At 45.4% G+C, this 71,878-nt stretch overlaps 1 protein-coding gene across 2 annotated transcripts; it reads right to left on the reverse strand.

The window, feature by feature from the left end:
• Positions 1-18,230: 18,230 nt before the first annotated feature.
• Positions 18,231-57,439, reverse strand: CD82 (CD82 molecule). 2 transcript variants are annotated; one of them, XM_071427575.1, is made up of 9 exons: positions 57,230-57,439; positions 37,807-37,888; positions 32,600-32,672; positions 29,101-29,225; positions 27,881-27,955; positions 23,066-23,173; positions 21,218-21,409; positions 20,842-20,925; positions 18,231-20,337 (listed from the first exon to the last, which is right to left on the reverse strand). In XM_071427575.1, the coding sequence occupies exons 2-9, from the start codon at positions 37,867-37,869 to the stop codon at positions 20,260-20,262; spliced, it is 798 nt and encodes a 265-aa protein (XP_071283676.1). In that variant the 5' UTR covers positions 37,870-37,888; positions 57,230-57,439; the 3' UTR covers positions 18,231-20,259. The 2 variants fall into 2 exon arrangements, with proteins under 2 accessions (XP_071283676.1, XP_071283675.1); XM_071427574.1 differs by lacking the exon at positions 57,230-57,439 and adding an exon at positions 56,677-56,812.
• Positions 57,440-71,878: the final 14,439 nt, after the last annotated feature.

The following is a 71,878-nucleotide window of genomic DNA, read 5'->3' on the forward strand; positions in this document are numbered from 1 at the left end:
AGAATGCTTTTCTATCCAGAATGGCAGCACTTTACATTTTCTTGCACACTTTCAGAAGAAAGGAGTGCACAGGGTCAGGACAACAAAGAGTTTAACAGAGAGAGTGTCTGCGACGGGGGAGTGCCATTATTATGAGTTACAACACTGTCAGGATTAACATGTCTTTTTAACAAAACATGCAAAGGAATCTCAAGCCATTAAACTGTCTACCTCCTAGCTATTATATTTGATCCATAAACAGTACCTTCAACAGTACAGTGCCCTCTAGCACTGTAATAAAGTATGAACCATTAGTTAATACTTACCCTCCAAATTGCTACTTAGAAGCCTCTTTAAGTCCTCCCATTCAAAAACCTATCAAAAAAGAACAGTTGATTCTGAAAGGGCTGCAGCCCCATTTAGAATCTGTGTTTGATTGTCTTCAAACTGTTAACTCTTCCTCAGCCCCAGGGGAAGCAATACTATCACTCATATTTTACTGGTTTCTAAATTAATGTTGTGATTAATCTTTCCCTGGCGTTTTCAACAGCTCCTTATGACAATGCAGGTTACTCTCCGAAACAGGAATGGCAGTAATTGAGAAGTGGGAGCAGAGCTTAAGAAACCATGTTTTTGAAATGTGGCTAGGACTAGATAAGAAGTGGAGCCATTGATACCATATTATAGAATTTGCCATTTCTGACAGTAGTAGCTGGATGTGCAGAATGACAACAAACTACACTCATATTTGAGTCAGGATGAGCTGAGCTACCTCCTCACCTTCCTATGTCCAAATGCAGCTAAACTGTACGAACTAGGCTTGTTGTCATCTTATTGCAAAGCTCCCATACCTTCTCAGCAATTTCTCATGTGCAGCTCCTCACAGCACAACCAACAAACTCCATCTCTCTCCTTGCCCAGCTAACCACTCTTTTGCAGCACTCTTCTTTGTATTGGACACAGCTGTGGCCTGTTAAGAGCAGGTCTGTTCCTAATCTTTGGTGATTAGTACAGCTGCAGCTCCTCAGGTGTGAGACTACCTTCTGCACTATCTTTATTTTCTTACATTCTATCCTTCCACATAGGCTCTCCTGAGCATTGGTCAAAAGAGTTAATTTATAGGAGCAGCGTCAATCTCAGCTGCTTTGATTCCAGACCCCTAGACTCAAAAATGACAAAGCTTGGTGTGATTTTCTTGTAGAAAGGGACCAGAATATGGCATGGAAAAAATAATTTTAACAATCATAGAATCATCATCATTCCAGCCTCATTAAGAGGCTGGAATGGACCTCAAGGATCCTCTAGTCTCACCTGCCCCGCCATGGGCAGGAACATCCCAGGCTGTGGAGAAGACTCAAGGCCTTATCCAAACAAGTTTACTCTTGAGGCATGTAGAATAATGGACAACAGGTAGATAACTCCACTCTTTAATGGTCCCAATGGCTAAGAAGGAGATTATCAGAAAACAAATTATAGCTGTGTACTGCAGTCATTGGGAAAAGCTCAGTGGGTGCCAGCTTTTCAAGAGAAACTAGGGAAAAGCAAGGAAACACCCAAGGCCTTTGATACCTAGTCCTGTGTTGCAAAGCCACAGCAAGGAGGCACCAGGCAGGGAACACCCATGTCCACACTCTGCTGACTTCTGCTGCCCAGGGGGACAGCTGAGGGTCTGTAGCAGGGTGGATACAGTAAAACCAGTGGGTTTGGTGAACTGGGAGGCAGTTCAAGTGCCTGATTTCATACTATGTGTCTGTTTGCAGTGTTAAAAAAATGCAATACTCACTACATAATAAACTTTCTTCTTCAGTGATGCACTTCTGGCTGCTTCTTGAGTTGCTGGTCCTGCCATATCTGTATGGAACGTCAAGCTTCTCCCAGGTTCATGTTCTTGGTATTTAGAACTTCCTTGTAGATACAGGCATGGACAATTGCAGTCACACAGAACCACTCACCCAGATTCTGCTGCATGAAAGGGGGGCCACAGAGACAGAAGTTCTGTGCCTTTCCCCAGGTACTTATTTTGGCAAGATTCATTAGGCTGCGCCTTTGAGCTCCCATCAGTACTTTCCCCCAATCCTGTTTTGACTGTAGAAGACATCCCCAGTGACCAGTGAGGAGTGGATGAGATAGCACACAGAAAAAGGAGATATTTTCCCACCTTTTATTCCAAATATCAATGACATGGATGTCATGCACAGCAGATTATATCTATGCCTAAAAGCAGCAGGCCACTTGAGGGAAATTGCACTAATTAAGTACACAGGCTGATTGTTGTCTCACTTAGTTCCTGTCAGTTCTGCCTTGAAAGAGGACACAAAGAAGAGATTGTGGAGGCTTCAAGAAGCATGGATGAGTTTTTCCCACAGTTTAGGATACTTACATGTGGGAAAGTCAGGAATCTGATAATTTGCTGTATTCCTCCTTCCTTACCTGCTTCATCTTAGAAGTCAGGGCCTGTTACTCCAGGCAAAGTCCATTCAGTCAGTGTGGTGGGAACTGTCAAGAGAATCTCTGAGCAGCAGGAGTCAGTCATCCCCAGGTAGGAAGATACCCCATTTGCTGATTGGAAAAGGACACACAGATTGCCCCAGTGGTGCTGGCACTGGAATCTGGGGGATTAGGTGGAATACAGAATATGACAGGGACTTTGGAAGCAAAAAAGGGAATCACAGCCAGAAAATCCCTCCTCACATGGCCTCCTTCTATCTCCTCCAGTGGCCTATAAGACGCTTTTGTTTCACTCTCTGTTTTCAGTCTCTTTGGTCAGAAAAAGAGAAGCAGCTGAAAGCTACTTTTCTAAAGGCTGTGGTAAGTTTGGCCCAGTTCACATGAAAGACAACCAGAGCAATTCCCATTTTTTGCTGGAAGGCTTCTCTCACATGAACTGCTCGATCTCTGAAGTGCTGTCAGTGTTATTTGGAAATAGAAACTATAAGGAGGTTCTATTTTAAAGCACTCTATGTGTAAAACCCTGTGAACACATGTGCAGAACACTGTGAGATGCTGTACCTATTGTACAGTTTGCATCACTCATTAATGCATTGAGGCTGGGACTGCTGTTAACTGACTTTCCACAAACCCAATACATTTAAACAATCCCCACAAAAGGCACATATGATCACTGAAAATACTTTATCACGTGGAATTATTTTGAAATAAATCATGTGCTACTGGTGCTAGCTAGTGGACTTTGAAGTTGTGATATTACATATGAAAAGCCAATCTTATCTTTCAAATGTCTCCCTCCATCTCTGATGTAGGGTTTTCCTTTCCCTGGAAGCTTGAACACCACCAAAAAAGCTTGCCTTAGTGCAAAGGAGGTGATCAGTATTCCAAATCAAGCCTTTAACCTCTTGGATACATTTCAAAACTACACTGTGGTGAGGGATGTTGGTTTTATTAGTACAAGCTTGGGATGCCCTGCATATCTCAGCTGTAGCTTTGCCAGATGCAAGGTGTCAGAGCAGCAGGAGAGGCTGCTCTGCAAGGGCTGAGGGTGACAGCAGGGCAGTGCTTCCACCCACGAGTGCAGGCAGCAGAGCAGGTCCAGTGCCTCTCATCAGGGCTGGACTCAGGCCAGCAGTTGCCACACAAGTCCACAAAGGCAAGGCAGCTCTCAAGCCAGGCTGTGAATTCCAGTCACCAGGTCAGGGACCAGGGGGTACAAACATGGTCAGGCATATCTGCAACATAGCTGCAGTAAGGACAAGGGCAGTGCCTCTCACCATTCTCCCAGGCCTCTCCAGGGGGGGACCCTGCCAAGGCTCCACACTGATCTCACACAGCTTGTTTCACCCCAGGTTACAGCTGCACACAGCAGCCCTGCTCTTGGGCACAGGCAGCCAAAACCCTTGCTAGGGGCAGGGAGTGTTGCAGAGCCTGTTGGTGCACTCTGACACAGGAAGGCAGTTCCTCTTAATCTCAGGAGGTGGTAAATGTGAAATGAGTGGATGCTATACCTCCACCAACTAATGCCCAGTGCCTAAGGATGAGTTATTTTATAACAGTCTGGAAAACAATACAAAGCTGAACTGAACAAAATGTCCAGAACAAGTAAGCAAACAGAAAAACATCTGTAGCATGTCATGGAGACACTCATAGAGTCACCCACATCCACACCCATTCACACAACACATCTGAGGTCATTACAGAATCCTATTTATTTCTGCAAAAGAGAAAGAGAAAAATGTGTGAAGTTTCCTTCTTGATGCATGTTTAGAATCTCTGACTCAATTTCCTCCCACTCCATTTGGTTTGACTCAACTCAGTGTACCTTTCTCCTGCATCAACCTTATAAGCAGCATAACAGTCTCTGCCCCTTCAGCACACTCATCCAGGACACCTAATAGCTACTAAGAAAGCTCCTGTAGCACACCTGAAATCAGGGACAGCCTCCTGATACCAACACCACAAAATACAAGAGATATTGCAATACACCCTGGATACTGACCCGAGGAAAGATTATAACTAAATGCAGGCTGGATGCTGAAGAGTATCTTCTTTGCTGCAGGAAGAAAATAAAACACAGCCTTACAGAGTATATCCAGTCATTCTCAAGCAAAGCCATCTGGCTGAGTCCTTGTCATTGTCCAGACAGGACTTCAGGAGTGTACATCAGCACTGTATGTACCACTCCTGTGACACCATGCAGGCAATATTTCTCAGGTGATGGCACAGACAGACTCTGAGAAGGTGAGGAAGCTGATTGGTGACAAGCATTAACACTCTTTTGTCACAGTCCCTTTGCAGACTCCAATTCAGACACCAAACAAACTCAAAGTCAAGTGAGACTTGGAGATTAGCATCTCCCTGTCTGTTATTGATGTGCTTCACATTCAAAGCAATAAAAACTGAAACACATAGCAGATTTCTAGGCTGAGGGAAAAAACCTGAAGAGAGTCACAAAATTAATCTCTTGTCAGAAATGAGAAATGTTATCAATTTTGTCAGTGGAAAAACCCACCTAATCCCTGCTCAAATAGTGTTTGACTCTAGCTTGTTTCTTCCAAAGTTTTGAGATAATCTAGAAACTATGCAAAAGAAAAGGCATCAAGAAAGAGAAGTGGGAATCAGAGCAGTGGTACAAATATAATCTTTTGGTGAAAAATATCTCTGTGCAAACTCTGACTCCATGGCTGGTGAAGTAGCACACTATGGCAAGAGGAAAAGGGACTAGAAAAACAAGAGAAGGAAAACAAATAGCTCTATCTCACTCAACACCACCAGAGACTATAAAAAAAGGGAAGAGGGTTCTCCTGAGCTTGGTACATCCCTCTGTAGTGGGAAGGTCACAGGCCAGCTTTTGAAAGTTCCTGACCTGGAGGCCTTCCTGCTCTTTGAGGGCCTCTCTTTCCACATTGTGCTATTCCAGAAAACAGTCCATGTCTCATAGTTGCTTTAAACACTAAGTCAAGATCAGGGTATTAGAAAAGCTGTTAAATGTTAACAGGAAAAATGCTTAGTATTTTTGGGAGTTCCCTCGACTTGGGAGGGGAAAGGTTAAATTAGTAGGTTCACTGATGAAGAAAAACCACTGTCAAATGTAGCCTAAAGGATTACTTTACTGCTAATCAGTGGATTTTATTGTAATCTGAATTACAAACAAGCTGCTGGATATCAAAGCACACAGGCTTTATCGCTGAGCAGGGCTATCTGTAGTAGGGACCACAAGAACTGAAAAACAAGACTTCAAATTAAGGCTTATTCTATCCAATTAATTCAGCCTACAGAAGAGAAGTTTTAGAGGTGACATAATTGCTGAATATAGGGATTTACACACAGAAAAGCATTTAATAAGCGGAGGAGGCAAGCAGACAGGCATTTCAGTCTTTCTGTCAGAGACATAATGTGAACCAACAATTGCAAGTTCAACAAGAAAAGTTCTTTCTTATTTAAATAAGTTGTAATGTCTGGGAAAGCATAACAGTGGAGGTCACTGTCTTTTGAAATCTTTATGACAAGACTATGTATCTTTTGTATGTAAAAACACATAGTTATTACCTAGCTTCAGGGGGAAAACTGCAAGGGGCATGTTCAAGTTGGCTCCTTCCCTCACAAAGTGATGATACCTCTGTGGTGCATTCACCCTTCGAGCCATTCAGAGAAGTTTGGGGTGGGGCTGGCAGCAGAGCAGCCTGCAGGAGCACCTTTTGTACGACTGTGCTGTGTGAGCAGCCAGAGCCCAGTACCCCCAGCTACCCCTGCACACAGGAGACAGCAGACCAGCAGCTCCATGCCACAAAGGTCTAGAAGGATCTTAAGATCAGCTCAGAACAGCTCACCCAATGCAGGGATCGTGTATCTCCCTCTGAAGCATTTGGCAGTGGCCAGAGACAGCGTTCCAAAGGAGACAGCCTCCTGGGCAGGCACAGCCTGGCAGGCGCTGCAGCCTTGGCACGGGCTGAGCAGCACACAGGCTGTCCTTGGAGGTCTCCTATGCATGCAGCGACCAGAGCTGACCCTTCTTAATTTATGAGCTCGTCTGAGATCACAGCCGCATGTATTATGGCTCCAGGCTCCATTGAAATGAACTTTATTAAAATAAATTCCAGCTGCTTGGAAGGAGTTAGAGAAATGACAAAAAGAAGGCAAACTCCTCCATTCCCATACTCACTGACAGCAGAAAAAGAAATAGTTACTGGAGACCGAGCAAAATTCAGCTGGCTCAAATTGAAGGGGCATGAGAAAAGGATCTAATCAAAGAACAAGCAATTTTGATAAAATGAGATGGTTACAAATGCCAAGGCAGAACTCCCAGCTAGACAACAGGCTTAAAGCAGAGAGACAGAAGGACAAAGGGTCAGGAGGGCACCTGATAAAGCTTCTGACTGAAGGTGGGATACATTTTAATAAATCAGATTCATTTGCAAGGGGTCTTGAATGCTTGTACCTTTCCTGTTTTGTCTGTTCCCTGGCCTTTGGTCTGTTGTATTTCCTTCCCCAGGATGCCTGTGGGCTGTTAATGGAGAATATTAGGGAGCAGCACCAGGATGTACCTCACTCAGTCTGTTGTTGCCAGCAGCCTACATGCTCATTATTGTCCCCTGTTCACTAGATGCTCCTTTTATCCTTGCTTGGCTCCTGGGGAATTTCAAAAGGATGAAATTTCTAATGAAGCCTGGCATTCTTGCCCAGCCACAACTAATCAGAATTGCAGTCTGGTAAGGATCTCAGAAGAAAAGCTCCAGTTTTCTGCCCTTTCATGGGTCAGCAGTGAGGAGACCAGATCTAGACCCTACCAGAGCAGCAGAATTGCTCTCCTTGGACATAGGGGTGCCCACTCCCACCTCAGGTATTGGCACTGAAACTGCCCATTGGAGTTCCAATAGGAGCACCTAAGCTTTCAGGAGCCAGGGATATGAGACATTAGCAATGCTTATGTGACCTTGTCCCCATTCCTACCTTTCTGCTTCTCAGCAATGAATTCTCATGACCTTCTCACACCTTTCCCCAGTTTTAACCAGCATTGCCAGCAGCCTGCTTTCCTCAAGAAATTCTGGAGTCTCCTTGCAATCATTTTTTGATAGTGCTGGAAACAGTCTTTTTCACCTCATGTCAGGCATCACAGACCATATGAGCAATACTTTACCTGAGGTGCCTAGATCCAAGCCACCTACAGTGAAAAAAAAAACAAAACAAACAACCAAAAAACCCCAAACCCACCCCAAACTAGAAGCCTGGGATCAGTGAAGTTCAGTGAAGTGGAAAGAGCCTATCTCCAGTACACTTAGCAAAGCAAAACAATTTGCCAGATAATCCTGTAAATCAGGAAGATCTACAGATCTTCAACAGTTTAATGGCATGCACTGCCACTGAGGGAAGGATATCACACCTCAGTAAGAACAGGTTCCACTGAAGGAGATGAGAACGTTCTGTTTCAGCAGTAATTTCACTTAATGTCAGCTCTGTAGCAGGGGTCTCATGTGAATAGTGTAGCTGAAAGCCATTAGACTTTTCCTCATGCTATCATCAACCACTTTTGGCAAGGCCTGTTAAACAGAATAACTTGCAGAATGAGCCAGAAATAGGGCCTGTGGAACAGATTCTTCAGATCACAAATGTTAAACCATGGAAATGGATTGGTGACAAAGAGGGTGGAGAGGAGAGAGAGAAGTTTCCACAGACTATTTTTTTTCCCCCCATCACCCCCACACATGTGGTCTACACCCCTACATATGTTTGCCACAAGCTTAGCCCAAGAGACATTCCAGATCTTACTCAAGAGCTGAAACCTGGAAGAACTTGCTAAGTCTGACATTAATCAAAGGGCAGGGTAACAGTGTGTGGTGAGTGTAATGGAGTCACCCGTGCTTAGATTCCACAGACAAGGGGCAGAGGGGTACCAAGGGCCCTGCAGTAATGACTCTGATCTGTAGTCTGAGGCTCTCTTCAGCAGCCACTGAAGGGCTCACCGCCCAGCTCAGATTAGGTTTTGAGCTGTGACCAGGCTGTCAGTTTAGGCAGCCCAGGTGTGCTCCCAAAGTTAGAGAGGTGAAGTGTGCTTTGGGGAGCACTTGGCTTTGAAAGAAGGTTCTTTGAATTTTATGGCTCCTTCCTGTCTTGCCTCTACTTCTGTCTCTCTCCCCACTACCACTGGATTAGTTTACCAATTTTCACAGAAACATTATGAGCATGAAAGAAAATGTCTCTTCACTTAGCTAAATCCAAAGTGTGCCAAGATAGATGGCTGCTGAAGAGTGAATACCATTCAGGTCATGTCAGATTAGAAATAAGGAAGCTAAATTTTTCTAGAAAAAAAAAAAAAAAAAAAAAAAAAAAAAAAAAATTAAATACAGCAAGAGGGTTACCATGTGACACAATTAGTCTACCATGCTTACACAATTCTTCTAAAAATTAAAGTTATACATCTATGTTTCATAGAGACATTTAGGAAAACTAAGTATGTAAGTTTGATAGACTTGGAGACTTACATCTTTAAAATTCCTGAGAAGATATTACAGAAAATCAGGAATACAAATGTATGTGATAACACATTACTGGTGACATAAGTTAATTTAGGGAGACCTATTAGGAGAATGAGATAGTTCATATAAATGTGTTATTTTATTTATCACAAATGTTTGTGTACTTGATTTAAAAGACAGCTAAAGATTTAGTGTGCCTTGGGATATAGGCTGGGGATTTTTATAAAGCTATAAATGAAAAGGGAGAAGAAAGGAGAAACACATTTCAATTTTATATACCCAGTACTGAGACTGGAGCTAAATACAGAGTAACAGAACAGTGCTCCCAAATAGCCACAACTCTGTCACATGGGGGCCTGGCAGGTAACATATGGAATTGTTAGATAGAAAATGACCCACCAATTTCTGGCTTCAGTAGAACTTTTTTCCCAATGGAGTAAGAGCAGTAACTAAATAAAAATTCACGGAATAGGCTGAATGATGCAGGTCCATATCTTATCAGAGCTGGTGCCTATGTTCAAATGATGAATTAGTTTTGGCAACTGAATTTGGAAAGTTATTGCTGTTTTTATTTTCCTTCAGTGGAAGAAAGACGAGCAGTTGGAAAGGAAGCCTATAAATCTTAACATTAGAGAGGGGAAAGGGCAAGGTGTTTTACATACATACAGGGGCTAGACAAGAAATTGTTTTTTCTAGACACAAAGAGCAATGTGCAACAGATTCCTTTTGAAGATTTTTCATTTGCTGAAAAATAGAAAAAATATTCAGTGCACATCCCCTTTGTTCTTTTAATTCCAGGTTTTATTAATTTTCACTGAAAAATCTGTAGGCATTTCAACATGAATAAAAACATACAGCTTCTTTTACATAAAAAAGTGATCACAGATTTTTGCCAGAAAGAGGAAATCACAAAAGAAAGCAAAGCTCTCTACCTCTTTGGAAGATGACACAACCAGAGTTTTTCTGGGATGAGAAAAGTTTGGGAATCACCTCACCCTTAGATGAAGTATCTGACCCAAACAGAGGTTTGCTGCTCTCCACTATGGATCACAGATGGGGAATGCACATTCCCAATGGGGAAATAGCCAAGTAGAACCAGGCTGCTGAAAGGGTGATAGGAGCAGCAATTGTAAATGATAAAAAATCCTGACATCAGTTGAAAAGCAGTCTGAGGAACTCCAGCCTGCAGAGGAAAGAACAAGAAGATGCAGCAGATATTTAACTGCTCTCATAAAACTTTCCCTTGGCTATTTTCAGTGACTCCTCCTATCCCCGGGCAAGATGAACAAAATTACCTAATTAAGTCCCCATCTTTGAATGTCCCAATTAAACCAGCTCCTCATCTTCTCTTGCTGAGAGGCACCCTGCATTCTCTGATTGAAGCTGGTGGCAGCATTTAATGTAGTATGCTGAGAGCTTACGGCTAAGAGTTAGAAGCTCTGAGAATCTCTCCTGTGCCTGTGAATTTGGGATGGAGCTGGTAAGCAGCGGGCTCTAGAAGGAACATGGACACTTTAGTTTGAAATGAGCCATTGAGGAAGTTCCTAAACTCTCTGGTAATAGCAGGTGATGAGGGTAATAGGGGCTGGCAGTAGCTTCAGAAGAGGTTTGCCTCTTACCTTGGCAAGCACAAGGGAAACTCCCTGCTCTGCCTCCTCTTCCCCTTAAACAAAACAACCCCCTCAGAGCATTTTGGAAAGGATCATTAGTGCACTAGGATGACAAGGCATTCTGCAACATGGGCCTGAGGAACTGCTTCCAAGAAAGAAATCCTCATACACACAGATCACAGGAACTTGAGCCCTTTTCATATCAAAGCAACTTGCTCAAGGGCCTTCAAAGTGCATTCTCCATTCCAAGGCCTAATGGAGCTGGAAACCTTCATGGAATGAGAAAAGATAAATTTCTGCCAAAGAGCCCCACTCCCTGGATTTTTAAGAGATCAAAATGTTTCAAGCTGCTAGGTCTGCAACTAAATATGGGATAAAATGGAATCTTTTATCCCATTAACAACACTGCCTTCACACTCCTTTTTCTTCAAGTCCCTAGTTTAAGAAGGATTAGAGTCATGGGAGGTGAGGGAGAAAAAGTACTGAAAGGAGAAAAACTGCTAAAAGACAAAGCAATGACATTTTAGGCAATGGATAACTGAAATTAAATATAATTGCATAATTGGAGTAAGGTGGGATCAAATATTTCTGATTTATTATACAGCTTGACTCTTGATTTCCAAGGAGTAGAATCAGCACTCTGAAATATTGTGTGACTCACAGAAAAACAGTTTCAACTTGAAACTGTAAATGACAAGATCTACAGCTGATGACTCTGCAGCACCGTATATAAGCTTTTGGGGTGTGATTTCCACAAAAAGATCAGAACAGGTTGTGGCCTAGGTGAAGCCAAGATCATGCCAAACTTTTTTTTCTTGATCTTAGTTTTAAATCCAGTCCAGTAACCACTTGCCACATCAAGCCTTATGCATTTACCAAAACCTTCACAAACCTTTCTCTTAGAACTATAAATCCTGGATAAATCCCCAAAACTCCTTTTAGTCCTCAAACTCTCCTGAATGCTTCCCAAGCCTAGCCTCACCTAAGGCTGTCCTGACTGGCACCTATATATCCACGGCCCTTCTTGGAACCAGCCTTTATTCTTGCCCTTTAGGCAAGGAAAGGCAGAACAGAATGATAAACCTTAATCCCAGCCCAGTTCTCTTGGTCTGGGAGAATAAAGGGTTGAGCATGAAGCAGTTGCTCAGGAGATTCCATCATTATGTCAGAAGCTAGCAGACTAACCTTTCCCACCAAGCTGATTTCAGGGTGGAGACAGAGACTACTGCTTTCTCCTCTGCTTCTGCTTTATCCTCCCCTTTGCTACTGGAGCATAGGAGTCCCCAGCATGGCTTGTGAGGAATTCAAGAGGAGAGAAGATGATCTCATTACAATTTTGCTGCCTATTAAAGAGTGAGACAATGGAGTGGTGGTAAAGAGTAAATAGCTGTATGCAATTATGAGAATCGCCAGACATCTCATTTCATGTCAGGCAAGACTATTGCCTAATAGGAAGACAATATAATCCTGCTGTTGCCTTGCTCAGATGAGAGAGACTTGAGCTAATTAGCTTCCACTATAGCCAGGCATGAAACTGCCAACTTTATTTTATGATAGCCATCTGAACTGTGATGTGCTCTCTGCATCTTCTCATCACATAAAAGCTGGTGTAACCAGCTTCACTACTCTAACAAAGTGCAAGCTCCTCACTAATGACCACCGGGATACTGAGGGAAATCTAAGAGAAAACAAGAGAAAGTTCCCAAATCCCAGACATACCCCTGCTGTGGAGCCTTGGTCCCTGGAAGGACATCTTCCCACTTTTGCTCACAGCTCACCAGTGTTAGGAGATTCCTTACAGCCAAGAGCCTGGACCCCACAGCATTCTGCAGCCAAACCTTCTCATTAAGTTTTGGTATTCATTAGCCAAAGCAGGAACTGCTGGGAACTCCAGGAAGAGGCAGCAAGTGTGAGAACCAATGTTCAATCCGGTGTTACAGGAGGCAGGAGATTGTTTTCATAACATCTGTGGTGAGAGTGTATAAGGCAATAGACAGACTGCCAATACTTGGAACTACTCAAAAGGCTACTCTGACAACCTCACTGATTGTTTTATAAACAATTGGTTTCAAACTGATCCTGAAGTTAATGGGAAAGGCAACCGAGTCACTCAAGGATAAAGGTGCTGTGGTTTCTGCATGCCCTGCTGACTCCTTCCACAACAGCAGCCCTGCACTACAGGGCTCACATCAGGCACAGAGTTCTGTTCATCCATCTCTCACTGCTGGCAAGAACCAGTGTGGCAAACCTCACTGTCAGGTGGTTTTGACACCTGACAGCAGATGAAATAATGAAAACAGTAGCTCAGTACTGAAGTATTGCTGCAGCTGAAATGCAGCCTACCTGTCTTGTAAGTCCCAGTCCCCTGAGAAAAACTCTTCCAGAGAAATTTTCTTCCTATATCCCCCCCATGGCTGGCTGCAACTCATCCTGCTACCCTTCATGGCCATACCCCAGCTTGGCATTTGCTCAGCAAACCAACCTACCTGGCCATGCTGGCTGGCTCCTCAGGGCAGGGCACTGCTCTGTGGGGGCCCTTCCTGTCACTGCCTTGTCAGGCCAAACCCCACACCACCACTCTCTGTCCCAGACACCTCCCTCACCTCCAGACCATGTGCCAAGGCCTCCCCCTCCTCCTTAGGCAGTTCCTTCCTAAGAGTACACCTCACCTTCTCCCACACTGCCCCAGCCCACCTTGCACACCACCTCACTTCCACAGGTTCATACAGACCTGGTACTCATGCATTTCCACATAAAAACCAAACAAGACAAAAAAAAAGCCCGCTTCAAAAACACCCACCAAACCTCACACAACAGCAGCAGCGGCTGCATCATTTCAGCTTCTCCACCACCTCTCCCCAGCCTCTCAGCACACAAGGAGACATTAGCTCCCACCAAGCACCAACGTGACACCAGTGACACACCTGCTGCCATGCAGGCACTGAAGCAAAATCCTGTGCAATACTGTGCTCAGTTCCCAGGTGACTGGGAATGCACTGGTCTTGAGGAAAGGCATCCACTGATTTCTCCAGGCAGCTTCCCCCACACACCACATGGAGCTCACCTCACTTCTGCTCTGCCCTACTTTGTTCTGCAGCTCTGAAGAATTGCCCACAGTTGGCTAGAGAAGCCTCTCCAAAATACAAAGGGCTCAGGTGTCAGGGTCTTTGCCCAAGTGAAAAGTGACAGGATGAGAGGAAATAGCCTCAAGTGGCACTGGGGAGTGGGGAAAAAGGGGATTAGATTGAACACTAGAAAAAACTCTTCACTGAAAGGGCTGGCAAACATTCCTCAGTCTATCCCACCTCAGAAGACCAACACACCCTGGTTTTAGGTCACAAGTTTAGAATATAGCTTTATAATCCTATTTTGTTCAATCTCAAATATTTTACATAATTTTTACTATGAGGTAACCACTGAGAAAGTAGAAAAAATCCCTCAATTAGAAGTTATTCAACTATTTTCAGTCTGTTTATGCAGAAGAAAAAAAAAACAAAACCACTTTGTTTTAGAGGAACTTACATCCTCAAGGGAAAAATGGTTATGCCAAAAAAAATCCCAATCAGTGCTTACCAGAGCACTGATTTAATTACAACATCATATCAAAAGAACAACTTATTTTTGAATACTTGAGAGTATAGTGAAAAAACCTCTGCCAAAATTAAAGGTCTGCACTGTGCTGGGTTATTGTTCCAGGCTGTCTGCAGACATCACTGCATGAGTTATACTATTCTGACATCATTTTGCAAGTTCAGTGCACAAAGCACATGCCTATACTATAACATGACAGGACCTCACATTTCCACCCTAGTAAACCCCAAATAGTTTCCAGAAGGGCTATGCAGAAAATACCCAGGAAGCACTCTGGGTAAGCCATTCAGATGATCACATGCTCTGGGATTCTTGCTGTCTCTGAAGAACTTCCATATGTCCAGTCTGCAACTCTAAGGAGGGCAAAAAGAAGGAAGAAGTTAGTCTGGTGCACAGTCCTCTGATCTCCTGCACTGTCACAACTGTTGCTTAGGAGCTGGTTACCTGATGGTGGCAGACAGATTCCAGAAGAATTGCATTCAGACAATCTCCAGAAAAATTATTTGGACAAGGAGAGACAACATGGAAAAGATTTAAGCTTATGAACAGCAGATAACACTAGACAGAGACACATGATGGAAAACGTCTGGCATTCTGGTGACACAGTGAGGATCTGGGGTCCTGCAGGAGGCCTAGGTCTGATGTCAGTATAGTTCCTAACCTGGTAAACACTCACAGAATGAAGAGCAATATCAGGATAATCCCTGAGCTGCTGCCATTGTTCAAAGAAACATTGTGAAGGAATGGGAGTTACATAGTTACATCTACAAGGAAAAGGCTCTCTTGTTTCCTAAAGATAAGGCCTGTGGTAGTTACAGAAGTAGGTTTCCATACTTTCTGCTAAACTCTGCATTGTTGAGGACAGAGGAGTTACTCCATGATGCCATTCATCAGTGAGAGAGCTATAGGAAAGAAGATAACAGAGAGAAATTTAATTGAAGTGCATGAAAATACCATCCTTGGGGCCTAAAGCAGCATCTTCCCTCTCAGATTCTATACCTCATAGAGCATCTACATATTAGTTGGAGCATTATCCTTCTCTTAAATCCCTATTTTAAATGGAGCTAATATTTTTTGCCCAGAGAGCTGAGAATAATTTTTCTCCAGGTACACAGCATCCAATATTCCCCTAATCCCTCCCCACAAAAGCCAAACAGCACACAAACCCCAGTCAATTGTATTATTAGGAGCTTAGAGGAGAGAAACCAAACAATTTATACTTGTGAGAAGAAAGAATTCATGGCCAGGGTTACAGAATTTACTTAGGAGAAGGTAATTTCCCATGTTTGGCAGAGAAGATTCCTGACACAAGGCAAAAAAATTGCATGAACTCTGCCAGCACACACCTGCTAGAAATTGTTTATAATGGCTAAAGCACATTTAGTAGCTTTACTAGCAACGTTTTACTAATAGCTTTGGTTCACTAATTGCATATTTTTTGCTAAGGGCCTTTTGCAAGTGTACAAGTTTGAAGACTTGCATGCTAGTAGATTTTTACATTGACAAGCTTTTAGTATCAACCTGGTTTAAGATGTCATTCAGAAATGCTGACTGCTAACTGAGGCTTATATGTAATAAAAGGCCAAGGCTAGAGCAGAGTCTCAGAGGCTGATGGGGTAGAGCCAGCCCATGAATAATTGAGGGAATGTTCTCCATTTATGGCATTGAGTGGTAGCATTTGTGAGAACCCCGGGGTCCTTTGGCTTTTCAGCAGCGAGCCCGTGGCTGCCCGTTCCTCACTTTCCTCAACAATGTCACAGAGTCTGACACCAGCACTCTCAGTCTGTCCTTTGGCAGCCAGAAACCAGGCTTTTCTGAAGTCTACCACATTCAGCCTAAATCCTGAACAAAGCTAGCAGGGACCAGCCACACTACCACACATGGGAGAATTATAGGGAAAAGAACAGCTGCCACATGTTAAACTGGGGTATGTTCCATACAGAAAACAAGATCCATTGTGACCTACAGACTTACCCTTAGCCACTCTAACTAATGCAATTCCTCTTCCCACCTTCCCACTCCAGAAAAAAAAAAAAAAACACCTCATGGAAAGAATTATAGCAGCTCGTGAGTGCTTCATGATCACACAGAACCAGAAACGTGACCAGTTCATTACTAGGGGCCTTGCTTCAGGCCACAGGGTGGTCACAACTCTGCTCTTTCATTATTAATTATTGGCCTGGGACATCTACAGAGCAGCTTATTGGCTGTGCACAAAATGCTTCCATGTGCTGAGCTTCTGCAGAGGCTGGCCCTGTGGGCTTTGCTAGACAAACACTGCAGCTCCCAAGAAGTCTGAGTGCTAGGCTGATTTCTAGTTCCAGCAGCAAACCTCCACCTCTGGAGAGGAGCTGGGAGCCTGGCCCAAGGAGCAGCAGCAGATTTCTTAATCTCTGAAGATCTGAGGACTTTCTTCCTGGAATCTTTTTGAAATCAAATTTGTAAGTATTCAATGCACTCTCCTTCCCCTCTGACTGACAACTCAAAGAAACTGAGGCTGGAAGGAAACAGGGAAAAATGGGGACAAGAAGCATCATGGGAATTCCCTCATGCTGAACTTCCAGACCTAGGTAGAGCAGAAACACAAGAAGGAAACACAACTCTCACAATAGTCGAAGACATGCAACAAAATATCCAATTGTGTGCTTCTCCAAGAAATGGAAGGGAAAATTATCCTTAAAAATGCCAAGCATGTAGCACAAATCGTTTACGAGGAGAATACATCTGTAATTACAAGTTAATTTAGCTACCCTGCTGCCAGGAGTAACTGGGAGCAGACGGAAGCGATCAGTGTCATCTTCTCATTCCCCTGGGACCAGCCCGGGCTGGGTTTTCTTGGTGGAACACCTCCCTCCAGTGGCCAAAGGTTTCCACAGAGCTCGGGCAGAGCTGGGGACCCAAGCTGGGACAAGCAATTGTCCTCAAGTCCCCTGCTTTCTCCTTCCAGCCCCACAGCCGGCTGGATGGAAACCAGCAGCACCCTTCCCCACCTAGGAGCCATCCGGTCAGTTCTGCCAGGAGTGTAGGTAGCCCTCCAAGCTGTGGGGCCCTGGGAAAGCATTACCTCCTGATTAAAGCAGGCTGCTCTGGGAAATCAAACAGAAAGGGAACACTCCATGTGACCAAGAACCAAGCTCTCCTCAAGCACAGCCCAGGACAGACTAAAGGAACAAGTTCTACTCACGAGTAGGACAGATCATTGCACCTTACTGTGGCTCCAGGATCCACTTAAGTCCCTCTTGCTCTGCACTCATCTGGTCAGGGTTCCTGAAATCTTGACTTAGACCAGTTGCCACCAGTGTTTGCTGACAGCACCTGCTATCAGCAGGTACCTTCTCTGCAAACTTCACTCTGTTTCTTCAAAACATATATGAGGACTTAGGTCATTACTTCCTAAAGCAACAGCTGTAAAATTCATTAGTACACCACTTCAGTTTCTTCTAAGCCATTTCAAATGTCCAGATGCACCAATATGGTGCAGGATCTGAAGGAATTTTGAGATCCAGCTCATATCCACTTCTCAGTTGCTTAGCTGAGAAAAGAAAGAAGATTTATATAGTTGGTCTATCTATTTCCGAAGAGCTTTTCAAGGCCAGCATGTGGTGACATAAACTATTGAAAAATGGCCATCTAGTTTTCTTCCTTCTCACAGTGGAAGGGCAAGGGCTGAGGAATCCTACTGAAAGTGAGTAGGAAAAAATAATATAGTTAAGCTTGCAAGAGCTGTATGCACTGTGGGCATAGCAGCAAGCTTGTATTTCATCAGAATTTGTCCGCAAGGCTTATGACTTCAAACTGTGCAGACTGTGCAAATCTGAAGCAACATCTTCAAGTATTTTGCTTAGGAGATAGCAGGTAATTCAAGGAACTATCTCAGTCAGCTCACCCTAAGACAAACATACTTCATAAAACAAGAGAAAGTTTACTTTAGAATACAGCCCAGAAAAATTGTAACCTCCCCCTGCTGGGCAGGATCTTCAGAGCCCACATTGATCTCACACATGCACATCAGAACTTTTGGTACTTTGAATAAATAAGATGTCAGTGATCTGCACGTAAAGCAGAAAGGAGTGGAGAGGAAGCAAGGGGAAAACAATTCAATACACAAGTCCCAGACAGAGATATATATTTTTTAGCAAAGTCTTTATTACAGAAATATTCACCCTCTAGACTTTTATATCTGTACATGCATTTCTTCCAGTAGGAAGATGTTGCTAAAAACAGACAAAAATGGAAATCCAGAATGGGCTCCTTTTCACTTGCTGCTCAGCATTGGCATCTGTAACTGAACAAGAATCTTACAAATAAGAACTCATTAGAGAATAGACTTTGTGTTACAAAAGCTAGCAAGCTTTACTGCTAAAGGTGCCTTCTGCTATAGAAAAGGTCAGCTTGAAGGATCTGTGCAGGAAGGGGCAGATATCTCAGAATTGCAAAGCCTTATCAGACCTCCATAAAAACCAGTTGCCCAGTCATGTCCACTCCACTCTGTCCAAAGATGAGGACAGAGCAGGGACTCCCTGCTGGGGCCCTGATTCTCTGCACCAGCCTTTCTTCCCAGAAGGAAAACCAAGTAGGTTTTACCAAGTTAACCAAGTTAGGGTTATTACTACCTGCCCCACCCCTGACAGGAGACAGTCCTGGAACCACCTCTGTAAGGCAAAGGCTCACTCACCGAGTACCTTGTAACAGGTCCCTGGCAAGGACCATCCACTTATCTCCCATCCAGCTTCCTGATGTCACAGTCATTGTACCATGTGTAACAGCAGGAAATCTGCTGTGCCCAAGACACCTCTAAAAGTGAGGATTTGCACCCAGCTGTCTTACGTAAGCAGTTGGGGCAGTGCTTCTTGTGCATTTCCTACCTTCTCCTGGTCTACACCACTCCTTGCTGCTGACCCCTGGCTCAATAGAAAAAACAGCCCAGCCATTAGCACAGAAACCTGCAGCCTGCACAACTGCAGAACCTGCTACTTATCTGCTGCAGTGCTGGCACTTGAGGCAGAACTCAGGATGCAGCCATGGCTCCGGACCACAGTGGAGTCAGAAGAATGGACAACTGAAATAAAAGCAACTTATCTTTGCATCCCAGCTACAGAACCTATACTGGGCGCTGACACGGGTGATATTTCCAAAATACAGCATCAGCAATCCAGTCAGATCTTTCCATATTCATATCTAAATCCACAGCTAACAAATTTTATGTTCATAAAGGAGCAGGGGAAGAATCAAATTAATTGTAATCTCTATAAAGTTGGCAACCCAAGAATGCAAAGAGCAGAGCCAGCCTGGGGCTGAGTCCACAGTATGCAGCAGTCTCTGAAGTAACCTTCAAGCTGACAGGAGCCAGCAAAGCAGAGCTAGGGAGAGAGGAAAAGATAAAGAGGCATATGGGAGAAACATGTCAAATCCAAAACCCAAGGGATCCATTCCATCAGTAGCTGAGCACCACCACCACAATCTGCCAGGTCACACTAGGAATAAACAAGTAGGCTTGGCTCCCTCCTGGTGGCTTCTCATCACGCTCAAAGGGAAGAGCTCCACTGAAGGCAAGGCATAGCTGACTCCAGAAACAGGAGAAGCGTGACAGTAGCACTCTGTATTTCAGATCAGAACCTAGGCTGGAAGATGTATAGTAGGAGCTGAATCAGGTCAACTGCAAGGGATGAGAAGGCCTATAAAGCATGACTAGTTATCACCACAAGTCAGTGAAGCAAGTGAAGCTAGCAAAGCACTGGAATCTCAACAGAATTCCTGGCTCATGAGACTTCAGGAGGGAGGTGAAAAGATGTGCAGGAGAGCAAGGGAGAGAAAAGTTATTGTATGTTGGGTCCAGTGGGTTGTAGAATGAAGATATGAATAGTATTGTTTAACATGGAGCAGACAGCAAAAGCATTGTCCCCTCAGGTTAATCAGTGTCTCATGTGACACAAGACAGTTTAAGTTCTGCTTCTTGAAGTAGAAATAATCCAGAGGCAGGATGCAGGTGGCCCAAGGACCCTATTGCCAGAAGATCAGGCTGTGTTGCAGCTCTAACAGTTCTTAGCAGAGTGGTATCAGAAATGGGATGGTCAATGGTTGGACAGTCTGGGTATGAGGCAGGAATGTTCTGTTTGCTCCTTTCTCTGTGGTGCCGTAGCTCTGGAGTAGCCAACTCAAGACTTGGGCACTTTGGTGTAGTCTTCGCTGTGTATGTTCTTGCAAAGCGAAATGGACAGTATCATCCCCAGCAGCTGGAACAAGTATGAAGAGTGGGAACAAAATCAGCAACCAGACAGATAAGGTGGGAAGAGCAGGTAATATGGGGGAGCACAATACAGTGAACATCTTTTAATGACACCATATAGGTGAATAGAGTTAGTCCTCAATACAAGGCAAATGCAGTAAACTGAAATGACAAAAACTTGGGCTTCATAAAGTTGTGACTTCATCTGGAAACTATGTTATGGGCTTTTTAAGGCAACAAATGGGATTTCACTAAAGTGGGATTTTGCTTGCCTCAGTATTCTGGTTACAGAATTGCCAAAAGTCAGATACAGCAGGCAGAACCACAAGTAGACAAGGCTTTGTTATATTTTTAATCCAGTCAACAAAAGCCACAGTTCAGGCAGACACAACCAAGAGCTAGAACTGCACTGCCATTCAACCGGGTTCTATTACTTGAGAAAACAGCTTTGCCTTTAAAAAAGTCTCCATGATAAGACAGTATAGGACAGTAATGTCAGGAAATTACCTACCTCTATAACAGCAACACCAGTGCAAACCCCAAGAATTATACCAAGGTTGTCCTTCAGCCACTCCTCCACACCATCCATGCATCCCTATAGAGAAAACACAGCCACAAAGAAGAGAAGCATGGCTCTAAATTTGTCAAAACTGTAAATCCATAACATATCTTTGCACACAGGAATTATGCCAGTTACATGCTATACCATGTTTCATGGAAGCTTTTGCAAAAAAGTGCAGGATCCCCGTCACCCTGTCCCCCCTTGCCCCAAATTCCACAGGTACTTCAAGCAATAAGGACATAAAAGAAGTGCTCTAAATTTTCAGAGGAACAAAGACAAGGCAGCCTCAGTGGAAGCTTCACAGGGCCCAGACTTACTCACTCACCTGCTCATGAACAGGCCAGTCAGCATATGTTGCAGTGCCATTGAGAGGGTCTTCCAGACTGCAGAAGCCTCTTCCTTCCATTAAGTCCTTCGATCTATTGGAGCAGGAGCACGGATACTCAGTATTGCTTTTGTTCCTAAGAATCTCATTGTTTTCCCATTCCTTTGGTCCAGTCCAGCCACAGCAGGCAATCTAATAACGAGAGAGAGATCATCACAGTCCTACCCTTTGCACTGGCAAGATAACTGCACATGACAATAGGCAGGTAGAAGTACTCAGGAGCTCTCCGGTGCAACAACAGGCCATACAGTTTGCATGAATTAGCAGCACTAAACACCACCCTGGTTACTTATGTACAGAGCTGTCCAGAACACAGGGACATTATTTCCTCCTGAAGAGCCACTCTGCTAGCAAAACAAGAGGTCAAGGGCCCCGGGTCTCAGCCGTGGCCCCGGGGCAGCAGCAGCCACCACACGGTGGCGTCTCCACGCCGCCAAGCCCCAGCACAGCACCGCGCACCAGCGCCCGCCTGGGTGCAGCACGACCAGCTGGAACACGGGATTGGGAAAATTTCCATCCAAAGAAACATTTACATTCCTATAGAGCCACGTGATAAAACCGTATTTGCTGAAGGGAAAAGCACATCGGGAAGTCTAGCAGGGAGTAAGATCCTAAGCATGGATCCAAGTGCTTGCCCAGTAGTACAGAGTAGAAAGGCTGTCCTATGTCAAGGTAGAAGTTTAGGGAAAATGCTTCTTTGCTTGGAAAGGAAAAGTAACATTTCTGCTGTAATAGACATGAGATACAAACAGCTGAACATCCACATCAGGACAAGCATTTGGTTTCCAAAAGAGTGCTGTGAAGACACAGCCTCCAGAAGGAACCACATTTCCTTCACAAGAGGTTTGGACTTTAAACTCCCGGTTTACAGAACCCCACTCTCTTTAAAATGCTAACTCCCAGTGTGTGAGATGAAGTAGACTCTTAACACTCAAATTCTCCATCTCTGCAAAACCTTTTTCTTCTGTTCCTACATAAAAGAAGGGCCCAAGCAGTAGCCTCTCTCCAGTAGTAGAATCAGGCTTCTCTTGAGTTCACCACCAAGGAGTTACAACTGCAGTGAAAAAACATGCATAAATCATTCTCCAAGGAGGAGAAATACTGCAGGTCAGTGTTTTGCAAAGCAAAGAACAGAAAGAAGACAAATGCTGTTACTCGTAGTTACTACCCATCAGTCCCACGCTGGCCGTGTGTTTAACTACAACAGCCAGCCAGCTCTCAAGCTTGTGGTTTGGCAGTAAACAGCTGTCACGACTCCAGTGTGCTTGAATACTCTCTAGCTGCTCAAGAGCTGACCCTGATGCTAAAACAGAAACCATGGGCAGTTGGATGGCTCCCAAGAACGCTGATACTTGCAAAAAACCATCACAATAAGCAAGCAACATGCACCAAGTAGTAAGGCAGGTGGTGCTGCTGACTTGCCTGGCAATAAACTAGGGACTTTTCGTTACAAAAATCATGTACAGAATGTTTTTCACACATTAGTATTCAGGAGGCCCAGCAGACAAAGAGAAGTGTTGGAGTGCCATTTGACAGGCTAGATACACTAGCACACAGCCAACACTAGCTAGCTCTAACACCCAGCAGACAAGAATGGTTCAGGGTCTGACACAGAAGCACCAAGCAAGACCATTTTCTAGTCTGCAGGCACCAAACCTCACAGGCCACTTTGTAGATCAGCCAGATCAATGTGCAATAGATGCTTTTCTGTCCTCAGCCTAGCTTTAAAGGTCATTGCCTGCATTGACAAATAGCATCATCTACCTCTTGCTGCCCCCCACAACTCACCTGTGTCTGCACATAGTCCCATGCATCTTGCAAGTTCCTCTTATCTTCATCCAAAGGGTCATAATTTTCAATCAGATTTACAACTATGCCAGACAACTCAACTTTCAACTGGCAAGAAAAAAAGAGGCAGGAGAGTTAGATTATCAGTTCTTGTAGCCTTTTCTTTGGTCTTTCAGATACACATATAAAGCTACAGTCACTCATAAAAGCTGACTGCAAATAGTTAACAAGTACAGATAAGGGCAGCAGCTTTGCTGCTCAACAGCCAAAGCACCAGCAAGTCCTTGCCAGGACATGGGGAAAGCCTACAAACCAGGAGAGCAGTAAGGAAAGAGATCAGGTATGGTTACCTGCAAAGACACAGGCTGAACAACTAACTCCCTGCCCCAGACAAGACAGATGTGCAAGGTAAGTGCAAGCTGAAGGACAACACTGCCTTTAGGACTCACAGGTTATGTGTTTCTAATTTTGTACTGCAGGAGACACCCTGGTCCAGGATCTCTGCCACTGCAGCTCATCTCCACTGCTCAGAGAAGGTGTAAACCACTCTGCTCGTGAATGCAGATGGGTTTGCTGATACACAGCTGATGGAAAGTTGCCTTTTTCACAAGGTGCTGATCTACCTCTCCCCAAACTCCCACAAGTCCTGTTTCTATATTAAGACAGGAAGTATTACAACTACCTAAACTGCTCATTAACAGTCTTATCACAAAGTTCAGGTGTATCAAATCATCCCTTCACCACCATTCCTTTTCCAGAGATATTTACAACACCCTTCAGTTTGATGAGAGGTGCAAGCTACCACCTGGCAGACTCCTTCACCTTCTCCCTCCCACCTCCTTCCAAAGCTCTTCTTAACCAGCCTGTACATAAGGACTGCTAAGGACAGACCCAGATTCACAAGAGGTTGAAGAAAAGTGCCATTAGACTGCCCAAGGGATAGGATAGAGTTTCATCAGCCTAAGCACCAGAATGTTCCCATCCCACCTATTACCTTTTTGACTGTGGTGCTACAGCATATTTCAAATCAGTGGAAATGGGTTTCTCTTTTCTTCTACTATCAAGAATTTTCAATGACCATGGCAAATACCAAGACACTCAGCAAGAGGAAGCACTGCCTACTGTTGAGAGAAGCTTCTCTACATCAGCAACTCCTCTTCCTAGGAAAACTGCAGCTCAGTTCACTGGGATCAGCTGTGTCAGGCCAGACAGACAGGAGCTGCATGATCTTTCTTCTCATGATGTCTATCTCTTCCCCTTTTAATTACTTCACTTCCCCTTTTTCTTCCCTTCAAATCGAGGCAACCTGACCTGGTTCTCACTAATGAGATTGGCCTTGGCTGCTGCCATAAGCCTTATCAGTTACTGAACCTGTGAGTTCCCATCCCGACCCCTCCTGCACACTGCTGCTCCACATGCAGAGGGAGGCAAGGAGAGCTGGGCTTGTTTTCCTACCCTGGGCCCATCTTGCATCTCAGCTATTGGGTCAGATGGAGCCTACTGCCACTTCTGCAGGAATCCCAGGACCCCACCACAAGCAGACAGGACTTGAACCTGATGTCCCCAACCACAGCTACATAGGGAAGCTGTATGTCTGCTTTGCCCTTACTCTTACAAAAGAAGAGGAAAGAAGTCCTGCAAACAGCTCTTGTTTCAAAAAGTGAAGCATTTCAAATTAAAGAAAAAAAAAAATCAGGCATTCCTAGGTGTTGTAGCAAGCAATCTGAGAGAGGGGGAGTATTATGCAAACAGTGGCACAGTTCTGGAGCCACATAGGCAGCTTGCTTGTGGGCTTAACCTATAAAGCAGCCGAAAGGGAAAACACAGGCATCTGCAGCTGTTCACCCTTAAGCACCTGGCAGAGGAAAACCGAAAGAGCAACAACCTAGAAAGGCACACAGAACACGCAGGCTTTCAACATCCTAACCACCTCCACCCATTTAAAGTTATCAGGACTTAACACTGTGTGAGACACGAATACCTCACACGAATGGCTACCCTTGCTTTCAGGGCTTCTTGCCTTTTCCCACTCTAGCAAGCCCAGTGTCCAAAGGCACAATCCCACCACCTCAAAGCAGGGGCACTTAGAATCTAGGCACCAAAGCCACAGCTCACTGCCAGAAAGCAGCAAGGCTGTCAGTCTCCCCACCACATGGGCTACTGAAGAGGGAGATGGGGAAAGCTGAATGCCAGAGGCAAGACCAGGTCTTTGATCAGGCAATGGATTGTGCAGGCTTCTTCCCCTATCAGACACTGTCAGCCATCTATCCTGTCCCTGTCAGATGCAAGCTAGATCCTTTCCTCAGCACTTATTAGCATCTAGCCTGCACACAAAAGCAGGCTCAAAAAACTGGAGGGAGCTCTCCTCTGCCTTGTCACTTCAGATCCTGAAACTCACGCATAGTCCATAGCCCCAGACAAGTCGCTGCGTGCATTCACACAGGCCTGTCTGCTGCAAACAATAGCTAGCAAGTAGGGCTATTCCCAAAACACCACCATTCTCCTTTACTCAAGGCACTTGGAGCCAAGCTGCACAGAACTGTGTGAACTAGGCCAAGAGAGAACTTGCCCAGGCTCTCACACATTTAGGGGCTTGTGATCCACTAGACGTAGGTGAGTAGCAACATTCAGTTCACAAAGCAGAATATCATTTGCAGCATTTGTGATGTTACTATGTTGTTGTCGATAAAAAAACCCCACCCCAGAGTTACAGTCACCAACAAATGTAGGGAAACAAATCTTGCATCAACATCCTCCCAAAAGTACTGGGCAATTCCAGTCTGAAGGGGCATTCCTCTAAAAATGCCCATGGGAGAGACAAAGCAGCAGCCTTCCTGTCAGAGGCTCAGCCTTTTACAGTTACACTAACTCTATTCCAGTATACTGTTATTTGTCAGTGTGGGGGAGGATTTTGACACCGAAAAGGAACAGATATGCCAGCAATAACTTCAAGTGAATCCATGGAAATAAATACTTCAGTTACAAGTGAAGGACTGAGTATCACCTTGCTACATTCTGGATCCAAAATCTTTTCCTTCACCCTTGTTCTTCCCTGTTTTATATCTAACCAAGTTCCTGAAGTCAGAAAGAAATAAACACAAAGAACACAATAGATATCTGGGGACTGGCTGTTGAGCAGTTTCAGTGTGCCTCACTGTACTCCAAGCTGCCCTGGGATGAAGTACAGCCAGCGAAGCAGAGCGACTCACACAGCAGCACTGAAGCACAAACCCCAAACCACTGTGCTGGAGGTTTCAGCCAAGACCTTCCTCAAGCAGCTTTTCTTAGTGCTCTAGGCAGGTACTTTGGAGGATCCCTGAAAAGAGAATGGCTCTAGAACAGCTTTTCCATTAATTTTGTTCATTAGGGACTGAACAGGAGCATCTGTTCAAAGCCCAGCTTCCCTGACCATTCTCCCAGATCTATAAAAGAGATGATCTCAGTCACACCAGCTCCAACAGCTGTGGAAAACAACCCCCAGCACTTTTAAACTCTCCCTGGTCTGATGAGGTTTAAATGAAGAGTTACAGCTTAAAAGTTGGAGTTCTCTAGAGTAGATTGGCAATTGGAGGAGAAACACCAACAGAGGTACAGAATTTCCTGGTTTGAAGTCACATTTCCCCATCGCAGGGGAATGCCCATCCCCACGCCTCCATATCTGCATTAGTCAGAGCTGTTTGTTGAGAATAATCTTTACACACCAGTTTTAGTCACTGTTTTAGTTTCTCCTTTAGCTTCTGCCAGCCCAGAGAGAAAGCTACAGTCACACCACATTTGGCAAGGAACGCAGCCGACAGCTGCTCAGTCACCACAGTACAAAGCTTACATCAGTTATGCTGGTGGCAGGCACCTTCCCCCTGCCCCAAACTTCTCCACCAGGCCCCATCCATAACCTCCTCAACTGTTCTGCCTTCTGTAGCCATCTAGCTAAAGAGTTGGCTTAGGAGAGGTAAGCACAGCCATACAGTGGTATATACAGCTGTGCAGCATAGGACAGGGTTACCCACAACTTGTACCCAAAGCCAGTAGTGACCCCACAGCTATAGCTTGTTTCCTCTGCATAAATATGGCTCCCAGTTTAGCTCTGAAGTAACTGAAGTCCTGATCAGGCACTGCCTTGGCCAGGGAACCTATACCCATGATGGATTGTTGCAATGCACTTAGGTAGCTCAAAAACAGGTAGCTCCCTTTTACACTACGAAGCACATTGGAGCTCTAGAAGCACACACTGTGAAACTGCTTTCCTGACAAAGGAATCCACTTCAAAATATTAAACTGCTTGGCTTTAAACTCCACCTGTAGAGCAGGAACCGTGAGATATTTGTGTTTGCTTCTGTGGAAAGAGGACAGCTCTTTCAAGAGGAGTTCCATCCACAGATGCAGAAAGACTAAAAGGACAGAACAAGATGGCACAGGGAGGAAGATCAGTCAAAAAAGCGCTCAGGCTGGTAATTCCTCAAGGCACCAGGGACGGCAACATGGTTGAAACCACTGCTACTACCTGTCCAAATAGCTGCCTACAGCAGGATCAAGAGGAGGTGTGGTCTAAAACATTTTAGGACTTTCTTTTTTCCCACTGTTCCCACTACCCAAAAATAATGCCTGCATACCAAATAAAGTTTCATAATCCTTAAGAAAACAGCACTATTGAAGCAGATACAGAAAAATCAAATAGCAAAGCTATTGAGCTGGGAGAAAAGGAGAATCTAGTTATGCCTGCTAACAGGATAGCCCAGTTTGGAAGAAAGAATTTCTAGGTATCACCCTTCTCCCAAGCCAAGACCAAGAAAAAGATGCATGGTAATAAAGACTTACCGTTTCTTTCTGGAAGTAGATGACCAGTGCAGCAGCAATCTGAGCTAAGAGGATTATCATCAGGCAGGTGAAGTACTGGAAACAAAAAACAATAGGTGATCACTGTCAGTCTTTAGAAAGGTCTGTATACAAAAGTTAATAAAATTACATACACAAGAGAAATCACAACATGAGCTAATGTCTTCTTGCCTGCAGACAAACTCTGCTATCAACAATGCCTTCCTAGGAAAAGGCTGGAACCAATGTCAGAGCAGTGCAGTTCAGCACTTCTCCCATTAGGCCAACAGAAAGCCCTCAGGAAGGAAAGGGTTTACAAACCCTCTCTGTACGTGTCATCTCGACTGGGACTCTCTCCCACATCCAGCTCCATTCACAGACCATTCTGGCCTCAATCAATCAGCTGGATTCTGCCTACCTCAAGCCTCAACAGAAAAAAAAGAGTCAATTTTACAAACCTAATTTTTAATGTATTTTTTTAGAAAAATCAATTACCCTTTTAAAACATGCTATTTAATTTGTTTGAGGATCTGAATTTTAGATTCACCAGCAAACTTCTGAGGTTCCTTTTAAATGGTGGCAGCTACTATTGCTAGACAAGAAGATACTGCTAATACCAGGACACACAGTGTGTGCCATGCTTGGTTTCCAATACATATGTGCTCTGAATAAGACAGAGTCATGTGGCAGGCTGAGATGTATGATGGTGGTATCATCTCACCTATCGTGGACAGAAAAGCTTCCTATAGATGAACTGCCTGAAGAGAGGTCCTGACATACAGGACATTCCTAATTGGGTCTCTCTCAACTCTTGCACTTTCCACAGATGTGACATAACAGGATACTATCACTCTTCCTCTTTTCTTTCACTGCCTTTGGAACTTGCTCTTCTACCACTGAGAGCACAGTACCAACTTAGAAGTCAGGGTGAGGGGGACAGGGTACACTTCTCAGTTGGCAGTCCTCAACTCACTGTGTGCAAGAAGTGTCAGTGACATCCTCTCTCATTCACAGTTCTGAGCTTATTATCAGTAATGTCTGAGGAGCTCTGCTGCAGTCTGCTGACTGCTGGAGAATTTAATGTGTGCAAATTAAGAATTAGATCTAAGCTGACCTAGCAGAAATAACATCCCCAGGAGACCGAAGCCCCATCTACAATCCAACAGATATTTTGCAGGAGATGTATTAAAGGCTGGCTCTAAAACAGGCACGAATACTCTCACCAGACCCAAGAGACACCGGATTTCATTGACGGCTCCAAGACAGCCCAGGAACCCCATCAGCATGGTAAGTGCCCCAACACCAATGAGGATGTATGCACCAGTCTTCAGGGAGGGAGATGACATCTCTGTAGGAGCCAGGAGAAGGAACAACATTAGCTACTGACAAAAATATATGTCTGTCATCACCATTTATAGAACTGCGTCCATATCTACTGATAATTGTCTTTGTCCGCTCCAAACAGACTGCACAGATGTGTGCCAAACACGGTGACAAACAGATGCTTCTGGCTGTCTTTTGATGAAAGTAGACTTAAAAGCCATCCTGCAGGACTCCAGAGCCTGGAAGACCCAAGGTCAGTCCAAACAAATAACTGTCTCCAAACAAGGTTTATCTCCTTACTGGAATTTTACTCCCTCATGAATGTACTGCAAGTAACAGTAATATAAAAGATGATCTACTCCATAACTACTGTCTCTTTGCTTCAATTCCCTTTGCTATCTTCAGGGAAGCTTTCTTCCAAGTCCTAAACCCCATTTTTGGATAGCCTTTTCACTTTGAAGCACTATTTCTTGTTGTAGCTGTTCTTTTCACTTAACCACTTGCAGTCAACACTGGGACAAACTAACTCTGCAGAGTGAAACATGCAACAAGCTAGTGTTGAGCACAGATGATGTGACAGGTTACTTAGCAAGTCTGGCTTGAATGGCACTTACCACAGGCTGTTGCAGCACCTGTGCATGACACCCTGCAAACAGATGCTATTCCAGATATAATACCCAAATTATAATAATTCCAAACCAGATATAATACCCAAATTAGCTACTTTTACAAATCCTCCTAGATATCCCTTGCTATTGTTTCTAATGTCTGCGCTTCTGAATGCTCAATGGTTTTTCAACCAAGTTTAGGTCAGATTATTTCAGACATGCTGGTCATGTCAGCCCTCTCCCCCCAGCATTTAGTACTGCAAGCAACAGAAGAAAAACACTTCCATTTGAGCTGGTCAGCTGACTATTTCTTGCAGACTATTTCTTGCATTACAGCACAAAAGTTGAAGAGATGCTCTGTCTAGAAACAGTAACTAGAAACCTCATTTATCATTAAGAGACATTCCTGTATCTGCAAGCTACAGAGTATAGGGGAATTCTGGATGTCCAGTTATTAATGAAAATAACATTTTTAGAGCTCAGCATTTAGTTTCCTGAACTAAGGAAGTCTCAGGAGGCAAACTTCCTCTGAGCTTCTCCTGAAATATGTTAAAGGAGAATAATCAAGCCCAGACTGATACTCTCCCCCCTAATATATACTTCCCCCTGCTTCTGATACCTGGCACAAGCCACCAGCTTCCAAACTTTTTTCCCTAAAACATGCTGAACAGAACTTCAGTTATCAAGAAGTGAAGCAGATCCATTTGTCACACAGGTCACTTCAGCCAGGTCTCCCTGGCTGGACACATGCCACAAACCCCAGGATCCTGCTTCCTCACCAGTCCTGTGACTCTTGCTGTGCAGGTTACGTGCTGATACTGCAAAGCATTTACTGAAGCAGCAGCCTTACAGGAGTGGCCTTCACAAATCTACCCTATTCCCTCCCTCAAAATCAGCTCAACTATCATGCAAGTCAGTGTTCAAGTGCCCAGGCTGCAACACCTCCACAGCGCTAGAAAGCATTGCTTTGTCAAATTCCCATTAGAAGAAAGAAAAAGCTACTTCCAACTCAAAAGCCCCTTGGAGAACTGATAGTGTCAGGGGATAAGAGCCACACTTGCAGTTCTCATCTGCAATAGTCTTGTCCTGCAAGAGAAAGCTCTGAGGGCATTCAGCTCCTGCTTGTTTGCCGTCACTCCGTGTTTTCCCCTGCGCTGGGCAGGCAGCCAAGCAAGTACAACAGGCTCCTTTGGCAGCAGCTGGGTGCCCTCCCTGATGCCTAGGTTACTAAAGCAGAGGGAAAGAGGGGCAAGGCATGGGAAAGGAAGTGAGGGGGCAGGGAGAGAGCTGATACTGGAAATCTCCAGGAAGGAAACAAAATTCTTAAATGCTCTGTTAGCAGAGATTCCAAGTAAATGGGAAGAAACAGGGCCAAGTTCAGGGACTTCTCCCTTCACAAGTGGCTGTAACATCCATCAATCTGAGGGAATCAGCTGCTGACCCACTGGTACTAAGCACACCTCAGACTGTGAGGGGTATTGCAAACAGCCAGGCCATGATAGGCACCATTTAGGCTGTACAGACTGCTTCTGTTCATGCCCCCACTTTTTTAACCAACACCCCTTGCTGTGCTTCGTGACCTTCTAGTACTGCAGTAGCAAGCCAGTTGCCACAGCACAAAAGCAGAGTAAGGAGTAGCATTTGCATGTGTGGTATTAGCAGGGGTGTCTTCTCCATCCAGCACCTCTCAAGCCAGGTCAGAGTGCTCAGGGGGACTTAGGAGAAGAATCAGTGTAGCTGGGAACAGGGCTATGAATGCCATTAGTGTGCATTCCCCACATGCAGGCAGCCCTCCTGCACTGCCTGAGGCTGGTGCCCAACTCAGCAATTCTGAAGGTAGCGACAACAAGCAACCAGAACCACCAAGCAGAAAAGTTTGAGGTGTGTCTAGGAAAGAGCTCAAAGGAAGCAGAGCTTGTGAAAGATGGAGCTGAGATTTTCATTTGCTGAAAGTCCACTTACAGTCCTCTGAAGCCCAGACTCTAAGCCAGCTGAGCTAAGCCAGCTCAGTTTTTGGTTTTTGTAGAAAGCAGACTGTCTGTTTGTGGCAGACTCTAGCCAAAGTTTGTGGCTGACTTTAGGGGAAGAAAGCTAAGCCCCTTGCACAATACAGAACTCCTCTGATGCCCAGGATAAGTCTCACCAAGTGTAAGTAAGAGAATGTTTTAGTAATCAAAGCACTTCACCACACACACACACACACACCCTAAATCTGCATTCTCTACTGCTTAGCAACAAACATACCATCTCCTTTCAATGTACATGAAGCATCAATAAAACCAGATACTTACTTTCTTTGGCATTCAAAACATTTAAACTGAAATAGATCATTACAGAAAGAAAACAGTGGAGGACTCACACAGCAAAACTGCATTAAGGCACTGGGGGCATTTGCACATTATGGTAGTAAGGAAATCATTGTGAAAACACAGAACATGCAGTGAAAATAGGATGAAATACTTGTTTAAGTAATTTTTTTTAATTAACTTGTTTAATGCCCCTGTGTTTAAGACAAAGTATTTGGATTGTTGGTTGAAGAGGCAGTAGTCTCACTCAGTCTGACTGTGGTGTTTCAATCAACAAGACTAAGAGGAATGCTGTGTCTCCAGGGCTGCTCCCTTTCACCATGTTCCTGATAACAATCCCATCTTGCTAAACACCATGTTTAGTCTGCTCAGGCTACAGACTGTGCATGAAAGTATGGCTATTCCTAGACAATACCACAGTCAAACACAGCCCCAGAACAAAGCCAATTTAGAAAAAGAAGGAAGATGAAAAAACACAGTCTTACGTAGAACTGCAATGAAACTCGTTTTGTCGGCCAGAATCCATACTCCAAACCCCAGGATCACGGCACCCAGAATCTGAAAGTGCAAGAACATACACGGCTTTGTGTAAGTTATAAGCTTAGATAAATAAGAGGAGGCAGTCACTATTATCCATACTTCCAGTTAAAAACAATCATTCCTTTGCTGCTCCCACCCATCTACCCTATGGTACTCCTCCCAGGGTAAACAGGATTAGCACAACTCCAGGAAGAATGCCTCAGCCAACTGCACAGGAGCCCCAAGATCTGCTTGGCAGTTTTTCACACAGTATTTTAATAGTACATAACGTTGTATGGGAGGACCATTCAAAACAGTCTGAGGAAGAGACACCCTGCTGCTAGAACATTGTTGTCAGAAGCGAAAGGTAAGCGCATTGCTTCTGTGAAGAACCAAGGAAAGACAAACATATTATTTTAAATATTTTTAAAATAGAGGCTTGGCCCCTACTTTCTGGCAGAATACCTGAACCTCAGCAGAGTCAAGAGTTATGAAACATTAGCCTTAGCCTCTGCCTTGCTCACCACACAGTCTTATGTAGGGCAAGATTAGTAGAGCAATACATCCCTGTGAGAACTCAGCTGAATCCAGACACTGAATTCAGTAGGCAAGAAATGCATGTATTTTCCCATCTCACTTTGAAAGGTGGGGGAAGCATGCTTTGTTTTAGCCTTCAATTCTTCAGGTTTGATAAGAAGCTGAAAATTGTGCTGTTCAACCAACTAGGACTGGAAAACACTTGTGCAAAGGTCCAAAATAGGCTTTGAAGAAACAAGGAGTGGACAAGAACTGCAAGAGAACTGCAAGCAGCTGTTCTCACTTGAGCAGGATTTCAAGATAGGATGAAGTGAAATAAACTAACAGGGCTAAAGACAGATTGCAATTCTGTGCTTCATTAGATAATGTTTTAATACTTGGGAGACATGGAAAATGCCAAAACACCACCCAAACCAAGCTGGCAGAGAGGGTTGTATGGACAGGCATTGGCTCCACACTTTGAAAGTTTACTCTAGGCTTCAGCTGCTCATACAAAGAAGCTTTTCTGAACAAAGACAAAGCCACAGTCTGAAATAAGCTGCTTGCAAGCTTTCCTGTCTTGGCAGAAGGTGCATCATGTAGTTAGCTCTGGGGACAGCATTAGAAAGTCATCAAGCAATTTCCCACCTACAAAGCATACTGACTCAGCTTCAGAAAGCATGTAGCTGCTGTATCTCAGAAAAGAAGAATTCCCCTTTGCCTTATGTCTCAACATGCTGCCCACAATGCTCAGTCTGCTGATCAAGCTAGAAAGGCCCCTCAAATGTGCAACAGCTGGGACACCTAAAAAAATTCCTCCCAAACTTGGTAGTATCAAGAACTGTTGAACAGACAGTTTAAGGCAGTCTCACATTTCAACTACAGTTTTAATAAGCATTTGTTTTAACAAAATATGCAAACCGGGCTGTATGTGACATCCCTTTTGGTTCACTGACCCTGATATGTCACCTAAGTTTTGCTGTTGCTGACAAAACACAGAAGGGCTGCTGAGCTGAGTTCCTGGCAAGTTATTTGTTATGAGGTGCTCAGACTATCCAAGGCCTGTTTTCACTCTGATCTTTGCTCCAGTCCACAACTTGTGCATTTGCCAGGAGCTGCTATGGAAAACACTACAAGGGGAAGGCAGGGAGACAATAACTACAAGCAGGGAGAAAACACTATCCCATTAACAAGAGTGTATTTATTTCCTAGCAGGATAATATCTCTGCTCAGCATCTTCAGGAGTTTGCATTGCATAGCAAGGCTGCTTCTGCCACTGGCTTGTCTTCAGACCCTCCAGAGAAGAAATCACGTCTGCTTTCCATGGAGTTTAATTCCTCTTTCCACTGGTGTAAACTCCTGAAGTGGGGAACAGATGTCTCCCCTCCTCCCTGGGGGGTGGAGGTTTCACCCCCAGTTTCAGCAAAATCTCCTTCTATACCCAAGCCAGAAGGATGCAGATCCCTCATTGCAGGGTCAGCAGTTTCCCACAGAGAGGTAGTCAAGGGGGGTTTGGATAAACTAAGCAGTGATGAAGCTGACTCATCTTGCTGGAAAGAGCAGCTGGGGGTTCCCAGCTTTCCTTCCCCAGCACTGCTTTCCTTCATGCTCAGGTTGGGTGATGTAACACTGAACCTGGCACAGGGGTCAACAGAAAGGTTCTAAAACTCCAGGCTTTGCTTTAGGTAGCTACCTTCTGCTGCATTTACTGAAGGATTAGAAGCAGGACAGACAGTTATATGTTCCAAACAAATAGTTTCCAGAGACTGTTAAACTTGTCTTGCAGAGCTGTCTTCCCTTTAAGGAGAAGCATGTGCTGCAGCACGTGTCTGCTGGCCAAGAAGGCAGACGTGTTAAATTCTGATTAGGCAGCTAAGATTATACTCCAAGCTTATCCGGTATCTTTTCTAGCAAGGAGGCAGGCAGTCCAAGTAACCTTCTTCCCTTCAACCAAAGCAGGTCAAACCCCTCCCTGAAGTAAATCTCCAAGACTGCAAAATACCACTAAGTCCCTGAACTACTTCAGCTCTAGCAAACGACCTTCTCACAGACCTCAAGCTGCAGAGAAGTGCTGTTTCAATGACTAACTTCTAAAAAGAGTCACCAGCATCTCTCTACAGGCTTCAAGCATCAGCAAGGCTGAGGAACACACTTCAGCCAGCCAGGGCTGGCCTGCACAGGGTGCAATCACATAGGCTCAGCTCAAGGTCCAGAGCAGACAGAGGGCTCTGTCAGCAGCATTGGTGCTCACCTTTGCTCAAGCACCCTCCTCACAAAGCTCAGCAGCTTCAGAAAAGCAGCACAAGGCATTCAAAACCTGTCTGTGCTGACAGCTCACAGCAACTCAATACAAGCAGTTTCTCTGCTAATTAATATAGCTCTACCACACTGTACAAGCTCAAAAATCACCAAGTACTCTCCCCAATTTAGACCTTGAACAAGAATAATGGAAAAATGTCTCATGTCACCTACTTCCTATGAGATGGAGAGAGTAATGTATGCCACCTTCCTCAACATCTGGCACGTGTAAAAAGCTTGCCCTCAGTCAAGACAGAAGCACACTCAAAACCTTCACTCCAGACAAGTATCAAGCTCAGCCAGAACACAGTGGCTCTGGAGACCCCACTTTGACAGAGCAGTCTGAGGGGAAGACAATGCTTGTGCTGCACAGCAGGGTTAAAGAGCTCATTTAAAGCAGCTTCTCCCTTTAGTCAGCACAGACCTTCTCACAATACATCCTACCCTAAAGTTCTTACTCTCCAGGTCTAGCTAGTGAATCAGACCAGCTTTCCACAAGAGGGAGGGGGCTGGGTGCTACACCAGAGGATTGGCTCAGAGCAGGACATGCACAAGACAAAGAACAGCTACTTCCAATCACTTGCCACCCAGACAGAGTACTCAGACTGGAGTTCTCCAGGACCCAGAGAGGGATTCAGCACCTGCCATCCTCAAAGTCTTGCAAAATATAGGAAAGTGCAGCATGGATGTGGGTCAGCCCAACAAAGCAGTTCGACTCTGCCTCCTGAGAGCTCATCTCTCCCCACAGGCTGCCTGCAACCATGCCTGGCTCAGCAGAGCAGGGAGAGAAAGAACACATGGAATAAAGGTGCCACAATGACCCTAGACAGCATACAGCAAAACCAGTGACAGTGTTTTAAGGTACAGCAGTATCTCAGGCTGTCATCTTCCTCCCTTCCTATATGCTAGGCTGGCTTTCTTGAAGAGAACTTTCTCTACACAGAGATTAGCTAATGAACTCAGACCGAGGTTTGGGCATTAAGGAAAACTAGACAGTGCCAGATATTGGGCTTCAGCAAGACTCAAACGCTGTCTTAACAAATACAGCTCTGCCTCCCAGGGTAGACTGGCTGTTATATGCTGCTTAAAATTTATCACTTCTTCAAGAGAGGAGAGAGACTGGATGCTGGTATCTGCAGAGGAGTCTGCACTAGTAGGAGGACAGGCCTGGACTCAGATGGTTTTTCCTATCTTTAAAGTGAACTCTTTAAATCATACTCAGAAAGACCTAGTGGCACTTGAAATACCTCTTCTCTCCCTCTCAAGAACCTTTTCCATGGATGCTCTGAGCACCCCTGACTTTGGACCATTGGACTACAGTTAACTACTCTTGGGATGGAAGGAAACACAGAGAGCAAAAAGCGAGCACAGTAAGCCAAGGAAAACCAGATCCAGATGTGCCTCAAGTTCATCCTGTGTGCTACCAGCACAGTGCAGCCATGCAGGAAGCAGGAGTGAAGCTGTGTGCAGGGACAGAGACCAGAAAGCAGTGCTCACCTTATCATGATTCACTTCCCTCCCTTCTCTCCCAGCCTGACCCCTCCTTTTCCTTACACACTGCACAAAGGATACTGATATGAGACAGCCTGTTTTCTTGCTGACATGTGGAAAGCTGAAACCTTGCACTTCCCCACTACACCATTCCACTGCAAGAAGGCATCACCAATAGTACCATCACTGCCCACAGGACACACAACATTCAGGCATCAGAAAGATGCATGCAAGAATGTGTGTGGCCCTCCCAGACCCAATCTGTTCCAAAAGGAGTTAGTCTTTTGCTAAACCTCACACTTGAAAATAACTGCACCCAGGGGGCTGTTTTATTTCCCCAGACAAGCCTGTCCCAGTCTCCCCCACCTCCCAACTCCATTTCAAACAGGAGACTTGGACTAATTCATCTTGTCACAAATCAAAACCAGCCGTTGGGACTCAAACAAAATTAGAGTTGCTCTTTGAAACCTGGCTGGCCTATTTAGGAGGGCACTGCCATTACTTGGCAGGTTTTGTAGCTTTGCTGCTCAGGGACAGTTCAGCTGCTGCTCCAGATGTGTCAGAGAAAGTAGTTACAACTACTCTCCTTCCAGAAAGAACCCATAACTTCTGCTTTCCCTTCCCAATGCAGGAATGGAGCTGTGTGCACTGGAGGCAGCAGGTGGCTACTGGGAGTGGAGCTGCTTAGCAAACCTGAGACAAACACAGCAGCTCTGACATCCCCCAACTTCAGGGGTCCCCCCTCCTTCCAAAACTCTGGATATTTTATTTAATGAACACACTAGGCCAACATCCAGCAAAAAAACATCTTCTAGCTAACTTTGGTCCAGGCCTTCCTTCTTACTCCACAGATGCTCAAAATACTTACAAGGAACAGGAGGTTGAAAAGGAAGAGGAAGTACTTGGTGACTTTTAGGCAGCCAGACCCCATCTTCTTTCACTTACAGGACCTAAGGGGAAAGCAGACAGACAAGGAGTTATGTTACACACAGGTCCTCTGGGCACCTTCAGAGCAACACCCTTATCCTGTGCAGAGCTCTGGCTTGTCTAGTGGACGTCAGAGCACATGCACAGACAGCACAGAATACCAGAGTTGCCTTTTCAGGACAGTAAAACAGGACACCAGAACCACACTGCAGTCACTGTCGCCAAGATCTCCTGCAGAGTGACACAGAGCAGTTACAGAAGAGATTTAACCACAAATACACTGCTAATTCCATCACTATTTATATGGACTTTGCAATAGTAGCATCAATCAAAACACCAACCCTAGCTACTACTTCTGGTGGTGAAAAGTGATGCAAGCTACTTCAATTCCTTGACAGCAGTAAAAGAAATGCATGGAGCTTCTGGAGCAACATAGATTATTAAAGGCAACAGAGATCATTAAGGGGATGGAGCACCTCTTTTATAAGAACAGGCTGTGAGAGTAAGACCTGCTCAGCCTAGAGAAGAGCTGACTGAAAGAGGACCTCATCAATGTCTGTCTCACTCTGAAGAGAGGGTGTTAGAGGATGAACCAGGCTCTGCTCGGTGGTGCCAAGCAACAGGACAAGAGGCAACAGGCAGAAATGGATGCACAGGAAGTTCCACCTGAACATGAGGAAGAACAATTCTGCTGTGCATGTGACTAAACACCAGAACAGATTGCCCAGAGAGGGTGTGGAGTCTCCCTCCCTGGAGATGTTCAAGAACCATCTGGATGCAATCCTGCGTCATATGCTCTTGGATGACCCTGCTTGAACAGGGAGGTTGGACCAGATGACCATACTGGTCCCTTCCAGCCATTCTGTGGTTCTGTCAGCTTTTCTGCTTCTCCTTCCTGGCCCAGAATCAGTTGTTTCCTACATAAACAACAGAGAACTTTTTAGTTCCTTAAAATTTGCTCTACCAAGCTCCTTGCTCCAAACACACCATGCCACTTAAGAACCACCAACCAGAGGAAGAACAATAACAGGCTGGGGTGACCAGCCTGGCCTGGGAAGAAACAGCCCTAAGAGAGCAAGGTCAGCAAGGTTCTCTGCTGTCAGCCTCAGTGTACCAAGGATCACCAGAGCCCAGTTTGTTCTTTTGTTCCAATCAAAGGCTTTCGCTTAATCCTATTAAATATTTAGGTTAGCCCTGGAGCTAAACTGGTATGTGGGCCTTGTTATAACTGGCCAGCCTTCCCAACAAGCAATGGTCACCCTCAACTACCAGGAGAGAGCACAACTCTGAACTCTGTGGCTCAAGCTGCTGCTCTAACGTCAAGGAACACCACAGCTACAGACTGTGCTAAGCTCATGACTGCACAGCAGTGATGTTATTGAGATGGGAAGCAGAAGGGATATAAAATGTCAGCCAGCTGTGCTGCAGGCTGGTCTCAAATCTTGTCTGTATAGCAGTCATTGCACCTAAGGAGCTCTTACTGCACCGCCAAGTTAGCAACACCTCAGTCAGTTTTTCTTTAGTTAACTCCTCCGGTCAGAGGCCATAAAGCCAGTTGCACCCAAAAGTAGGTCCTTCAAATGAGCCATGGAAAAGTCCTGTAATAGTTTCTGGTCCAAATGTCAAACACACAGCGTTTCCATTTTCAGGGCCCCTGGGTGCAGCCATCACCATGAGTTAGTTCTGTTCCAGCACAGATGCACTAAACAACAGCTGCATCACTACCAACCTAGGAAAAGTGAGTGAAGGCTCTCTGTTAGCAGAATTCCTCCTTTCTCTGCAGGAGAAATGTTCTCTCAGGCCACTAGTCCTGGAAGGTACCAACACCTAAGGCAGCACTTGGAGAAGATAACTAAGATGTGACTTTTCCCATCCAGCTGGCTTGCTTCCTGGCTTCACCACGAACACATCTCCTCTTAATAGGATCACAAACCAGAGCCTGGCAGTCTAACCAGAATGCAAAGGCAGCCAGATCCCTAGGTGATGATGAATTTCTCTTGTGGGAGTTACACATGTTTTTAACCTAGCCTCTAACCTCTTCTTTAACCTAGCCAAGAACTAAGCTAGCTAACAACTTCCTGCACAATGCACTGGACTTCTTACCTTAAGACATCTGATCCCAGGTGCAATTCTCCTAATTTTCAAACTGGAGCGGCAAGTCCCAGTACTCGCTGACTTGCTTCCTAGCACTAAAAGCTGTATGCTGCCTAGTTAAACTCTGCCCACATAGTTTAGATTTGTCAGCAAAACAGATTTGCAAAACTGTTAAGATCTTTATAAAAGTTATTTCAGCAAATTAAGCAGCAAAGCAAGTTTACTGAGAAAGAAGATATGCCTGAGGTAACAAGAGTAAAATATTGCTATCAGGGCTCTTCTACTCCTAGCTATTTGTTAAAGGCATACCATCCTCAATGTTTATTAAAAACACAACCCCAAACCAAATATCCAACCCCAATGGCATTACAGCATTATGCACCATTCTCTTCTTGCCACAGGGCAATGTATCTCTTTCATAGCCCCTAGCCATAAAGTAATTCAAAGTACAGTTTTCATGTCAGAAGAGAGAAAGCATCTAAAGGTTTTGCTTCGAGCTTTTAAGATACTTTAGAGCTTCATGGAAATATTACAGATTTTCCAGCTTTCCCTTCTTTGCAAATTAACTTATTTTTGTCCACTACATCAATGAAACTCCTCAAAACTCCATCTTCTGAAATTGCACAGTCATGAGACCAACACTGTCATACAGTAGAAGCAGAAGCTCAACAAAATTTGACATAAGGCAGGTTTGGAAGGAGATGAGCTCGGAGTTAGCACAACCCGGCATATCCAAATGCCACTCAGCGCCGAAAAGCCAACTTAAGCACCATAGCTAGTGCTGCAGTAAAAGCTGAAGTTTGCCTTCTGAAGTTGGTCAAGTTTTGAGCTTTAATGTCTTGCAGCAATGCATGCAAGGTTAAATACATGAAGTCTGCAGCTTTCAAATTCCACTGACTGTCCACAATTATTTGTTTTTTCCTCTCCCTCTCCATTCCTACTGCTTTGACCATTTGAATTTTCAGCCCCAAGCAGCAACACCTGCTCTTTTCAACAATCCTGTACATACACATCCAAATTTTCCCTGTCATTCTCCAGATTGATGCCAGCTCTGTAGAGGATTTCATAAGATACCATCAGCTTGCAGAATGGCATTTCTTGCAACCTCTCATTCTCCATCTTGTAAAGACATACACGATTATTTATGCAGTGTGTTGCTTTGAGGCACTAGTGCCACAAAAACTTGGTTGCCAACACAGCCTGGTCAGCTGCTATGAAGTTGATATCCAGGGTGTTTCTTAGCCCAAGGTTCAGACCTAGGACCTGAAGGGAGAACTAATTCCAGGAAGGCATCAATTGATCCAGAACTCAGGGGTTTTCCACCAGGAAGGAATGGAACAAGTCTTCACAGGCTAGACTGGCATCAAGGGATAACCTCCTGTCCACTTGTGACCTCCAGGTCTCAGGCCCATCATTCTCCCAGCAACAGCAATGAGAGCAAGACCTGCATGTGGAGTAGGAACATAAAATCCAGGACATGTGTGCCTGAGGAGATGCAGACAGAGGCCTGCTTTGTTAGCAACTGCAGAGGAGTCCGATCACAGCACAGAGGTTAACTTATTTTTGTCACAGGAGCCTTTGAAACTCCCAGTCTCCCTCCTGTAAAAGGTGACCCCAGAGAAGGACAGGTGATATGGGGAGAGCTGAATGCCTCTGCCTCCTGACCTGCCTTGGCCACAGAGGCAGGAAGGGGAAAATTCATGTGCAGAATGAATTTATAACCACATCAGTCAAGGTGCAGAGAGGCTAAGTTAATTTTTAATTGCAATTCTGCTCTATCCAATTAGATCCTGTACTGCCTCACCCAGCAAGCACTGCATGCTTGGTGCTCAATGAACTTAATGATATTTGGCCCAGGCTAGCTCTGTACATGCCTGGGCCATGCAGCTCTGCTGGGAAGGGCTCACCCCTCCTCTGCAGCCACCCTCATGCTCACTCCACAGGTTTCTCCCTGATGAGCTCTGGCAGCTGAAACACCTCAGCTGCCAAGTTACTGTACAGCAAAAATAAGGGGCTCATTTATGAGTGCAATGAAAGACAAGAACCACAAAACAAACCAGAGCAGAACAGCTGTGGAAATCACTGTTTCAGTGTAGACTTACAAAAAAGTGCAAAGATCATGCAAACCCTTAAGGACAGCACAGATGTTCCCAAGTGCACTGAGCTCTGACAGGCAGTCCCAATTCTCCAGCTCAGGCAAAGAGCATTCACATTTGACTGTATCTACATAGCCTGAGGATGCTGTCCCCTCTTCTCCACATCCTATTGCTTAAGGACAGGAAATGATTGGTTACAAAGAAACTGCAGGTTGTTTCTGTGTACTTTGACCAGTTGCTCCCCACCAGCACCCCTCAGGCTGTAACACCAGGGGACATAAAACTAAGGTAGACCCTACAGGACGTGCTACTACCAACTTCTACCAGGCTAGGATGGGGTCAAACCAGCACCAGATTTGGCTTTGACAAGCTGCTATTTCCATTGCCCCCACAAACACTTCAAATGCCCTGTAAGGTTGGAGTGATGGCTCAGATCTGCCATCCCTCCTGCCTGCTCAAGGAGAAACTTCCAGTTTGACAGATGCAGAGATGCAGCAGACAGCACTATGAACTAAGGTTCTGAAACATACCCTAAGGATCCTGATCCTCTCTCACCTCTTGTATCTGATGTGGAAGGGGGATCTTTGAGTGAAAGTACAGCTGATGCACTGAAGGAACCTCCAAAGCAGCCTCAGCTGATCTCAAGCATTGCAGGTGCTTCTTGACACAACAAGCAAGCACCACCTTCCTCACTTAGGTTAAGTCTTACACATTGCAACAGGTCATTTCCCTCAACATATTACAAGCCTGGACACTTAAAATACCTAAAGCTGTCCTTGATCCTGTCTCACCTCCCTGTATTTTCTTTCTCACACCACAACACTGGCCAAAGTTAGCTGGATTCATTTGCAGACAGATTGACCAAGAAATCCTGGAGATGGAACTCCCACTGCTGTACTCAGGCTGCACAACTGGCTCCCTCTGCCCAACTAGCAGGTGTCCCCAGGAAGGGATCAGCATGCTGCTGGTTCCATAAAGATGTTTATCTGCACAGTAATTTGCATGAGGCTGAGGCCATTTTGAAGGCCAGTGCAGTTACTTTTTACAGTGTTATCCCAATCCAGAAGCCACAGAAGCCAGCACACTAGAGTTGCTCAATAAATGGCCACTTCCCAGCTCCAAAGCAGACATCCCCACGCAGGAGAGACTGGGGAAGGGGCAGCTCACAAAGCCATGGGGCTGAGGAGGTCATTCTTTGCAGGATTCTGAACCCTTCACCACAAAGCCCAGCTGCTTCCCTATCCATGCACATACAGAACAGACATTTGGCAATCAGAAAGTCTCCTGATCATGACTGATGAGACAGGACAGCTTCACACAACAGTACCAGTTAATGAACAATGACAGAGTTACTAAGTCTCCTGGTACATCAGTGCCCTCAGGGCAGAGACTGTAAGTTACAGCCCCATTAACATACAAAGCATATCCTAAGGAGTTCATCTTGTTGACATTAATATACAAAGGCCTTGGACTTTCAGTACACCTGGGAGGTACATCTTGTCTCTGGCAAGCAAATAACCACAGAGCTGATGAACAACCCAAGTCTGAATTCACTGAACTTTCCCTAAGCTTCACTGAGATAATACCAGCTGTGTATTGACCTTGAAAACATAAACAAGATTATGTTTGTCATGGAAATTTTCCAAATAGCATCTCTTCACAAGTTATAATGGAAGGATGGAGGGAGAAGCTGGATCCTAAAAATCAAGGTACATATATTATATATATATATTTATTTGTGTGTATCTCAGTGATATGGATACACTTTCTTTTTGAAGGAAGGTGTCAGTATAAGATAGAAAAGTATTTCTGCATATTACAAATTTTGAAAACAGAACAAACCAGATCCTGTCTTATTCCATGTACTACTAGAGAGTTTCTTCTGAAGTAATCATCTTCAGTGGTAGAGGAGATGGTCTGAGGGCTAAGCACAGAAAGACCAGCATAGCTCCATCAGCCTGCAAACTGCAGCATCACACTCAATTACCTGCAAACTTCGAACTGCCAGCACAGACATGCACAGTGAGACCCTAACAGCATCTGCAAGACATCTGCAGGACAGAGACTCAAACGTGAATGCAGTCCCCCTGCATTTGCTACTCCTGGGGCAAAGGGAGCAGACTACAGCAAGGCAACAGCTGCAGAAGGTACTGCAGAAATACCACTGGAAAGAACTATTCCTGAGAAATAGTTTCTGAGAGAACTTATCAGCTCACAATGCAAAGGTAGACTTGCTCCTGGTGCACCTGGTAAGACATGCAGATTTCTGTCTGACTTCTATACTTAATACACTGTTGTGTGAATTATCTGACTAGCAACTGCATTCCCCAGCAAGACCCTGGATTAGAAAGCACCTGTAGGACTCCTACCATGGCATAGATTTTTCAGTGTGCTTTATCACAGCAAGCATGTGTTGTGTATTTTGTAAAAAGGAAATGCGTATTTTAGAAATGTACTTCTGATGCTCAACGGGAAGTGATCAGATATTTATAAACCACTATCATATCCTTAAAAAGAAACCAAGCCCACAGTTCAGTATCAAAGAGCAGCAGAGGTTTTAGAAGCGTCAGTTTTTATCTCTATGTTTACAAGCAGTGTAAAACATTTTGAGAACATCTGGCCTTCACACTTTAGATTGAAAGCCAACATTTAAGTAGGTCTTCAGTCCCTACAACTGGCAAATTGAGAAAGTTCTTTGCTATTTTCAGCCTACACACTCATGCTTGCACAGCATGACAGTATTTGCAGGACAGCGTTTCTCTGATTTAAGCAAAACTTTCCATACATCAAAACCAGAGATAGAAATCTGCCAAAAATGGGAGGAAAAAACCAATCCCAAACCCGACAAACTGTCCCAGAAGTCATTTGATTCTCCTCTCCCCCTACAAAAAAAAAAAAAAAAAAAAAAAGTAGAAGAAATGAATCAACTTACCAAAAATAGCAGACAGAAGAAATAGCCAAAAGTAGAGTTTAGTGGACTTTCTCTTTTTAATTACCACGTATTAGAATGTTAGTTGTGCAACAAGCTCTGCAGGTCAGGTCCAGAAAGAGGTCTCCACACTGACTAAAAGCCAGCACACAATGCAGTAAAAATGCAGAGTTTTCACAAAACTGGTTGGGCAACTCTGTCACTTGACTACATTGGCTCTTTAATCGCTTCAACAACGAGACCAACTCAGCTTTGTTTTCTGCACTTGGAGCTGCCAGGCTGCAAACCTAACCTCTGAAATGGATGTGCCCACCAGCTCCCACTGCCATCTGTCAGTGGCATCAGTGTGTCAGAAGCAGTGCCCCTGCTCTGGCCTGCCCCACACCTTCCCACAGAGGAGCAAAACCTGTGAGCAGGACCTGCACTCCAAACTGCAGCAGGGAGACCAGCACAGACAAGGAGCACTCTGCTTATGATTACCTGATAAGCCTCTCCCCAGCATGGTTCTGCAACACAGGGGATGTTTCAAAGTGTTTCCCTGTGCCAGTCATCAGCCTGGAAATCCTGGGTGCAAGTACATGCACAGGACAGGCTCCCCTATCTCCCTTCTCATGCAAGCAATGCCTTGGAGGTCAACAAATCTCCTCCAAGGAGTTGCACAATATCCCTCCCAATGCCACTTGGCTTGAAGACACCTTCCTCAGACTCTGCCAGGGCACCCAAAAGCTACCACAATCCAGGCAGGAAGAAAGCCTTTTTTTCTATTTTATGAAACAGCAACAGAGACTGTGAGACTTAGGTAGGAGCCAGGTAGCAGAACTGATTTTTATCTTTCCTGCTTCCTCCTCCCCCCATAAAATGCAAGAGGTCAAGGTTGAGGACTTTTTATTGTAAAGTTCCCCTTCCAAACAAACTGGTTTTCAGTTACTTCCATTTCTCAGATGCTAGGGCAAGTAACTAGTGGGTGGTTAGATTCAACACACTTATGACAAACATGTTTCTGAGAAGTTACAGCATCTGCTTGACCTGGGAAATGAGGATTTCCTACTCTTTTTTTCAGGAATTAGCAGGGAAAGTAGTTTTACTTCAAGGGCAGGAAGTTTTCCACAGCTTAGCAACTTGCACAACATTTAAACAAACAACTTCTCTCTCTACCTGCCCTCTGCTTATTGGGCCTTCACACCCCACAGCTCCACAGACAGGTGGGTGGGGCTGAGCAGAGCCTGGGCACCAGCACCTGGCATAGGAAGGAAGCTGAGCTTACCCAGCACCACTGACAGTAATTGCAAGTTATCCTGGAGTTCATTTCATAGCTGAAGCCAGACACCTCTAAGTCCAAGTACTAGAGACTGCCTACTCAGAAGGGCATAGGGCAACGAACACTCCCTTGTCCTTCTCAGATTAAACCTGTGGAGGAGCTCAGACACCCTGCCAAACTGTTCTGACTCACCAGAGCTATGAAGTCCCTTGCAGCTGACACCCCACTGGAGAATGGAAGTGTCCTCTGCCATCAGTATTATCCCCAAGACCTCTCCCCCTAGAGAACATCCACATGCTCTCAAGCGGCAGAAAAAAACCCCAAACCAACAAAGCAAAAACCCAATACCCACCACAGAGCAAACAGAAGAGGCCTCTGGCTTGTTATTCTAAATGACTGTGAAGCTTTAGAATTAAGTAATCTTCCTTGAACAACAGAAGAGACAGGCTAATAGTCTACTTTAATCATATCACATGCTTTGTATCAGACTCTTTACTGATAGCAAGGCATTGATCTAAGAAGCTGAGGCTTTAACCCTTTAGCCCACAGATTAAGTAGAGGCTGGAAGAGTACTGCAAACCCATCATGACTGGAAAGTGAAAAGAAGTCCTACTGGCACAGGAAAGTGCCTCAGGCCACAAGGGGATACATCTTTTGTCTTGTTATGGGAAACAGTCCTTTTACTGTTTGGAATTTTAGGAAACTTTGGTTTTGCCAAATAAACCTTTTGCTAATATTTAGCTACTTAACCACTCCTGTGCCCCTGCTAGTACACTGGCACTGCCACCTGGGATTCTAGAACAGAAGAGCACAGATCAGCAGCTGTAACAATTGCCCCTCTTCAGCAAGGTCTGCCCCACCATCACCAGGGGCCTCCAATCTGAAGGCCCCCACTGCAGGCTGACAGTACAGCAATCAGAAGTACAGGATTCCTGCTAGATTCTCACACAAAGTACCTCGTGATCTCTCCCAGATTTGCATACCAGGGAAGACAAGGAAGGCAACTCTGCCAAACCAACAAGCAGGCAGGGCCAGCTGAGCCTGGGGTCTCCAACCTCAGTGGTACAGAATCACACACACTGTGTGCTGCCACTGTGTGTGGCAGCAGTGACACAGCCATGGAAGGTCACTCCCAGACCCAGCCTCTGCCCCAGAAAAAGCTCTACTTCCACCAGACCAGCCCAGGGTCACAGGAGACCTTGTGCCCTGCTGGAGCATGGTCTGCCCTGCTGACATGGGGAGCATTGTCACAGACAGTCTGAGGATGAACATTTCACAACATCCTGAGTTTCATGCCACAGATGCCACTTGACACTACCAAAGGGTACAAATGAAAAGAGAAAGCTGGAACTATATAAAGCTCCTGAGGAAGAGATTCTGTCTCAAGCAGCCCATTTCCAAAATGATGACATACAGAGGGCAGGAGGGCAAGAAAAGCCCTAAAGTGCAGGACTTTAAATCACAGATATTTTGAGTCACTTCCTGCTACTCAAAAACTTTCACCTCAACCACATTTTCCCTCTCCAACATCATGGTAAATAATACAAATAGTTTCATACTGGTAACTGGCAGTACCTAGCCACAACAGCCAAACCCTTGCTGCCCTGATCACTCTGAGGATGCAACACAGAAGCTATTTCAAACCTTGCTCTGGAACAGTCAGTCCCAACAGGGGCTGCTGTACAGTCTCTCAGATGTACAGCAGCATTGTCTAGCACTTTTTCCTTTCACCTTTAGAGAACACTCTCCTCATGCCAAGCTCTTCTGACAGGAGACAGAAAATGGAAAAGAAAGCAACATTGTACAGCAGTAAAGAGCAATGCTGTGAGGAGCAAGAATAACACAGCATGAGCTGTTACAGAAGCTGCAGCGAAGCTGCTTTGTTCCCAGTCTAAGCATTTTAGGAAGTTAAATGCCACAATAAGAAATCTCAGCAAGTCCAGGCTGGAAAGCAAAGGGGTCCTCTAGAAAACACTTAGCCAGCTGGAAGAGATACCCAAAAACTTTTGGTTGCCCTTCTGTGAAGATAGTCCTGAACTCCAAGGCAGGCTGCAACACACAGAGGGGTTTTGCTACCCTGATGATTGTTACATTACCATGCAGGTAATCCCAGCAGAGTTAACTGGAGCAATACAAAAACACTGATTAGTGACAGAGCTGCCACTTGCAGTTAAGATCACTCCTCCAACACCACCCCAAAAAAAGAAAATAATCAATCAATCCTTCTAAGCAATACATGTGTAGGTTCTGGACAGAACTGTTTCAAGCCAAGAAGAACAGACATATGGGATAGGTTCCCTAGGAATTTGGCAGTTAAAAAAGAAGCAAGATTTTGAAAAGCTGGGTCTGTTTTGGGAAAAAGAGGGGCCTCCTTGGAGTCTGCAGACCTATGCACAGTGGTCTGGAAAACGGGTTCAGCTGAACCTGAACCAAGAGAGGCTGGGTGGCCTTTTCTTCCCTGAAAAGGTCTCCTTTTCTATATTTAGAGCATAAATAAAGACTATTTGATGGAGGAATGCTAGAAGAATAAGATGGAAAAGAGTAGTTCAGAGGTATTTACTTTAAAATAAGAAAGAACTCAGAATAACTAATTTACAAATAATCCGATGAGCCTCAGTGCAGACATAAATGCTCCCATTTCAGGGGGAAAAAAATGCAGGCTGTTCCATCTTTAATCAATAAATCATGATTGAGGCTAAGACTACTTCATAATAGGATTGCAGACACAATTTTTTCTTGCTTGCCTCTGTCCCACTGTATTGTTGTCTTTCCCCTCACAACCCACCTGGTTTTATTTCACATCAGCTCCACAATTTTTAATTAAGCCAAACTCACCAATCCCCTAGAACTACAGCAAGAGGTCTCATGCACGCTTCCTGGGCAGGTTATGGCTGTCACACACGGCTCCCTCTGCCCCCAGCACACACACCCACCCCTGGCTAGTGCAGCAGCTTGAAACCCAGCCCAGCAAAGCCCTGTTGCTTGCTCCTCCTCCCACCCATCACAGGGCACCAGGGCTGAGATCCTGGGCACAGGAATAACCTATGGAATAACCATCAGACAGCACCACACAGCTGCTGAGCTGCCTCAGCTCACATTTGGCTGCACAGGCTGCTCTTCCTGACAGCAAACACCCTGTGGCAAAGGCTGTCTCTCTTCTGGGCAAACAAGGAGTAACTGCTGGGTTCCCATGGGGTAGCACCAGTGCATGGCCACCTCCTTGTAGACACACCGGTGGGTCTTGATGGTGGCTGACAGCTGGGATAGGAAGAGGTTTCCTATCTACCTGAAGCTACACAAAGAAGGAACCTAGTGTTTTACTACAGGATCAAGTCTAAATCACTGCCACAACAGCCTTCAAAGCTGCTACACGATGGACTGGTAATGAATGCAAAAACACTCAGGCTCTGAGGCCACCAGCAGGACTGCAGCACCAAATCAAAGAAGCCTTTGAGGTCTTGGATTTGGGAATTAAAGCAGCTTGCCATTCCCCAAAATAGCCCTTCCTTGAAGTAGTCTCTTCTGCCAAGGCAGCAGCCAGTTTGATGCAGTTTTTGACATTAAAAAATTCCCAAGAAGTTTTGGCAATTGCCTTTTTGTCACCTCAGTTTCATTCCAGGAAGCCCTGAGTCAGAATACCTCCCCCAGCGAGAAAGGGCAAGAGGAAACTCTGACATTTCAGGTTCTCTCACATCAGGCAGGAGAAGCACCAGCAGTTATGGGCATCACCAACCCCTCAGGAGCAGCCAGGACCACCCCAATTATAGCTGCACTTGCACAAGGTGTTCTCAGCCTTGGAGGATCTGGAGCAAAGGAGCTGCTGGGCTCTGTGCACAGGGAGCAGCCACCCCTGCAGCAAGGCCCACTTGGAGGGAAGGGCTGGGGCTCACTAGCAAGGCTGATCTATCACACAGGGCTCCACTCCCCCACACCACCAGCCTGCAGGAACTCCTCTTGTACCTGAAGCCTCTCCCCCCCACTGCTGTGCAGTCAGACAAGTGCAGCAGACCCATGAGAACCAGGGAAGGGCTGTGCCTTTACCTTGTTTCACACGGCTCACCAGGGCTTCTCCACACAGCTGTGGTCTAGCACTGTTCCACAGCAGCTGCTGAGCAGAAGTCCTCTCTAATTAAAAGAGCTTCCTTGGGGAATAGGCAGATTCACTGCACAGCTCAGAGAGCTCTTTAGCTATTCCGTGTGCATAGCTGCAAGCCAGAACCAGAAAGAGACCTGAATGCAAAGAAGAGTCCAGCAGCTTCTCAGACTGTTGGGAAAGTACATTTAGGCAACTGGAGTTTTATCTGGTCCTCCCTCCCCTGAAAGACTCCAGAGATGAGCATAATTAGAATTCCTGCCTGCCTTTTAAGCCCCAGTTTCTTCAACCATGCAGCACAGATGCTGCAGAATAGTTCCCATGTCTGTTTGGTCAGTGCAAAACACAAGACAGCAGCAAGGGCAAACAGCCTTGCTAACCTGCAGGTCAGCACTCTGTCTCCTTAATCTGAGTCCTGCTCTGCTTCTGTGTCTTACAGGGCACCTAGATCCATGACACAATAAAGGGAGTGAGGGGACCAAGAGGTTGAGGAAGCACACTGGGAAATTGAGGACATTCCAGCAAAGCCACTCAGGACTGACTCATTACCAGCAACTTCAATCCACGACAGACACATGACCAATTCCACAGCAGGCAAGAGGACACTTTGTGCCACAGCACCACATGAAAGAAGCCCCAGAACCAATGCAGCCCTAGAGACAGTGTCCTGTTACCACAACACTCAGAACAGCACCTTTTTATGCAAAGAGTACTCTACAAATTAATTTATTACAAGCAGAGAGGAGAGGAGCAGAGTAGTCTGCAAAGCAACTTTAGAAAGCAGCCATAACTCTGGAAATCAAAGTCCAAAAAACCCCTTGACACTCTCACCACTGAATACAGAACTTCTATTCAATTTCTTTCCACACACATTCCAAGTAATACTAAGTAAGCCATTTGCAAGACAAAAAAGAAATCAGAAAAAAATCATATAGGAAGGGAATAAGACACTCCCAACACAAATATTTTTCCCTCTATTACTAGAACACTTACAAACTGAAATGCCACAAAAGGTATAGAAACCTCCCTAGAAAGGTCTAACTAGACTAAGTTAGTACACATAATCTATTTAATTTAGACTTTGCAATTGATTCCCAACAAAACTGCTTACCATCTACCACAGGAGACATACCAGCTCCAGGCAATAAGGATTTGCATATTCTTATATTATGGGATGACAGTAGCAGCCCTTGAAGTCCTAGTCAAGTGCCAAAAATGCCCTTTCCACACCTGCCCTGCATGCTGTTCCAGAAGCCCAGCACCAATACAGCTTAAGGCGCGGCCCCACAGCAACCCCATGCACAAAACCCCAGGTTGCTCAAACCTGTGCCAGTCTGGCGTACCAGCCCAAGAAAAACCAGCATCCTGGAGCAGCTTACTTTAAAACTGGACAGACAAGGTGCTGCATGAAGCCTCTCCTGTAGAGGCAGGAGCTGAGGGCATCACATTCCTCTGTAGTCCCTTGAACCCTCCTGGCAAGGGCACAGAAACCTCATGGATCACAGAGGCAGTGACCCAAGCAAGGTGCTGAAGAAGAATATGTTTAGATCCAGTGACTGTAACCTCTTTTCCAGAACAACTCTAGGAAACAGCCTCCTTCGTTCCCAACAGGTATAGCTACTTTACAGCATGTTCAGTCCCTGCTGTGCAAACCCCTCTGAGATAATTCCTTTCCTTTCCCAAACTACCTCCTTGACAATGGGAACAGGAGGGACCAAGGGCAGCTCCCAACTCCAGCTGTGGGAAGACCAGCTTAGCTCAAAGTGCATGGCTGCAGCTCTGACAGCTCATCTGTTCTTTTGCTTGCATATGAGAGACTGAAGCAGATTTGTTTTGCCTACAAAGGGAACTCCCCATTATATAACTTCAAATCTCCAGGCTGCCGGATATCCTAATGTATACAGTCCATCCCAGATCAGCATTTCTCCAGTACACACGGCCATGGGATTATCATCATACTGGAAGAGATCAGCAATCTGCTTACAGCTCAGTAACAATTCTGTAGTAAAGGGTAAAGCGCTTTCATGATGCACCTGCCTCAAGGCTGTGCTGCAAAGCAACTAAAATCAGCAGCCTAGCAGCATCCTGAACAAATTCCACCAGTACTTCACCTTTTGTGCAAGGTTCTTCCTCTGGTCCTTCTCAGCTCCTGAGCTCCTTAAAGACAGTCAGGGCACTTACCACACCAGCAACTTTCAGATATTAAGTACATGCACTGGACTTTGTTTTGACTTGCTTTTAAATGGTGGTGTCCCAGTAGGTGGTGTCCCAGTTCTGAAGCTCCACCAAGGAGACAAAGAACTAGAGCAGTCAGCCAGACTGCCTGTGCACGCACCTCTTCCCACAGGACAAAGCCTGTCCCCAGCTTGGTCTCCTTCCCTTTCTCTCCTGTATTTACTTTGGATGAGCCACAAACCACCCAGCTTCCCTGTGTTCAAAAGGACACATGGTTGGGTTCAGAGCTGGCAGTCTCCAATCCCTGTTCCCATCCCCACAGGCTACTGTTTTATTCCCTTTTTCTTCTCTGAGCAGCCAGACAGTCCCTTCTGCAGAGCTGCTCACAGTAACGCCTCATCCTTCTTCCAGAAAATTAGCTAGCTCTGAAGCTGAGAGTGCACACAAGAAGTGATTTAAGCAATCTCCACTACACAGTTCCTTTGCTTCACTTATCACCCCATCTAGACTGAAGTCAGCCATTAACTGCTTCAGTGTTTCCAGGCCCTGAGAGCCCAGAGAGCTTTCAGCAAACAGGCTGTGCCACAGCCAACCAGCCATCAAGGAACTGCTGGCACTGACTGTGCCTCCTGTATTATTCCTTTCACCATGCCAAGACAGCCTGTAATTTTTAGCCTTTCCTCCATTTCATTCCCTCTAAGAATACAGAAGAGCCAAAAAGACACAGAGGTGGTTAGGTAATGATTGCATCTGATTAGACAGTTCTAAAGGAAAGGTGGCTCACTCAGCCATCCCTTCACACGTCTGTCATTAATCAGTAGCCTGTAGGAAGCTCCAATCCCACATTCCTCCAACAGATGCATTAGTGCAAGGACACAGTTTATTTCTTTGCCCATTAAAGCTGACAAGCACATGGTGGTGGGTAGGCTACAGGGCCCAGCTACCCCTTTGCTGCACAAAAGGACTCCAGGACTCTGGATGGCACGATCCATGTACAGAGACAAATGAAGGCAGGGAGAGAGAAGAAGGGGATAAAGATGTCATGCTCCTATTTTAAAGAGGTGAAGTTAAGGCACTCTAGGGTGAATGCCATAATGCTTGGCAGTAATAAGTTAGCTTTGGTGCACGTAAGTTTTTCCACAATGGAAACTGAGGAGTAAGTGCAAGAAGGCTGTGGCTACAATCATCCCTTGTTACACTGGAAATAACTGCTACCTCCTCCAGCCTTCCAAGCTACTCAAACAGAGCCGGAGCCCCGACAGAACCCGCCCCCTCTAGCACTTCCCACTCACTGGCCAAGGGAAACCAGACCAGGAAAAAGATGGCTGCCATGCCACAGGCACCATTAAAGTGGAGCAGTAATTACTGCTTCATATAGCATGATCCAAGCCCCTGGCATTCCCATAACAGACCCTATCCCATCAGTGCCCAAAGGTCTTTGTGGCAATGCTTTTGCCTGTGCTGTGTGCCTCCTGATGCAGCAATGCCAGAAGGCACCAAGAACCACAGCCATGGTTTGAAAAGTGCCCTGGGGCCTGTGGTTATCAGAGGTCTCAAAACTCCCACCTGCATCCCTCTGACTTAAACATCTACTGGATGAACACCTGCAGTCCTGAATAGACCCTTGCTCCTTTACAGCTATGAGACCAGGACACAGAGTGACAGAAGAGTGGTAAAATCTACCCTTGGTTACAGTCAGATTGGAAATTTCATGTGAAACTACCCCTTGCAGTTCAAAGAGCTTGAAGCAGAGCAGTTTGAGCAGCAGGGACAAGAAAACCTCCATGGAGCTGTGGGAAGACCTTGTTAGAGCATTTCCTGCACCAGCTTACAGTTGTAGGTCACACTACACCTGCCTGTCACCCGAGAACTAAAATAGAGACAATAACAGTAATGAAGAGAGTCCAGATGAGCCACATCATTAAAGCTGCTAAATCCTCTTAAGGGAGGAGCTTCCATGCAGCAGGACAGAGATTGCCCACAGGGAGGGCTCTCTCCAGGCACTCGGCTTGCGTCTTGCTCTGTTTCTGTCACACACAGGTAGGAAGCTGAACAAACACTGCAAGGCTTCACCCAGCCCTGCAGCACAGGGATGAGAATGTCATCTCAGTGGCCCCCAGAGCTCTTGACAAGGATGGAGAAATGCAGCCAAAGAGGGGTTTAGGTCCAAAGAGGCTACACCAAGCAAAGATATTCTGGCAGCAAGATCCTTCTCTAAAAGGGGTGCTAAATGACACAATGTTAGGAGTGAGGTGAGGCTACTCACTCCTCCGAGCCACTCCAAATCCACACACAGCCTTGCAGAGCAGTTGGCAAAGGTTCCTCTCACCTGTGTGAGCTGCCAAGCATGAGCAAGCACCCAAGGATTTTATTTTTTTTGTAAAGAAGCACAACTGCAGCTCTAGGAGTTCTGCTCCCACCAAAGGACCAAAACCAAGTGTAAATTTAAAAAAACACCTCACCGTTGCAAGAGGTTCTGCTATGGAACTCTGGCAGGTCTTCCGACGCCCTTGCAGTGACACTGCAGAACAGGTCGCTGACTGTACCACCCAGTGCCCTTTGCCTCATTAACGCTTTCTTCCCACTTAGTGCTCATGAAGTATTTAGTAAAAGCTGAGTAATTTGTCATTTTTACAATTTGTCATATGCTTGACATCAGCATACAGCAGCACACTACCGAGACTACTCCTCTCACTAGATACCTCCATCTAGATTTTCAGAGCAGTTTCTACACTTTGACCTTGTGGTCCACGAAAATTATTCTAACCACAGGCTTCTCCTTGACAGTTCTCATGCAGTGAGCAAGCTAGCAAGCTTCACAGCAGCAGGCTCACATCTCAGGCCTTGAAGGGGATTTTTCTTAAGCCCAAGACATCTGAGAAAGTTTAAAAAAAAAAAAAAAAAACCAAAAAAAACCATGGAGGGGAAGTATCACTGATGGCAGATTTCAAGACAGCACTCTCCAGTTGTTCACCCTCACTTGCACAGAAGCACACGGGTGTTGTCAGAAGCGAACAACCCAGAGGCCTCACAAGTGGTGGGATGTGTTACATCCCTGTGAACCTCCACCCTCAACAGCAGCTCAAACCTCCAAGAGCAGCTCTTCTCCCCAGCCACTGCCTCTGGGAGCACTGCAATAGCACACTGTCCCTCCCTTGCGCAGCCAGTAAGTTTCAAGCTCTCATCTTATACACAATATGCCAGAGCTTGTCCAATACATAGGGACACTTTATCCTAAACCAGCTTTACAGTTTACTGAATCCAATATTTAGATCCCAGGATGGTTGGGTTTGGGTTCTTGGTTTCTTATTTTTTTGTACCAAACACCCCATTTTATATGAAAGCATTCACAGCAGAGCTTTAATGCTACAGGGCAGAATCAGCATGCCTGGAGTGCAACAAGCCGCTATCCCCTTACCAACAGATTTGTTACCAGTCACATTGCAAATACAATTCGCATTTAAAGCATCTATCCAGCTGTTGAACTGCAAGCACTACTCTGAACTGCTCACAGGGATCTTAAAAAGGAAGGAAGGAAAAAGGGACACAGCAGGCTGGGCCAGCACCAGATTTCTGTAGTCGTAATAGGGTAAGATCGCTACGGAAGCATCTAATCCACATCTTGGAAATCAATCAAGACAGAGCCGACTGAAGCCAGCTGTATGCCCAGTCTCATCGGCAGGCAGCAGAGGCACTCGGCCGATATCCCCGCACAGCAGCAACCCGCCGGGCCAGCCGGACCCGCTCCTGCGGGCACCGCGTCCGCTGCACCTGGCGCGCTCTCAGGTCGCACACCAGCTCCGCCAGGGGATCACAGCTCAGACCCCTCTCGAGTGTGGAGGGGCGCGCCTGGGGGCGCCCAGCAGCGGGGACTGGCGCCCCGAGCGGCTCCCCCGGCCCGCACGCAGCCCCGTCGGGAGGGGCGCGGGGGTGCCCGGGGCTGCCGAACCGCAGTGGGGGCTCCCGCCCCGGCCACCAGAAAGCCCCGCAGAACACCCCCGGGAAGTCCCCGCCGGGCACGGCCCCCGTCCCGCCGCGCCGAGACCCCCGGGTCGAAGGGAGCGGGGTATCCGGGAGCGGTGGAGGGAGTCCCGGCCCGCGCCGTCCCCGGCCCGTGCCGCCCCGCTCCCCGGCCCCTCTGGGGCGGGCGGCCGCAGCGCGCCTACCTGCTCCGCTCGGCGGGCTGGGCACGGCTGAGCTCGCAGAGCACTCCCCCCTCCGCCGATGTGGCCCCCGGGGCGGAGCCGGCGGCTGCGCTGAGCCGGCCCCGGGGCGGACTCTGCCCGGCCCCCGCCGGGCGCTGCGCAAGCCGTCGCCTCGCCCGGGCGCGCTGTGCCCGCGGCCGGGAGCTCTTGCAGCGCCCGGCGCTGCCAGCTCCGAGCCCGTGCTGCTCGCTCGTCGCGCCGAGTCTAGAGTCCCACTGCCCACCTGTGAGGCCTCGGCCGCTGCCTCCTCCTCTCCACCCGAGCCCAAGCCAGCCCTCTCCCTGGGGCAGGTGGCCGGGCAGCGCGCTGGGGCCCTTTGCCCTGCTCGCTGCACTTGCCGTGAACCCGTCTCCTCCCGGGCTGGGAGGAGCCCCCTGCCTGGCCCGCCAGGTAGGTGCAACAAGCGCACGCACAAGCACCCCTTAAAGCCCTTTAAGGCCGCTCGCAGCTTCGCTGGTGCTGCGAGACGCACGCTGTGGCTCTCTGCCCAGTGAAAGCAAGCCTGATGACCCACCGAAAGATTTTTCCAGTGGGCTATTTCGCTGCCCCGGTGGATCCTGTAAACATCAATCGGGCTGCACATTGTTCCCCCTCCAAACCCCGTTAAGCCCTTGTTTGCCCCAGTGCCTCCAGCACTGTGAAGATGGTGTGGTGTTCGCATGCTGTGGCTGCTGTTTGCTCTGCTGACCAGTGCCACTGCATTGTTTCCATGGGCTTCTCTGTTTTGTGTAGTGTATCCGCTCTGCGCAACAGGCAGCAAGCTCAAATCACCAGCTCTTTGTTCTTGGCACGTGGCATAATTAGCCCAATGGGATCCTGCCTCTTCTCTACTGGCAGAATGCAAATAAAAATAAAAGTGATAAGGCAGTTTAACAGTAACAACGTGATTCTCTGTAAATCCTCATTTCACAGATGCTGAAACCAAACCCATCAAGCAAATCCTAACATGAAGGAAGATCAGGAGGTCTCTCACCCTTCTGAGGAGTACTTCATGTATTCTGCTGTTCTGGCAGGAGGAGGACCAGCCAACTCATGCAGTTTAAGGTCTCAGTCCTCATTCCTGGGTGCAGCAAAAACCAGTTTGGCTTTTGTGCTGAGACAGGTGTGCCATGGCCACCTTACTCTCTCCTAACAAGATGCCTCTTGATCCTCTTTCTGTGTCTGAAGGCTGATCCCTTACTATGCCACCAGGCTTCAAAGAAAATAATTTAAAAGGTCCTTTTCTGGGCTATGCTTTATTCATTGCATTTACTTGACTTTCATTCTGGTATTTAGAGCCCCATCCAGTCCAAACCTTTCCCTGCAGCTCCCAATCATTTCCTCTGGTACCAGGATTGAACACATCCTTCTTCCCTTTTTCAGCAGTGGCACTCAGCAGCCTTCCCACTAGCCTGTATTTTATCCTGTGGACATATTTTCTGTCAGGATAAGCATGTGGCCACATAATGGGCAAAGCCAGGCCACATAACAAGTCCTCCTTCATTCATGGATGACTTGAATGAAAAAGGAGGGGCCCTGGGAGGAGGCTGCACCTGGGAGAGCAGGTGACACTTGCTGGGTACCACACACATTATGTGCAGCAGCACCCTGGGCTCCACATCCTCCTCCATGCCACCAGCAGGTAGCTGCAGGCTCAGCAGCTGGCATGAGGGCTCTGCTGGGGAGAGGGGATGGAAGTGCAGGTGCTGAGGCAGAAGAGGGACATTAAGGTGGAAGTGAAATTACTTGCTCTGCAAAGGGGCTTTTATGGGTGTGGTCTCACCACCCCTATTTCTGCAGCTGCTCACAGAATACCAGGCTAACCATGGCCTGGAAGCTGTCTGATTTTGCTCAGACTCCTTCCTCATACCAAAAAAATTTGTAAGGACAGTTGTTAGTGTCTAAGACAAGGACAAATTATGCTTGAGAATTATGTGGGGCAATATCTGAAAACTCATTTTCAACCAGTCTTGGGGATTGTGTCTTTCTGGAAAGCAGCAGCACTCCAGCATCTCTTTTCAAGCAGAATTAAGCTTCATTAAAAACACTTCTATTCTCAAACAAAATATTGAGTACTTTTTCTTTACCTCTTCTCTCTCTGTAATAGTCTTTGTCTTTAATTCAAACATCTGCTCAGGCTTATGCCTGTACTTTGTAAGCCAGAATGCTTACATATAAAGACACAAATGTCGGTGGGGCAGGTGAAATAGCATCTGCCTGTTCTTATATTTAGTCTTTCTCATCTCTGTGCCAACAGATTATCCAATCCTACAGGTACTGAGCATGTAGCTTGTTTCTGATTCTTACAAAAATTGTCCTACTTTGAGGAAGGAAGCCTGGGCTCAAAATATTTCCCCCGAGGATTAGTGCAAAGGCTGTTTCTTAAAGAAAATAGGTTTAAAATAAAAAATGATTAAAGGTGCAGTGCAAATGGATTGTGCCAGCAGCTCTGTGCCTGAATTCATTTGTGTCAGAGGCTTTGAGGACAGGATCCATGTTAGCAAGGGCAGTGTGGGAGTACATATGCATCAGTGACTGCATGCCTAACTGGTTATGCTCGAGTGCCACTCGGATATGAACCGGTGAGTCCAGAAAAAGCATTAAGTCTGTACCACTGCATTTGCTGAGAGAAGGGAATAGGTTTTAAAAAAAAGCTTCCAAAGTGCCTGAATTTTATTAGAAAGTCTGACGTGAATCATGCTCTTGAGAAGGCTTGCAACAGGGACTTGGCAGCAGAGGAGAAACAGATCTACTGCGATGTTGTAGCTAAGCTGTGCACAGATGGCAGACTAAAAGCCCAAGTATAAGCAGCATCTTTTAAAATGTACACATCAGGCTGGATTCTCAGCTAGTGATTAGACAAAAGTGCTTGTAAGAAAACACCCAGGCTGGAGAAACCCACCATTATGTGGCATGTAAGGCTGAAAACTGAATACCATTTCAAAGGCAGCCAGAGACCAGCCAATGGGTCATTGAGCCAAGCAATCTGTTTTTGCCTTGGGCCATCTTCATTTCAAACACAACAACCATTCCCTGTCAAATGAATACTTTCTTTTTAGGAGGAAATAATCTCTGTACCAAATCAAGTCATGGCCTATTCTGTGGGTAAACAAGGGAAGTCTGCACAGGCGTCCAAGTCCCTGGGATGCAGCTTCATACAGGTTCTGATTCATTTGTACACAAGGTCTGTTTCCTCAGGCACAAGGGAATACTAATGCTCTGCACAGAGCTGGCTGGCTGTGATTTTATGGCTGCTTGCAGCCTTGCCCAGGGTTGTGAGAAGCTGCACAGTCCCCATTGCTTTGCAATGAAAAACACAAATATGGCATGGGTGGCTGCTAATTCTAGGTGGCTGCTAATGATGGAGGGAGCTACAGCCCCCTCATTCTCTGTAGTAGACCCATGTCTGGCTGGGTAGGGGCCATCCTGGAACTGGATGCAAGCAAGAAACTTGCCACCATTTTAGGTGTAGGCAGCTCTTCATATCTCTCTGAAGCTGGGATGAAAGGTCTCAGGGTTGTTTGACTGCAGGCTGCAGAGTGGAACGTACCAAACTTCTTTTCTTTAGTCTCAGAGGATCTCTGAGAATAAAGGGTTTGAGTTGCAGCTGGCACAGATTGCTGTGCTGTACCACATACACCAGAAGGAGGAAATTAGTCTTTGGCATTAGGGGGAACAGAGAAACAGGAAGACACGAGGATTTGTAGTGTTTGCATATCTATTTCCCTTAAAAAGTCTTTGAATTGACCTCACATTACTGTGACTCTAAGAGAGGAAGGATTTCTTTCCTGATAGGGCCAAAACATTGAGTAGTCCAGGTGATATAGTGACAAGGACTGTAATTATCAGTAGAAACTGCCAAACTTAAAAAAAAAAAAAAAGTTCTTTCAAAGTTGCTTTGACAAGGAGAAGAGACTTCAAAAATAGAGCAAAGAATTGCTGAGGGGGAGGGGGGAGTGTGTTTCTGTTTAAACTCCAAGTTAAAAACAAAATGACCAAACAACGTAGAGTTCATGGTTAGTGTCTGTTTGATAGCACAGTATAAAATAGAAAGAATGCGAAGCACAATCTAAAATTTCAAGTCTAATTTGAAGTGTGTTCATGTCACTGTAAGTGGAATCCTCTTTTATTTGTCCCAAGCTGTGATTTAGTATCAAATTAATTATATAGAAAGAATAATGGTTAGAGTGAACAGTCATAAAAGTGCAGTGGTTGCTGAGGCTTGTGGTGCAAGAGGGGATTATTTTAATTTATATTAAGGAAAGACATGTTTATCAAAAGGTATGTTTTCAGGACTAAACTATTTTTCATATTCTGTGGTTTAGGACTTCGAAGTTCACGGCAGCTTTAGTAAACTGATCTTAGTTTCCTGATGACCAGTTGCCCTCCCCTGGCTGAAATAAGAAATGCAGGCAATTGAAGTCTTCCAAAAGTTGGACTTGGATAAGCTAAAAGTAAACTGTTCTGCCTGAGGCATCATATAACTGGGAAGCAGATTTGTCCGTAGTTGTGTTATTTTGGATCCTGGTATGGGTCCCTAACAGCTGACTATTACAGAGGTAACTGCACTCCCAAACTTGGTATTTTGTGAGAAAATGTTGATCCCCCTCAATAAGTGCTGGAAAATCCAACACAAGGGGATGTGTCTTCCTAGGCACTAGATTTGGGGCTATTGAACTCTACATTTTTGTGATCTGTTAAGCAGTAGCAAGTATGGAAGCATGTGCCTCCATACACATTGGATAACTATCTGACCCTTGAGATGGGAAATTTGCTGGAACAAATCAAAGATTTACCATCCTGTGCTTTCCATAATTTTTCCCTTTTAAAAAAATCCTCGTAGAAAAACATCTCAGATGGTGTGTGAGCAGGTCACAGATGTCCCTGGATTGAGAAGAATCCATGACTGTTGCCATGGGCTTGCTCATTTGAGGTAGATAAGACAGAAAATTACTGGAAGGGTTTCAGAAATGCATCCCACTCACTAAGGAGCTCTTGCTAGTTTTGCTGAGCTCATGGGCGTGCCTGGGCTAACAACATCCCCAAAGTGAGGCTTAGGAAACTAGGTGAATCTAGGACTTACCCCAGTTTTACAATCCTCCTTGTGCCTTTTGCAGTCATCTTTGGAAACCAGATATTAATTTCAAAAAGCTAGCATTCAGGCTTAGTCCTTTTAAACACCTGTAGATATGGATGAACACCTGAAGAACTTGACTGTATTCCTGAGGCTTCTATAGTAGACACCAACATTTTTTTTTCTTCTTCTTATACAGCAGTATCCTGCTTTTTCTGGGGTGCTCTCTTTCCTTAGAGATACAAGGTGTTTTGTTTGTGTCTTTGCAGGCATGCTGATTTTGGCTAGGATAGCGTTCATTTCCTTCACAGTGACTGGTACAGGGCTATGTTTTGGATTTGTGCTGAGCACAGGGCTGGTAATGCAGAGATGTTATTGCTGAGCAGGGCTCACACAGCCCAAGGCCTTTTCTGCTTTCCATGCTGCCACGGTGGCGAGGGAACTGGGGGTGAATGGGAGGTTGGGAGGAGACACAGGACAGGTGACCCCAACTGACCAAAGGGATATTCCAGACCATATGGCATCATGCTCAATATATAAACTGTGTGGGGAAAGGAAGAGGAGGAGACATTTAGAGTGATGGCATTTGTCTTCCCAAGTAACTGTTTCATGTGAGGAGGGCCTGCTCTCCTGGAGGTAGCTGAACTCCTGCCTGCCCATGGGAAGAACTTAATTAATTCCTTGTTTTGATTTGTTTGTGTGCCTGGCTTTGCTTCCTTTTTTTTTTTCTTTTTTTTTTTTTTCTTTTTAATTAAACTATCTTTAAATCTCTGAGTTTTCCAGCTTTTACCTCTCCAATTCTCTCCCCCCCACCCCGATCCTGTTGGTGGGGAGTGAGCAAGTAACTGCACAGGGCTTCATTGCTCACCGGGGTTACTTTGAATCCCAGCCTCCAGTTCAGAGAGCAGCAAGAATGTCCACTGCTCTTCTAGGAACCAAGTACAATCTTGTTTCTAAAGGCAGGTTGCTGGAGCACAATAAGTTTCACCTATAAGCTTCTTTTGATCTAATATTTACAGACTGAAGTGATATTCTGGATTTTATGTGCAGGTTTGCACTGTGAGGTTACAAAAGGCCAAAGCACTATGGGATCAGTACCCTCCCACAAGATTTGTGCTGTTTAGCTTAATATCTTTCCATAACAGTATTTCTGAGGCTGGGCTGCTGGCTAAGTATATGCATTTTTCTGCATGGTAGGAAGAAGGAGCCAGAGTACTGATAAGATTGCTTTCCTGCTAAGTTCATAGCATGAATGCAGAGTTGAATGCATCTGCCCTTGTCTTTCAAATTATGAAGAAGAGAATTGGCACCACAAGACCATGGGCACGTCTGGGCAGATCTCATACATCGTTCATTTCTGGCACCCATGTTGACCTGGACCAGCTTCATCTGATGGAAGACTGAACAAATGTTTTTAAACACTCATCTATCTCTTGAAGTTTCTTTTAACTTTCTTTTACATTGTATTGAGAGGAATGAACATTGCTGATCCCCATTGATCTCAGAGGGGTGTGTGTGAGGAGAGGTGCTCTTGCCTAGGCAATATTATTTCCACACCCCAAAGCTCCAGAGACTGGTGAGAAGTCATCCTTTTGAATCCAATTAACATAAACACCTCAGAAAACCCAAGGAAGGAGAACCCAGTTCATGGTCTGCCAAAGTAAATGACAGTATTTGGAGCTGGTACTGGCAGGCTGGGTATTTTCCCAGGGAATTGTGTGCAGCACTGGCATGATTTACTTGAAGGAGCAATGCGAGTGGAACAAACAATCCTATGACACTAATACCTCTTACATAAGCTCAGATCCACAAAAGTATTTAGGGACTTAATTCCCTTCAATTTCATTTATTAAGGCATCCAAGTTCCTCCTTGCTATGTTAAGCCAGTTCAAATCATGCATTGGAAAGAATCTCTTTTCCGCCTTTGCCTCTCTCTCTTTCCTCCCACAGCTGCACGTTTCAATGACCACATAGCCGGTGAAGTGCCCAAATGCACCCCTGCATCACCTACCTAGGCACACAAAGCTGCAGCAAACCACCCAGAGGAATTAAATCCTTGAGGGCCGCTGGCATCTTGCAATTAGTCATGAGCCTTTCTTCCACTTGGTGTCTCCCTTTAGTCTCGAATCTGGGGCTGCATCGCCAGTAGTGCTCTCCTGGGGACGAATATTTGTTATTTGCACCATATAAAGCCCCCCAGAGTTTCATTGGTGCACCACGACTCCCCTGTGATTAGCAACACAGAAAACTCACAAAATGTGAGACTCCCCTCCCAGCTGTATAGCTTTGCTATATGCTTCCTATCAGTTTTAAATGTGTTCAGGAGACTCAAATATTTATTTTTGGTTACTGTCTGTCTTTGAGAAAGAAATATATTAATTGTCTAATTTGATCTAATTTTTGTTGCAGAAATCTAGGGCTGGTTTGACTCACCCTTTAAAAAATGCTAGAGAAGTTCACAGGCATGCAAGAGAAATGTAAATTGTTACTTCACTGAATTAATAAAATAATATTTTTTAAAGGGATGATTTCAAAATAACACCGAATAAGAGCACACTCTTTGCCCTTGTGCAGAAACAGAAAAGGCAAGGTCTAAACTATCTTCATATTGTAGTGGAAAAAATTCAGGGAGGGAGGTGATTTAAGCTTTTTTGCACTGGAACCAATTTTTTTACAGTATAAAAAAATTACTTGGTAGGGAAATTTGAAAGTTTGGAATCCTTTTCAATTTATATATAGTGCAAGCCGGTTTTTCAGTGACTAAAGATACACTGGAAGTTTCTGCTTTAAAGACTTTAGGTATTTGCAGCCACATGGAAAACACTGTGGCTCATGGCATATATGTGCTAATGTGCTTGATCCACTCCTGTTTCTGGGCCTTTTCTGTTCTGCCAGTTCCTCTGAGATTAAATCTCTGAGAGAAAATTGTCCAAATCGAATGTGTTTGGCATTCCCCTCAAATAAAAACTCCTTTCTCCAAAGACTGCTTGGTGTCTTGCTTAATTCTGATCTGGAGACCTAGAGACTAGACTCTCAGCTAGTATAAATGAGGGAAGTATACCACATAACAGCAGCTGAGGATCTGGAAAATAGTGTCTACCAATAACGTCTTACTTCATGTGGGTTCTATCCAAATAATTCACTAGCCCTCCTGTGGGAGAACAAAGCACTGTATATTTCTTTTTATGAGCTGTTTTGCACATAAATGCTCTTTGCAGGCCTAGTACATCTTCACTGAAACCAGTGAGAGCAAGTTGGCAAAATCTGTGTGCAGCTTATTTTTAAATCCTTTTAAAATCACAGAGGAATGTTCATCAGATTGCAGATCCCCGATGCAAAATAACTGCAAATTGTGCCAGCGTTTTCTTAGAGCAGATCTGAGATAATATATCATCCTTTTGCTGTGCTTGTGTGGGATGAGCAGGGTATCCTGGACTTTCCCAGCTGTGAGATACCTGTGAGTTTGGATGAGGATGGACATGCCATCTAGCGGCTGCCTGTCCCGACTGCTTGGACAATCTTATCACAAATTATTAACAGGATCCCCTGTTTGTCTCTGGAAAGTGAAAAAAGAGACATCGCAGAGTTGTATCTGAAAATCTTGTCTGGTCCATCTCTTCCCTATAGCATCAAGCTGGAAGATTTCTGTGTCAGGGTTCATCTGGTTAGCTGGATTTTCAGCAACCAGTGTTTCTAATAGTCAATCAGTCAGGGGTATGTCCACTGTCCCTTCCTCTGACCCAAGAAAAGGAGCTTCTGTCACTTGCTGTGGGAGAGGTTTCCTTCTCCAGAAGATTTTGCCCTCTTCCAGTTGCAGGACTTTCCCTGCCATGCCCCATTTCACTCCTACCCTTTTGAGCTGTCTCAGCAGCTCCACTTAGTCCCTGGTGCAGGGGTGCCACAGGGGTGGTAGCGCTGCAGAGGAGGCTCTGGAGCAGCTATAAACAACTCTTTAATTCTAGTCCTCATGCCAAAAACTGACTAAGACTGCTATGAAAGGGGTGTTAGATGTGGGAAAGCAATTTTCAACCCTCAGGATCCTGCTTGCCACCAGCAGAGTTTCCCCAGCAAGAAGAGGCAGAGAAGCATATTCCATGCTCTCTCTAGACACCCTCCACTGAGCAATCCCATACATCAGGCCAATATCAAATGCAACCACAGAGGAGGCTTTCCCTTATCTTTCAGGACAATTACCAAGCTATACATCACTTAAACAGTATGGGAACGATGGGAGATTGTGGTTTCTAGTAAAACGGGAAAATCTTTTCATGGTTAGCACTAGCAATGAAATTTGTTGCCCACCTCCATCTGGGCTGAGCCATGGGTGATCATTCTTGGAGATGAGCTTCTCTCAATGTCAAAGGGCAAATAAATAACTAACTATGTGGGAATGTGCTTTTCAAGGAAAAATCATGCTTTTTTTCCTTCTCCCTTCCCGCCCCTCGTTTCGCCTTGGAGGAATTACGGGTTTCCTCAGGTCCTCGGAGAGGTTGAAAACTGTCCAAAATGTGCTTCAGGAAAGTGATCGCTCAAAGTGAATCAGCGTGCAGTGTCTGCTCACCATCTGTGTGCCTTTAGGAGATTGTCACACTTTCGGCTGGCTTCATCCATCTCTCTAATTCCTTGGTTACAGTCAAAACAATTTTAAAAGGGTTTGGTTCCCACAGTGGGAAAGTAACTTGGACGCTGCCTGCTAGCATCACTTCACCCAGGAGCAGCTGACGCCTTTTGGAAAACTTTGAAAAGCAAATTTTGCTTCTGAGTCAGTTCTGCTGATGTAGCTTCTACTCTGAGAATTACTCTGCTCTTCTCTGTTTCTATACTTGTAAGGGAGCTTGTATAAGAAGAGGATCTTGCTTTCCTGGAAGGATGCACTGCCTTCAGTGAAGTCATCAGCATCTGTGGCATTGGTTCACCCACTCTGAACCATCTGAACTGGTTGATTTTCAGTCAGAAGGAGTCTGATATGATGAGCCACGGCATTCTGGTCTGACATGTTTTGAATTATTATTCCTCTGTTACATTTTTCATAGAAATGCCCCAAGCCACTGACAGACTTGGTTTAGCAATAAAGAAATAATCGTCTCCACAGCAGTTAATGGGATGCCAACAAAGATGCTATGTGGCTGAGTCATCTTCATGTTGCAATAGTGCTGCCCAGCTAGCCACCCTACGAGATTTAGCAGGCCCAGACTTTTCAGCTGGGGTAATTAATCTCTTGCAGTCTCTCTCAATAAGCTTCAGGAACTAGAAGGGTGAAAAAAATGCCCTTTTCATTACACAAGACAACTGATGGTCTCACCACCTAAAGTGCTGACTGTTCCAATATGTATCTTCATTAAATTTGGCAGTCAGTAAGAAGGTTTGGGAAAAAACTGTCCTTTCATTGTCTGAGAGCTCAACGAATGATCCCACAGCACCCTGATCTGTTCCTAAGCTCAAACTGTTGGCCCATGGCTGGATTTCCACTGCACATCATGGCAGCTAAAGAGGAGTTTGATATCTGAATAATCATGGGAGATCAGGTCAGGATTAGAAAGAGAGAGAAAGCAGGAGCCCAAAGATCAGTTTACTGTGAGTGAATGATTCACACCTTACTACTTGCCTGCTCTCTCGAGGGATAATTGCACCCACCCTGCTGATGAGCAGCACCAGCTCTCTGCTGCTTCCATGTCATGAGCAGGAACAGTTGTCTCTACAGCTTTTCTTGCCTGTTCTCATCTTGCCAGTTCTTGCTGCAATGTGAAAACTGTTTGACTTTGGTCTGTTGGGCCACCTGTCTGTGCTATATCTCTCCGCAGAGAGCAGAGCTTCAGTTGTCTCACTCTAAGTTCAGTGAGGCTCTCTGCATCCTGCTCAAGAGTGAATTGTCCAGTTTAACTGGGGCTCTCCTCACTCACCTTTTCTGTAGCATTATTTGCAGACTGGCTTTTAAGGCAGCTACCAAGCTGTGTCCAGATCTCAAACCTTTATGTCACTATTGATAACTGGGGCCACTGCCCAGAGTTGTACACAACTGGAAGGACAAGGTAGCATGGAGCATCCTGTGGTTGGACAACATCACCATGCTCCAGACAGGTTGGGTCCTTCCTAAGCAGCAGCAGTAGGTACCTGGCCCTTTCCAGCCTAAGGGTGACTGTGTGATTAGGAGAATGGAAGGGGCCACTTCCTGGTGGCCCCAGGAGATAGCCTGATTCATCCTGGCAGTGTAGAAGGCCAAGTGGACATTTATAGCACAACTCTCCACAAGGGATTTATGGCTTGGCTCTGGCACAGTGGCAAGCTGCTAAATACTGAGTGTGGTATAAATTGGCTGGGGGAGAGGCACAAAGCCAGAGCTCCGAGAGCAACACGCAGGAGGTCTTGCTGACTTATGTGTGTGGCAAAATGATGGCTGAGGAGACTGCTACCAAAATGTGGGTATCACATGTGTTGCTGTAATAGATGCAGCATCATGTAAACATTTAAGAGTTACAGCTCTTATAATGGTATTCTGTAAGCACAGGGTTGTTTGCCCTGTAAAAGAGGCCCCCTCTCTTTTGCAGTACCAGAAGAAATAAGTGCATCTCCATTCCTATTTCGCTTTGCCCTGACGCACACTAAGACAAAACTAGAAGAGAGTGGAGAGGGAGGCAGTAAAGAGGAAAAATGTGTTTGCACTTCCAGTATGCAAAGAGTTTGAACATTGCAGTTTCACTTGGACTTCGAAGCACACTATGTACCCTAGCTGAAGGCCAGACACCAAGCACAAAAATGTGCTTGTCAGTGTTGGGCTGAGGAGGAAACATCAGTGTGTGTCAATAGCCAACTATATTCCTTTCTAAATTCCCTCTGCTGGCCTGAGGATGTGTGTGCCACAGCGACATGATCCCAAAGCCTAGCAGGGCTCATATGTGCTTCTTGTCTTTCCAGCACCTCATTTCAATGCATACTGAGTGCTATGGTGAGGGAGGGGAAGGCTCTGGTTATGACCCTGTTGAGAGCTGAGTGTTACCAGAGGTCATGGCTGCTGATGGCTCTTGCCTGTGTGAGAGAAGCCACTTGGGTTTCATCCAAACCTTAGACTCAATGAGACTGAACCCATCACCACATCTGCTTGCACAGCTGCACAGCCCCTCACTGGCAGGCTCGGTGGAGAGAACAGTGCTGAAATATGGTGCAAGGCCTGATGACACAGTGTCTTTTGTGGAGATAAAGGGAGGTTGGTCCCTTTCATCACTGCTTAAGCAATTGTTTCCAATGTCTTTGCCTTGCTTTTCTTCTGGTCAGAATGGAAGCTGGAGGCTCTAGTGGATGCAAGACAACCTTTGCCAGAAGGTACAGCTCCTTGGATGGGGGTGGACAGTTCTCACTCCCAGTTCCCTGGAAGGCAGCCCCACACTGGGGTATCTCCATCTGTCTTGCCCATTCTAGAAAAGCCTGGTGTGCAGGGACTCCCCTGACTCTGTCATTTGGCATGTCCTGTGAAAAAAAGGGCCCTTCTGCTTCTGGCTCAGGAAGTAAATGCAGCACAAACCAGTGACACTTATTCCCATCTGACCCCCACAGTGGTCCTGTTCCTAAACAGATGCCCAGCTCTGCTGTTCCCCTCCATGCAGTATGGCTGCCAGGAGTGTGGCTGCTGAACATCAAAGTTAATTAGCATCCAAAAGCAAATAAATCAATCAATACATTCCCAGCCTCCTTAGAAAATCTCATTATTGGGAACCGACCCAGGCAGTGACTCCCAGGAAGAACTACAGAGGAAGAGATCCTCCAAAGCTGTAATTTTTAAGGTTGTACCACTTGGAGAATAATTACAACCAGCAAAACAATGTTCACATCTCACATTAATATAAAGTAATGACTTTATGCCTGTAGCCAACTAACCACAGAACTGAGAAGAGACTGTCAACTCTTCAGCCCTGCCATAATACAAAGCATCTTGGAAATGCTAACAGCCACTGCACGCCAGCCCCTTGTCATCCCTCCTTCTTAAAGACACAGACCGAGGGCTGCTTCAGCCTCTGAATGCTGCTGGTACAGGAGATGTTGTCACCGATGAGTTTCCTTTCTGTCTAAACTAAAAATGAAAACTAATATGTTTATAAGTTTCAGTGAAGCAGAATTTTAGGACAATTTCAGGCACTTATAAAAGTTTTTGTTTCAGAAAAATACTGCTTCTGGTTTAGGAAATGTGTCAAATTTCCAAATACCATTTTGTCTTCCTTCATTTCTACATTATATTTGCTATCCTTTTTACACTACTTCCAAGTGTGTGTCCAGCATATGTTTATGGTGAAGTACCATGAAATAGTGGAAGCAAGAACATACAAATAAATGAAATGATAAAACAAATCAAATCAAACAGTATTTCTGAAACTCCAGCACAATTATTATTATTATATCCAGAAAAAAATCTAATATGAAGTATATTTCTATGAAAATGAAAATCAGAAATCAGGGAGTATGAAATCATCTCCCTTTAGACTGAGATAAAAAGTAAATAAAATGTGGCTAGAGTCTTCTAGAAATCATGATCTAAAGAGGACACCTTTGTTGCTGGCAGCATATACTGAAAGGGTTGTTACCAGATTATCTGTCATCAGAAGGAGACTTCTGTAAGTTTAGACTCAGTCCCTGCTTTTGGTAGTGGAGGAGGTTCATGTTACCATCTTTGTATGTCAGATGAATTAGCTGTCTTAAACAAAGTATTCAGGAGATCACACAGTATTTTATCAGAAAATTCTTCTGCTGTGACTTTGTTTGACTCTCTCAGGAGATGTTTCATGGGTGGTGCAGTCCACTTATGCTTCAACACCCAGGTTCTCATGCAGGATTTTGGAAGATTTCCCTTTGCTCTCCCTCATCCTCATCTATTGTTTTTTTTATAGCTATCAGGAGGACTAGTAACACAGTTGCTTAGTGGTCCTTAATGCTTAAACTAAATAAATAGCAAAAGAAAGAAAAAGTCAAAGGGATGTGAGGGCAGAGATTGTGCCAAAATCCATGAAGTCAGCAGAACTGGCAAAGCTTCACGAAAGATTAGAGAACCACCTCTGTGGTTTTAATGAACTGGAGTAAATCTAGTGACAATATTATTTCAACAGCTTGGGTGCAAAGTTTTGCAAATGATGTTCTGCAAAACAGCCAGATCAGCAGTCATGGAGTCGTGGTTTTAATTTCCACTGACTGGACACCTGCTTTACCTCCAGGAAAGGATGAGCTGGAAGGTCTTTGTCTGTCTCTTGCCATCTATTAGCCCAAGCCCTGGCCTGAGGGGAGGCCAGCCAGCATCTTGAACTGCACAAACAGGAGTGTCCCACTTGGCAGTCACTGAGGACATTCCTTGGCTCATCTGCAGAGCTTAACACCAGAGGCGTTCATGCTGTACTTGGGCCAGAGACTGCAGGACAAGGCAACTTCTCTGCATCTCCTCAGTCCCTTTGCACCCTCCAAACAGCCCAAACTTGCCTCATGTCCTAGTGCAAACCTGTCACCATGGGGCAAAGGGAGGAAAACAGCTCACTCCCGTGCTGATCTGCTGGAACTCCATGAGACACCAAGGGGACAGACCTGAAGGGGAAAAAGTGGCCTGAGAAATTGTACTTTCACTCTGTGTCACTTTGAAGTCACCTCCAAAGGTCTGTCAGCAGCTCATACATGTAGGATAATCTTGATGCTTCTGCAATCCAGTTTAGGGTTGAAAAGCAAAATGTAGAAGGAGTCATCAGCTCCCAGCTGGAGCCTTACCTTCTTCGCTGGGGACAATTGCAGCAAAGCAGGGACTCTGGCCCTAATCTGCCAAAACCAGAGGAGTTTCTGGGTGTCCTGTTCCTTCATGGTACTGGGCAATAGGCAGTGAATCTCATTTATCTTCCAAGACTTTGAGGAAGCCTGGCAACTGCACCGACACCATCTCACTCCAACTGAGAACTAAGGAATTTTGCCGCAAGATCCATTTGAAACCCACTTGAGCTTTCCAAGCCCACAGTTCCCTTGGGGCAGGGGAGGCAGGGAGAGAGTCTTGTGTTGATTAATATTAGAAGAAACTCCCCTGAAAGAATGATAGATCATGGCTTGGTGACTCCAGAATCTTTTCTTGTTTCTTTCTTTGATGGGAAGAGGGGG

The sequence above is a fragment of the Agelaius tricolor genome, unplaced genomic scaffold (assembly GCF_023055355.1).
Source record: "Agelaius tricolor isolate 1412-34295 unplaced genomic scaffold, bAgeTri1.0.p SCAF_5, whole genome shotgun sequence".
Taxonomy (NCBI): Eukaryota; Metazoa; Chordata; class Aves; order Passeriformes; family Icteridae; genus Agelaius; species Agelaius tricolor.

What these genes read in the sequence shown, in the direction of transcription:
- CD82 (XM_071427575.1), bottom strand. Translation starts at nt 37,869, where the DNA reads ATGGGGTCTGGCTGCCTAAAAGTCACCAAGTACTTCCTCTTCCTTTTC. An exon ending in GAGTTTCATTGCAGTTCTAC is followed by an intron (nt 29,226 to 32,599) that starts GTAAGACTGTGT and finishes TGGCTCCTACAG; the next exon opens with AGATGTCATCTCCCTCCCTG. An exon ending in TCTACTTCCAGAAAGAAACG is followed by an intron (nt 23,174 to 27,880) that starts GTAAGTCTTTAT and finishes TTTTCTTGCCAG; the next exon opens with TTGAAAGTTGAGTTGTCTGG.